This window comes from Triplophysa dalaica, chromosome 10 (assembly GCF_015846415.1).
Source record: "Triplophysa dalaica isolate WHDGS20190420 chromosome 10, ASM1584641v1, whole genome shotgun sequence".
NCBI lineage: Eukaryota > Metazoa > Chordata > Actinopteri > Cypriniformes > Nemacheilidae > Triplophysa > Triplophysa dalaica.
In genome coordinates this window covers 11,772,851-11,829,302 of record NC_079551.1, presented here as the reverse complement: position 1 = coordinate 11,829,302, position 56,452 = coordinate 11,772,851, and the positions used below count along the sequence as shown (strand labels likewise).

Sequence of the window (56,452 nt, the reverse complement as noted above, 5' to 3'; positions counted from 1 at the left end):
TGGTGTTGGGCAGACAGAGAGGCATAAAAGCATCACAGGACAGATTCTCAGACGGATCATTGATGTCAAATTCTGATGTCCTACAGCTGTGAAAACCAACAGGAAAGAAAACAAAGGGAAACAAAGAAGGATTGTGAAGAGTGACAAGTTATATTTGTGTCAGATAATTTTATTGCCAAATAAATAACTTGAATGAAGTTCATAATGGTATGGTCAAGGTCATTATGATAATGCTATAAAAACGGGTGCGACCAACTGAGAAAGTGAGTCACAGCAGTGCGACCAGCGGGAAAAATGAGTCTAGAGCCCTGAACAGATTAATACAAAACTATAACTTGCAATAAAATGGTTTAATTCATAAATATGATGTTGTGGGTCACAAGATGATGTTGACATGACAGATTTCAGATTTTCATATTCGGGCGATATAAAAGAAATTCCAGCACCTGGCCATTTTTCTAAATAAAGTTGTCATGCAAAAATGTCATGACAAATTAAGAGAATAACAGCAGTATCTTAAGTACTTAAATTAACAATTATAAATAAAACCTTAAACTTTTAATATCCCAAACCCACTGTAAACAATTACAGTTATGTATGGCTTCTGTTATTTTGGCCTACCTTTGTGAAAATGTGTCGTACAGTGTGCTTATTTCAAAGGCGTGAGCAATCGTGTCGCGAGGTCGACACGGACTTTCCAAACATAAGCGTTGCTTTTTCTTTTAGGTACCAAGTCGTCTGCTGCTGCAGGACTTTGCGCTTCAGCAGACATAACGTTACTTTGTTGCGAATTTGAACTGCTGCTCCCGGTCGCGCTCATCTTTCCCAAATGATGTTCTTTGCTAATTCAAAGCATGTACAGTAGAGATGCGCGGATAAGCTAAAATGTCACCCGCATCCGCTGCTTCGATAAATTATCCACCCGCCCGCACGTATAGTTTTCTCTGATATAGATATCCGGACCCGATCGTTACTTTAATTACTCAGTAAATTTTCTAGCACTGTCTTTGTCTGTAAATGCCTAAATCTAATCTTTCGATTTGGCACACACATGATGTACCATATAAGAGGTACCAGTCTTATGGCTTTCATATACATAGTGTCTCACTGTCGTTGCATATTACATATCCAGCACTTGATTCGTTAAACCACTTCGCTGAAACGCTCCCACACGGTACTTTTCTTTCCTTCCTTTTGTTTTGTTTTTAATTCTCCCTTTTTAAATTTCTCTCGGATCCGTTTTGCCTCCATTTCTGCTTTAAGAAATAGACCCTAAATGTACCGCCGCCACGCGCGCATTTGTTTTAAATTACTGCAAATTAGCGCCTGATTAAAAATGCATTTAAAACATGTTCGTATTTTATGATAAATTTTGTTAATATTGTATATGATATCATACACACGCGACCCACCCGCAATTAATCAGAATGTATTTTTTATTACCCGCCCCGCGGATCATCCATCCACAGCGCCCACGGATATAACCGCCATCCGCGCATCACTAAAGTGTTAAAATGCTCCCAATTGGATAAACGTAAAATTGCTGTCAAATACTACGTAGGTGCAATATCCTATTTAAAGCCCTTTTAATCGAAATAATCGCAGCTTTTGCGATTTGAACATCGCACCCCTTCAAATTGCGATTTCGGTTTAAAAACGATTAATCGTGCAGGCCTATTCGAGAGCGAACATTTATGCGTTACTTTACTTTTACTTCAGTTTGGGACTTTTACTATTGCGCTGTCAGACATGTGACATAAACAAAACTGAGAGAAAACCGGCAAAGGCGTTTACATGCAGCGTGAAATGTGAGTAATGGGCAAAAAACTACCTCTGGCGAGCGGATTTCACTTACACAGTTTATGAACTTTCACTGATAAAAGAAAAGTGTTTTATACGTTTACATGACCTTACTTGTTATCAGTTTATTAAACATAATGGGAGTAAGACTGTGCATGTAAACGCACTCTTTGAGTCTTGATGATCAGTAAATGTGTTCTGCTACAATCAACATTAAATATTATTTGATCTATGAATGAATCAAACAGCAAGAAAACATTATTTAAAAATATATATATATGTCAGGTGTAATAAGTGAATGATGTTCAGAATGATTGTGTTGATGTCATGCATTACTGTGTATTCACAGCAGGTGTTAAAGTGTAAATATGAATTTTCAGGACATTACTAACTGTGAAACAAATACTGATCGACTGTATTTAAATATTACTGTGACAGATTTATTGAAATTAACTTTGTAGAAATATTGTCTTTGCACAATGCTTTAATCTAAAGTAAGACGAAACTTTTATGAAAATACTTTAATTATATTGAAGAGATCTCCTCACCTGAGTCAGTGAAACTGAATGTCTCGTGTATAGTGTGTGTGATGCTGCCGATGGTGACATCTGCTTCATACTGTCCAGAGTCTTCATTCTTCATGTGTGTGATGATGAGATCTCCAGTCTGATCATCCAGCTTCAGTCTGTCTCTGAATCTCTCTTCAATAAAAGGTGTTGAGATCTTTCTATTCTCTGTAATGATTTCAGCTACAAGAGAGTTGTTGTGTTTGATCTTCCAGTGTATCTTCTCATTTCTCTGTTCTTCAGTAACATCAATGTGTAGAGAGACAGAATCTCTCTCTTTCACCATCTTCAGTTTAGGAGGCAAACCTGCAGAACAAACAGAAAGAGGAAAAGAGAAAGAGTTAGTAAAACTCTGTTAGTAAAACAGTGTCATGTGAGTCAGACACAAGCGGTCAGCACTGATATATAAACATATTTTCAGTTTTTTGAATGCAGTGACACAGTTTGTTTGAAGAACATATGAGAGCAGGACTCTAGACTGCGTCCAAAATGCTCACAAATGCGATCGTATTTTTATAACATGCGAGGTCAACAGTGTTGCATCGGTGCGAGTTGCCCTGCCAAAGATTTATTTGAACATTTCATGTGATTTATGAGTGAATGACGCGCTTGTGATAAGTGCAGGAAAGAGCGATCAGAGAGCTTGTGCACTCCCTCTGTCTCCAAACTAAAGTGTGTGTTCAACTTCATTTGGTGTTGCGCAGACAGAGAGGCATAAAAGCATCACAGGACAGATTCTCAGACGGATCATTGATGTCAAATTCTGATGTCCTACAGCTGTGAAAACCAACAGCAAAGAAAACAAAGGGAAACAAAGAAGGATTGTGAAGAGTGACAAGTTATATTTGTGTCAGATAATTTCATTGCCAAAATATAACTTGAAAGAAGTTCATAATGGTATGGTCAAGGTCATTATGATAATGCTATAAAAACGGGTGCGACCAACTGAGAAAGTGAGTCACACCAGTGCGACAAGCGGTAAAATGAGTCTAGAGCCCTGAACAGATTAATACAAAACTATAACTTGCAATAAAATGGTTTAATTCATAGATATGATGTTGTGGGTCACAGGATGATGTTGACATGACAGATTTGATATATCTTGAGTTAACTGTATGTGATCATTTCACCACAGATTGTTTGAGCGTTTTACCATCAGACAATAACATTAACAGCACAAATGTCTGTTATTTCACACTGTAATTGTTCAGGATGTTGAATGATTATGTTAATAAAATCATTACTAAAATAAAGCTTGTGTTACTCACTGACACTGAATGTTTGAAACATTGTTTCTGTCCGTCTGTTAATGATCTCTAGTTGATAAAGTCCAGTGAGTTCAGATGTGATGTGTGTGATGGTGAGATCTCCGGTCTGAGGATTCATCTTCAGTCTGTCAATAAATCTCACATCAGGGTCATAAACTGGATCACTGTTGACCTCTCTGTTGATTCTAGCTATGAGATCGCCTTTTAACCTCCACACTATCACATGATCTGTCTGTAGTTCAGTAAGATGAGTGTGTAGAGTCACAGATCCTCCATCATTCACTGACACTGTATCACCAAACTGTTTTTGATACAGTTTACACTGAATATGAAGTTGTAAGTGTACTCCCACTGTAGAAACTAAAGTTGCTAAATGAACTTACTGTTGATGAATAAAGAGATGATAAAGAGTAAAGAGATCGTCTTCATGTTGTTACTAAAGATGATCAGTAAAGTGATTCAAGAGTTTATTCAAGTCTTCAGTGTTTGAGATCTCAGCCACCGCCTCAAAAACACTGAGAGACAAATAAAGACTAAACTAAACTAAACCTACACACACACACACATGAAGAATAGCTGATGAGTTATCACGATGATTCCTCTGAAGATAAATGAAAAGAGTTTTACGAGAAATTCTTAAAGTAGGATTGTCAGCCTCAGACGTCACGTCCACGGAGGTAAAGCTACGTCAAACTTCATTATTCAGTATGATGGTCTGTCTACGTGAGAACACATATGTAAACTACAGAGATAACACCCTCTAGTGACGAAACATCTGAGTTTCGAAACAGTAATATCGTTTACTAAAACACGTAACATGGCCAGTTTGACAAGAGCTCTGAAGCGCTGATTCGAAACAAAAGATTCTGATTCGAAGCTTCAAAATGGCTGTTTGGACACCGTCCAACACTAGATTCACTCACAGCGACACCTGTGTTCTGCTACGTTTGCTTTTTTACTCTGACAACATGACATCGCCTAAAGGCCAAGTTATAGTCATGCGTAGGACCTACGCCGTAGCCTCTACACCATAGGTGTCAGTTTTCATTTACACTTCTGCGTCCCTGTCCACATCGACAGGCTATGACCACTAGGCATCAGTATCCATGCGCCGGTTACTTGTGTAACCAAGACAAGAGCCGAAGAAGAATGACCTTGTTTGAGACGCAAGTAACATAGTCACTTTGGTTGCAGCTTGAGATGTTAAATACAGAAGCGCAAATATCTTATTTAGATAATTCATTCGGAAATGTGTTTGAGTAAACATGACTCTATCGCAGAGTTTTTTGACCCTGAGGGCGGGGTTCAAACAGACCAATCCCGGCGCTTGCGGTCTGCGTACGGTCCACGTTTTTGCCTACGCACGTCTATAAACTGAACTTTAGAATTATAAGGTTCAATAGGTGTTCGGACTATATGCATTTCATACAGCAAAAATGATATGTGAAAAAAATCTCTTTCATACATGAAAAAGACAAAGACCCTAAATGTACTCTAAATACAATTTCAACGATTTCTGAAATTTGTATATGGGGACTTTTGGAACCTGTCAAACTCAGATAGAACCACTTTCACTTTCTGTTTAGAATTATAAGGTTCTATAGGCAAACATTCATTAAAGCACTACATGTTCAAGCAGAACAGAAAGTATGTATATTGTTGTTTTACTGAAGGGATCACAAATAATAAAAAGATTTCAAATGACCCCACATGATACTTAAGTTCACTCACCCATAACCTGTAATGTGAACTTCTGCTGATGCTCTTTGCCGTTGATCTCAAAGTAATAGAGTCCACTGTGGTCTTTCTTAACATGTTTTAAAGTCAGTTCCCCAGTGTACTTGTCTGCTGCTATGGACTCTTTAAAGAGAGGATTATGAGGATGTGTAGATTCGCCGTGATCAAATTCAATCACTCGAATCACACTCCCAACAGCAGACCAGAATTTCCAGGTAATGGTGCTTCCAGATGACAGTGTAGGGTTCGGTTTAAAACTAACTTCATCGCCCAGATAACATTTCAGACCAGTAGCACCTGTAAACAAACACACAATGAAAATAAACCGTAAAACTACATAGTTATAGTATTTTGTTGTGGATTAAAATACATCGAACTTCGCCAACCTGAAACAGCGCCGATCGAAACGACCATCAACAGCACGAATAGCGAGGAGAGACATCTGACTGACATCTTCATACAAACTATTCACTTATTCTAGTGTCAATAATGTATCGACTGTAATGTCGCATCCAACTCAGACGATCAGAGCACAAGATTCATCTTGACGTCACCACGCCGAAAAGCGCATGCGCATGATCACTATAATAAATTATCACATTATGGCGTTTCGTCAGTTAAGTAAACCAGAGTTTATTCACGTGCAGAACTTGTGTAAAGTACATCATGTAATTTAAGGGTAAAGTGCGCCATCTAGTGTCCATTGCAGTACCCCTCAACAAACTGAAACTGAAAGTAAGTAGCCTGCTAATATTAGTAATACTATAGAAAATGAGTTAAAAGTCAAAACATATATATAAATATAAACATGGATAAGAGAACATCTGATTATATACAATGAATACAAATACATGATTAAATCTCAAATCATACATGTCTCAGGCTGAAGCTCATAATAAACTAATGCAAACATTATATCCACCCATCAACTGCAAAAATGATTTATTCAAGTTCCAATAAAAGTCAAATTCAACCACAAAGCACACGAAAATATTGACATTTAATACATTTGGGGGTGGCTAATGTGATGATATTTTTTTATATTTTATTTGATCAATCTCATGGCTTTTCTCCCCCTGTGGCACTACAGGATAGAAAAGACTCCAGATGTTCAGTGTCTACAATCCACACTGAATACTGCTTATGAATACAGATTTACCACTCATTCAACATACTAGTCTTGTGTACTTAAGGGAAAGTATGCATACTTGGACTGATAGACTAAGACTTTTGATATTAACAGAAAATAAACAGCAGTCAGTGATATACGCGTGTAGTTAAGATGAATAACACAAAGAGAGAATCATATTATTGCTTAGCAACAAACCACACGTAACTTTAAACACCAGACTGATGTTCACTGACTTACAGTTGTTTAATGGTGCCTAACTCATAGACATAAAGAAACACAAAATTGTGGAGAAGAAAAAGTAAAAGTATTAAAACATTGCTAAAGAACTTACCATTAAAGAATAAAGAGATGATAAAGAGTAAAGAGATTCACATTATCATTATGATGATAATAAACAGGCAAATCATCATAAAACAAGTTATGTTCACTCAACAATGAAATATAAAGATTATTTCTCCAAACAGAGATATGTTTATTTTATTTGTACATTCCAATTAATATCAAAACATTGATACATGTCACATGATTTACGACATAATAACAAAAACAAAATACAGCTAACTAACACACTAACACACAATAAAAACATGATAACATGATAAAAAAAAACATGATTTCTGGTCATTTATTATACAAGAGTTTTCTTCATACTGTTATTGTGCAGTCGCTTGTGTTGGAAGCACTTATATTTGGAGACGTCTCATGACGCATATAGGCCTGTAGGTTTTTGGGGGACAGGAATTACATTTGGATTGTCTGAGAGTCATTCAACATCTTGATAACAGCTTGTATGTCACTATCACAGATGATGAGAGTTGCATGTCGTGCGCACCTTTGTGCATCTCCAGCGCGTTTGGACCAAAGCAGGCACGTCAGTTCCAACCATGTTCTGCCTCTTTGCCCATTTCAGGGGTGTCACGCTGTTAAAACAGCTCCCCAGAAACATACAGGTGAAGTCACAGACACTACGTCCAGTCTTTGATTTAAACAAAAGTAATTGTCGGTTGCACTTTATTTTACGGTACGTATGTGTTCCTATAGTGTTCTTCCCTAAGAAAGTACTGGGTAGCAAGACTTTAATTTGACACAGTTCAATATATAACCAAGTGCAAACAGTGCCATAGTTCATTAGTGCAAGCAGAGATGAAGGGACTCATTTTAAGAAATTAAATTGTAACATCTCATGGTAAATGTAGATATATTTCTGAGTTAGTCTATTAGCAGGATTACGTCAAGTGCTTTAAAGCTGTGATATCGTTTAGAAAGTTGAAAGACACAGAGAACTTTGTATAATATACTTTAAAGATGTATATAAGAACTAAATCGCAATGAAAACTCATTTAAGATGTTAGATATAACATTACACTCTGACAGAAAGCCGTTCAATAGAGAAAATTATATATAGAACATGTATTTGAAATGTTATTTAATGAAGCAATTGTGGCTCAATTAAACCAAAAATAAAAGTTTACAATAAACCAACGGCAAACTTTTAAGTAAGATTAAAATAATAAAAGCTTTCTGCAACAGAAGCTTCAGATAAATCAAAGCTGTATGACAGAATATTAAAGTCAAAGTAACACTGATGGGTCAAAGTCTGATTTCTAGCTCTACATCTCTTTCTAGTGAATCTCAACGTGTGTCCGTTCAGGGTGTGTATTATTTTCACTGCTCAACAATGTCAAATATCAGGTTTGCAGGTGTGAGTATAAGGTCATAAACATTACATCCAATGTCTACAGGTAACAGATATGAAATCTGATATTTACTGATGATTTACTTGAATGTAATTCAACTCTATTGAAAGAATGTTGATGTTGTCGGCAAATCAAAGAGAAACCTTTCGCTGGTAGGGTTGAAAAAATAACAGGAAGTGTCTCAACATCCATTTTCGGCCCAAAAGGCACCAGGTGGAGTTCTAAAGACGATAGGGGTGCTGGTGGTGATCAACCGCTACAGTGAGTGCTCAAGATGGTCTCCTGATTGGTCAATTTTAATGTGTCATGTTAGCTTTAGTCACATGGTCAAGGAAAGTAGAAAAAGGAAATGCGAGATGATTTAGATCCTCATCGCCCTGGAAGCTCTTCAGTGGGAGCTCTGACTCTTCTTTTCCTTTGAGCTTCTCTAATTTGTGTTATTGTGATGTGTTTGTAATGTTCATCATGTTACACTGGAGGCACATCACCATTGCTGGCGTCTCCATTCCTCAAAGGCTCATTTTTCTCCACTGACTCTTCTCTTGTGTTGGAATCTGTAAGAAAAGCAGACAATAAATAATTCTGTTGTAATATTTTTGTTTTGCCTGATTTAGAAAAAAAAAACGTAAAACTGATCTTATTGTCTCTATGATTTCAATCCATTCTTTGGTACTTATCCCCAAATCCTGCAGTATTCTGGATGTTTCAACAGGTGTGGATTTCGTGCTGCTCTGTATATTTTTTAGCATGGGCGTCAGAAGCATGTGTATTTCAGAGAGTAGAAACTACACTCATTCACCAACAGCTTCAATGGAGTAGCAAGTAAGACATATGAACATAGTTGTGATGCTTTATTGATGAAGGTTCGATTCCACCTTTCACTCTTCTACCTTTTCACATCACATTTTAGATCAGACAGGCATATGATTTCAACACAATGAAGAAACTATTTGAAATGAGGTGTTTAATAATAAAGTGTATAGTCAGGTTAAAGGTAGCAGGGGGGTCTTTATTGTTCCAATTAGTGGGCATCCACTTAATACATTTAATAAACATAATAATTTAACCTCAATAACTGTTGTATTTAATGTATAATGTACAACATTACTTGTGTACCTTGCGCCTGTGTTTTTTAATGTGCACATTGTCAGTAAATCACCGCAGTAATTTCCACTCCCATCTGTGCTTTTTTAAAATTGCGCTATCGCACTACTATTCCGATTCTTACCTTGATGTCTCATTTTGAGGTGACGGTAGATCACAACACCAGCAGCAGCAGCAGCCATAACCAGGAAGAGAAGAGCAACACATATTCCTGCTATCACACCTGAAGACTGACCTGTGGAGGATAAAACATATTCATCATCATCATTAATGAATTCTTCACAGGCTTCAGTAATGACAGAGAGAAAGTTATTAATATTAATGAATTGATCAGTTTGATCATAAACATTGGTAACCATGATCAGATTTGATTAAAAAACACAATTTGTATATGATCTATGAAGGAATCAAACTAGAAAACAATATCTAAAAATATGATGTTCATATTTTTCCCCGACAAGCGGGGAAATATCGCATTCATAATCGCGGATGAATCGACTGCGATTATGAATGCGATATTTCCCCTCTCGTCAGTGAACTACGGCTCTGTGTAGTAAATGCCGCTCCATCTGAAAGCAGCTGATGGCGATATACTACTAATCAAGGAACCGGTTTTACTGACGAGACGCGCGTGACAATCGAGTGCGATTTATCGTGCAGCCCTACAGCAGGTGTTAATGTGTAAATATGAATTATCAGGACATTACAAACTGTTACTAAATAAACTTCATGTATTTGTGTGTAAGAGCACTGACATAAAGAAGAGTCTATGAAACAAATACTGATCGACTGCATTTTAAATATTACTGTGACAGATTTATTGAAATTAACTTTTTTGAAATATTGTCTTTGCACAATGCTTTAATCTAAAGTGAGACGAAGCTTCTATGAAAAGACTTTAATTATATTGAAGAGATCTCCTCACCTGAGTCAGTGAAACTGAATGTCTCGTGTATAGTGTGTGTGATGCTGCCGATGTTGACATTTACTTCATACTGTCCAGAGTCTTCATTCTTCATGTGTGTGATGATGAGATCTCCAGTCTGATCATCCAGCTTCAGTCTGTCTCTGAATCTCTCTTCAATAAAAGGTGTTGAGATCTTTCTATTCTCTGTAATGATTTCAGCTACAAGAGAGTTGTTGTGTTTGATCTTCCAGTGTATCTTCTCATTTCTCTGTTCTTCAGTAACATCAATGTGTAGAGAGACATAATCTCTCTCTTTCACCATCTTCACTTTAGGAGACAAACCTGCAGAACAAACAGAAAGAGAACAGAGTGATATGACACTTTTTTATCATTTGAAATTTTACACCGGTGTTATCGTGGCAGGTATGATGTGGCACATCCTTGTTTGCTGGATCCTATTTGTGTGTTATTTTATTTACTGTGTTTATACTCACCCTTATGTGGTGTTTGTATTTGTGCTTAAAGGTTTTTCATCTGGTTGATTGACTGAATGAATTGAATTTCCCAAAATAAAAAGAGGTCAAAAGTGTGGTCAATGATATAAACCCAGTTGGATTCTACTTGTACTGGACTGTCTTTACAAGTGTGAGAGTTCTGCATGTTTAAAACCTTGCTAAAAGCTAGAGAGCACTTCACAGTGGGTCACAGGGTATTGTTGACATGACAGATTTGATATATCTTGAGTTAACTGTATGTGATCATTCAACACAGAATGTTTGAGCGTTTTACCATCAGACAATAACATTAACAGCACAAATGTCTGTTATTTCACACTGTAATTGTTCAGGATGTTGAATGATTATGTTAATAAAATCATTACTAAAATAAAGCTTGTGATACTCACTGACATTGAATGTTTGAAACATTGTTTCTGTCTTTTCTCTGATGATGTCTAGTTGATAAAGTCCAGTGAGTTCAGAAGTGATGTGTGTGATGGTGAGATCTCCAGTCTGAGGATTCATCTTCAGTCTGTCAGTAAATCTCACATCAGGCTCATAAACTGGATCTCTGTTGACCGCTCTGTTGACATTAGCTATGTGACGGTCTTTAAACATCCACACTATCAGATCATCTGTATGTAGTTTAGTAAGATGATTGTGTAGAGTAACAGATCCTCCATCATTCACTGACTCTGAATAAGTAATTAAAAATACAGCAAGAAAACGGTCAGAAGCTGTATTTTTATATCTCTTCTCATGTCCACAGTACCTGAATATGCAACAGTAGTTTTTCATTTTGACGTTTCTATATCAACTGCATGATTCGAGAGGGGACTTTTATGCGTTACTTTACTTTTACTTCCGTTTGGGACTTTTACTATTGCGCTGTCAGACATGTGACATAAACAAAACTGAGAGAAAACCAGCAAAGGCGTTTACATGCAGCGTGAAATCTGAGTTATGGGCAAAAAACTACCTCTGGCGAGCGGATTTCACTTACACAGTTTATGAACTTTCACTGATAAAAGAAAAGTGTTTTATACGTTTACATGACCTTACTTGTTATCAGTTTATTAAACATAATGGGAGTAAGACTGTGCATATAAACGCACTCTTTGAGTCTTGATGATCAGTAAATGTGTTCTGCTACAATCTACATTAAATATGATTTGATCTATGAATGAATCAAACAGCAAGGAAACAATTTCTAACAATATATACATATCAGGTGTAATAAGTGAATGATGTTCAGAATGATTGTGTTGATGTCATGCATTACTGTGTTAAAGTGTTAATATGAATTTTCAGGACATTACAAACTGTGAAACAAATACTGATCGACTGCATTTTTTATATTACTGTGACAGATTTATTGAAATTAACTTTTTTGAAATATTGTCTTTGCACAATGCTTTAATCTAAAGTGAGACGAAACTTTTATGAAAAGACTTTAATTATATTGAAGAGATCTCCTCACCTGAGTCAGTGAAACTGAATGTCTTGTGTATAGTGTGTGTGATGCTGCCGATGGTGACATTTACTTCATACTGTCCAGAGTCTTCATTCTTCATGTGTGTGATGATGAGATCTCCAGTCTGATCATCCAGCTTCAGTCTGTCTCTGAATCTCTCTTCAATAAAAGGTGTTGAGATCTTTCTATTCTCTGTAATGATTTCAGCTACAAGAGAGTTGTTGTGTTTGATCTTCCAGTGTATCTTCTCATTTCTCTGTTCTTCAGGAATACCAATGTGTAGAGAGACAGAATCTCTCTCTTTCACTTTCTTCACTTTGGGAAACAAACCTGCAGAACAAACAGAAAGAGGATGTGTTAATGTGTCATGTGAGTCAGACACAAGCGGTCAGCACTGATATATAAACATATTTTCAGTGTTTTTAATGCAGTGACACAGATTGTTTGAAGAACATATGAGAGCAGGGCTCTAGACTGGCATCAAAATGCTCACAAATGTGATCGTATCTTTATAACGTGCGAGGTCTACAGGTGTTGCATCGGTGCGAGTTGCCCTGCTAAAGATTTATTTGAACATTTCATGTGATTTATGAGTGAATGACGCGCTTGTGATAAGTGCAGGAAAGAGCGAGTAGAGAGCTTGTGCACTCCCTCTGTCTCCAAACTAAAGTATGCGTTCAACTTCATTTGGTGTTGGGCAGACAGAGAGGCATAAAAGCATCACAGGACAGATTCTCAGACGGATCATTGATGACATATTCTGATGTCCTACAGCTGTGAAAAACAACAGCAAAGAAAACAAAGGATTGTGAAGAGATACAATTTATATTTGTGTCAGATCATTTTATTGCCAAAATATAACTTGAAAGAAGTTCATAATGGTATGGTCAAGGTCATTATGATAATGCTATAAAAACGGGTGCGACCACCTGAGAAAGTGAGTCACACCAGTGCGACCAGCGGGAAAAATGAGTCTACAGCCCAGAACAGATTAAAACAAAACTATAACTTGCAATAAAACGGTTTAATTCATAGATATGATGTTGTGTGTCACAGGATGATGGTGACATGACAGATTTCAGTGCTCGTGTTCATGCCTTTACTAGCTGTTATTGAAGGATGATCATGTAAGCACGCCATAACAAAGTTTAAAAAAAATGCAAATAACAATCACAGCTTAAAACCAGCAAACAGAAAATGACGCCAAGCTCTGTGTGATGCATTTACTCCTATGAAAACCCCATTTTTATTGTGTTTATGTGCTATAATCGGTTCCCCGGTGCATGTAGCAATCCAGAAAATGTGAAAAATAAGAACCCAGTAAGTTTGTTTTGGTCTGCCTTTGCCTGAAAGCATGTGAGAAATCGAGTCGTTCAGATATCGTTCAGGTTGTGATGTCCAAAATGGATTTTATTGCAATGTTACTGGCCCTTAATCTACTCCGTTCCACCCAGCGCTCCGCCATTGTGGTTTTCACAAGAGACAGCGGTGTACGTGACGTCATGGCTAAAGTTGGTGGACGACATTTAATGTAGTCGCTGGAAAGAGTCCAAACCTAGCAGTGGATTTATTTTATTTTTAGTGGAAATCAATCAGAAACCATGAGTAAAAACCTGCTTGTTTGCACAAATCACTTCAAACCTGAGTGCTTTTTCAGCCTGGGACATTACAAGCAGGATAAGCTTCAAAGTTGTTCCTAAAGAGGGATCGAGACCGACTGAACAAGACAAAACTGCCGATGTGAGTAATATTTATCAACAATCTGAATTGACGAAAATGTAGCGTATATATAGGAGGATAACGTTAGCTTATGATAGCGAAGTCAGTCACAGGCTAAATAAAACATTTAAACCCTGTGTTAAACTTACTGTATATAAGTGCAGAGAGACACTTACTTAACTGTATGAATGTTAAGACATTATGTGCGTTAATATGTTTAGACTGAAAAATACATTCTCAGCTTACAAGTAATGCTTTCACGTTGTGTGTGTAACTTCAACAACAAGAGCTTAAATCCACGTTTTTCCTGCAGCTGCAGCTGCGCAATCAGTGGATTTTAGGAAAACATAAACGCACAACGTGAGCACTGTTTGCTGTGACTGATTTTTAGTCTCCGGACGAATGATTTGAGACGTTTAACCACAGACGAGTTCAAGAAACATAATTTTGCTAAACAATTGTCATGGCAGTACTACACGTGTGCTGTGTCGTCACACCGGACGGAAGGGAGAGGGGTGCTCTGTAACTCATTATCATTTAAAGAGACATGCACAAAAACGTTAAAGTGAGCAGAGCTGTTTTTGTCGAGGCAAGAAGGGTTTTGTTTACACAGCCATTGAGTGTTTTTAAGCAAAATATGTTCCATAAATTTCATGAAGATCTTAAATAAATTATACCAATTTGTTGAATGTGGTTGTCTAAGGAAACCTTTAAAGCAGAACTTTAAACGCAACAGACTCTTCATAGACTTGAATGATCAGCAGAACGAACTGTCAGAAAGTGATGATGTCGCTCGCATGGACCGTCATCCGGCATGTGACAGGTACTGATATCATCACTGAAGCTCATGTTAAGCTGTTTACATAAAAAATATTCACTGCCCCTCTGTGTTCTGCCTGTTACTTCATTAAAATGATTGTGCACCATATATAAACTTCTTGAATGAGTTTAAGTTTGACTATAACTTAACTACTGTTATGCATATAGGCCTAATAATTCTAGTACTACAAAGTTTAGATGATTGGTAAAAAATGACAAGGAAAGTGATATTTGTTGTATTGTTTTAAAATACGTTCTCCTTAATTTGTGTGGTTTTAGTGTGTAATTAATAGAATTCAATAAAACAAATTTTTGGTTTTCGGGTTTTCATTACGTATCCTGCCTTGATGCCCGATGACTCCTGAGATAGGCGCAGGCTCCCCGTGACCCGAGGTAGTTCGGATAAGCGGTAGAAAATGGATGGATGGATGGGTTTTCATTACGGTGCATCCCTAATGGACTCCGTCCTTCCAGTCATGAGTTTTCTAGCTCCCTATGCAGAGTTGTGACAGAACCACGTCTTTTAGGTTTAGATGTGTTATGTGTGGACACACGTGGCTTTTGTTGTCACTTTGCGCTGCGTGTCCTCCTGTTTTTCGTTAAGCTCCGCCCCTTTGTTTCTCCACTAGTGTTTCATCTCTCTCATCTGTCCCATTATGTTCCCGCTAGTTTCCATTTAGTGTTTAATCTCCGTCACCTCCCCTTTGTAATTATTCTTAGTTAGTTGTTCCCTATTTTAAGCCCTTTTGTTTCTCTGTTCCTGGACCTGGTTGGATTGTTGTCATGATTTCACTTTGTATCCTCTGTGCCCTTCTGTTCGTCTATTATGGATCACCCCGTTCCTGGTCTTCCTGCTCCTTGTGTTTTGGATTTATCATTTAGATCACAGGTGTCAGACTCTGTTACTGAAGGACCGCAGCTGTGCAGTACTTGACCCTCCAGGAACTGAGTTTGACTCCCTGATTTAGATCATCGTTCTGCCTGTTTGTTTTTGTCCCCCTTGTGGGAAATATTTTAGTTTGATTCCTTGTTTCATACGGTTTTCCCCATCGTGGTTTTTTGTTTTATTCATAAAAGTAGTTTTGTTAACCCTTCTACTGCCTGTGTTTGGGTTCTGTCATCTTGTTCTGTGACATCTGATCATTTCACCACAGAATGTTTGAGTGTTTTACCATCAGACAATAACACGAACAGCACAAATGTCTGTAATTTCACACTGTAATTGTTCAGGATGTTGAATGATTATGTTAACAAAATCATAACAAAATAAAACTTGTGATACTCACTGACACTGAATGTTTGAAACATCGTTTCCGTCTGTCTGTTGATGATCTCTAGTTTATAAAGTCCAGTGAGTTCAGATGTGATGTTTGTGATGGTGAGATCTCCAGTCTGAGGATTCATCTTCAGTCTGTCAGTAAATCTCTCATCAGGGTCATAAACTGGATCACTCTTGACCGCTCTGTCGATTTTAGCTATGAGATCGCCTTTAAACCACCAGACTATCAGATGATCTGTCTGTAGTTTAGTGAGATGATTGTGTAGAGTCACAGATCCTCCATCATTCACTGACACTCTCTTATAAAACACACCTGAAGACACAAACACTGAGAGATCAAACACTGTGTGTCTGTAAAAGATTCAGTTGAGATCTTTCATCTTTGAGTGCGTTTACATGCACAAAATAAACAGATATCTATCAAAAACAAGCTTATGAAAGAAACCTGTTTTCATGTGTTTACATGCACAGTAATAAACCGGCTACACAGAAAACCACGTTTATATGGAAGTTTGAGTCTTGCCAGGTTTCTCGTGTGCAGTGACGTCACCATTGATAGTCTGTTTAGTAATTAAAAATTCAGCAGAAAACGGTCAGAAGCTGTATTTTTATATCTCTTCTCATGTCCACAGTACCTGCATGTGCAACAGTAGTTTTTCATTTTGACGTTTCTACATCCACTGAATGATTCGAGAGCAAACTTTTATGAGTTACTTTACTTTTACTTCCGTTTGGGACTTTTACTATTGCGCTGTCAGACATGTGACATAAACAAAACTGAGAGAAAACCAGCAAAGGCGTTTACATGCAGCGTGAAATGTGAGTAATGGGCAAAAAACTACCTCTGGCGAGCGGATTTCACTTACACAGTTTATGAACTTTCACTGATAAAAGAAAAGTGTTTTATACGTTTACATGACCTCACTTGTTATCAGTTTATTAAACATAATGGGAGTAAGACTGTGCATATAAACGCACTCTTTGAGTCTTGATGATCAGTAAATGTGTTCCGCTACAATCTACATTAAATTTTATTTGATCTATGAATGAATCAAACTAGAAAACAATTTCTAAAAATATATATATGTCAGGTGTAATAAGTCAATGATGTTCAGAATGATTGTGTTGATGTCATGCATTACTGTGTGTTCACAGCAGGTGTTAATGTGAAAATACGAATTATCAGGACATTACAAACTGTAAAACAAATGAAGAGCTCTTTTCCAAAACGCATTAAACGGCAAATAAAAAAAATGAGTTTGTAAAGCCATTTTGCTGTGTACTAAACCTATTCACTGCTCCATCAATGTTTCATGCCAAATCGCTATATTTCCTTGTTTATAATGTTCTGCAAGATGCAGTTTCTTTCCAAAACGCTATTAGTGCCGAACCTGTTTTTAGCCTAAATGTGATATGTCCTCTCGACCAACCAGGATTTGCTCGTTAGTGGTATTTGTATGTGATATTTCTAAATTATTTGTTGTATGTGGTGGAAAATATTGAAACATGAAATTAATTTATTTTTTTATTTTATTTTACTATTTAGTTTGTTACTATTTATTTTATTTGGCTGATATTTATTTCATGCATTTGCATTTATTTGATTTTTATTCATTTATAGTATGACTCCCTGATGTCATATATTTCTTGTTGTCATGTTTGTTTGTTTTTAAAAAGAAATAAACCCATATTTTTTGTAAAAAAACGATGGATTTGTAGCGTTTTGAATTTTTTTAAAATAAAATTTGAATTTATAATCGACAATATTGTTGTTTCATTTAACAATCATTGTTTAACATGTTCAGACTGAGCCAACAGACAAATTTAACAGGATAAATTGAATATCAACAAGATGTATGTTTCTAGGTAAAGAAATGTCATTTTCATGAAAACTATTAAAATGGATTTAGAGCGTTTTGGAAAAGAGCTCTTCAAATACTTGATCGACTGCATTTTAAATATTACTGTGACAGATTTATTGAAATTAACTTTTTTTTTGACTTTGCACAATGCTTTAATCTAAAGTGAGACAAACTTTTATGAAAAGACTTTAATTATATTGAAGAGATCTCCTCACCTGAGTCAGTGAAACTGAATGTCTCGTGTATAGTGTGTGTGATGCTGCCGATGGTGACATCTGCTTCATACTGTCCAGAGTCTTCATTCTTCATGTGTGTGATGATGAGATCTCCAGTCTGATCATCCAGCTTCAGTCTGTCTCTGAATCTCTCTTCAATAAAAGGTGTTGAGATCTTTCTATTCTCTGTAATGATTTCAGCTACAAGAGAGTTGTTGTGTTTGATCTTCCAGTGTATCTTCTCATTTCTCTGTTTTTCAGTAACATCAATGTGTAGAGAGACAGAATCTCTCTCTTTCACCATCTTCACTTTAGGAGACAAACCTGCAGAACAAACAGAAACAGAAAGAGTGATATGACACTTTCTTTATCATTTTAATTTTTACACCGGTGATATCGTGGCAGGTATGATGTGACACACCCTTGTTTGCTGGATCCTATTTGTGTGTTATTTTATTTACTGTGTTTATACTCACCCTTATGTGGTGTTTGTATTTGTGCTTAAAGGTTTTTCACCTGGTTGATTGACTGAATGAATTGAATTTCCCAAAATAAAAAGAGGTCAAAAGTGTGGTCAATGATATAAACCCAGTTGGATTCTCCTTGTACTGGACTGTCTTTACATGTGTGAGAGTTCTGCATGTTTAAAACCTTGCTAAAAGCTAGAGAGCACTTGACAGTGGGTCACAGGGTATTGATGACATGAAAGATTTGATATATCTTGAGTTAACTGTATGTGATCATTTCACCACAGAATGTTTGAGCGTTTTACCATCAGACAATAACATTAACATCACAAATGTCTGTTATTTCACACTGTAATTGTTCAGGATGTTGAATGATTATGTTAATAAAATCATAACAAAATAAAGCTTGTGATACTCACTGACACTGAATGTTTGATACATTGTTTCTGTCCATCTGTTGATGATCTCTAGTTGATATTCTCCAGTGAGTTCAGATGTGATGTTTGTGATGGTGAGATCTCCAGTCTGAGGGTTCATCTTCAGTCTGTCAGTAAATCTCTCATCAGGCTCATAAACTGGATCACTGTTGACCGCTCTGATGATTCTAGCTATGCGATCGCCTTTAAACCTCCACGCTATCACATCATCTCCCTTCAGTTCAGTAAGATGAGTGTGTAGAGTCACAGATCCTCCATCATTCACTGACACTGTATCAGTCTCATCATCAAACACACCTGAAGACACAAACACTGAGAGATCAAACACCTGAAGACACAAACACTGAGAGATCAAACACTGTGTGTCTGTAAAAGATTCAGTTGAGATCTTTCATCTTTGAGTGCGTTTACATGCACAAAATAAACAGATATCTATCAAAAACAAGCTTATGAAAGAAACCTGTTTTCATGTGTTTACATGCACAGTAATAAACCGGCTACACAGAAAACCACGTTTATATGGAAGTTTGAGTCTTGCCAGGTTTCTCGTGTGCAGTGATGTCACAATCGATAGTCTGTTTAGTAGTTAAAAATTCAGCAGAAAACGGTCAGAAGCTGTATTTTTATATCTCTTCTCATGTCCACAGTACCTGCATGTGCAACAGTAGTTTTTCATTTTGACGTTTCTACATCCACTGAATGATTCGAGAGCAAACTTTTATGAGTTACTTTACTTTTACTTCAGTTTGGGACTTTTACTATTGTGCTGTCAGACATGTGACATAAACAAAACTGAGAGAAAACCAGCAAAGGCGTTTACATGCAGCGTGAAATCTGAGTAATGGGCAAAAAACTACCTCTGGCGAGCGGATTTCACTTACACAGTTTATGAACTTTCACTGCTAAAAGAAAAGCGTTTTATACGTTTACATGACCTCACTTGTTATCAGTTTATTAAACATAATGGGAGTAAGACTGTGCATATAAACGCACTCTTTGAGTCTTGATGATCAGTAAATGTGTTCTGCTACAATCTACATTAAATATTATTTGATCTATGAATGAATCAAACAGCAAGAAAACAATTTCTAAATATATACATATATGTCAGGTGTAATAAGTAAATGATGTTCAGAATGATTGTGTGGATGTCATGCATTACTGTGTGTTCACAGCAGGTGTTAAAGTGTAAATATGAATTATCAGGACATTACAAACTGTGAAACAAATACTGATCGACTGCATTTTAAATATTACTGTGACAGATTAATTGAAATTAACTTTTTTTGAAATATTGTCTTTGCACAATGCTTTAATCTAAAGGGAGACGAAACTTTTATGTAAAGACTTTAATTATATTAAAGAGATCTCCTCACCTGAGTCAGTGAAACTGAATGTCTTGTGTATAGTGTGTGTGTGTCCGATGGTGACATCTGCTTTATACTCTCCAGAGTCTTCATTCTTCATGTGTGTGATGATGAGATCTCCAGTCTGATCATCCAGCTTCAGTCTGTCTCTGAATCTCTCTTCAATAAAAGGTGTTGAGATCTTTCTATTCTCTGTAATGATTTCAGCTACAGGAGAGTTGTTGTGTTTGATCTTCCAGTGTATCTTATCATTTCTCTGTTCTTCAGTAACATCAATGTGTAGAGAGACAGAATCTCTCTCTTTCACTATCTTCAGTTTAGGAGACAAACCTGCAGAACGAACAGAAAGAGGAAAAGAGAAAGAGTTAGTAAAACTCTGTTAGTAAAACATGTTAATGTGTCATGTGAGTCAGACACAAGCGGTCAGCACTGATATATAAACATATTTTCAGTTTTTTGAATTCAGTGACACAGATTGTTTGAAGAACATATGAGAGCAGGACTCTAGACTGGCATCAAAATGCTCACAAATGTGATCGTATTTTTATAACATGCGAGGTCAACAGTGTTGCATCGGTGCGAGTTGCCCTGCCAAAGATTTATTTGAACATTTCATGTGATTTATGAGTGAATGACGCGCTTGTGATAAGTGCAGGAAAGAGCGAGCAGAGAGCTTGTGCACTCCCTCTGTCTCCAAACTAAAGTATGCGTTCAACTTCATTTGGTGTTGGGCAGACAGAGAGGCATAAAAGCATCACAGGACAGATTCTCAGACGGATCATTGATGACATATTCTGATGTCCTACAGTAGGGTGACCACCTGCTAATAAGCCGAAGGGGGGACAAGGGGTATGTTTCTGAGGGACAATGTGGGACACTGCCTGGCGCGGCGGTGCCCCCACCCCCCGGACAGACTCACTAGTGGTTTACCCATTTCTAGCACATACCACCTTACATGGTATAATGCCCTATTCCCCTAAACATGTGTAATTGCTGATGTATGCTCTTGAATAGGCCAGCCAATGTATATTTTTTTAAATAAAGATTCACAATATTTTGAACATTCAATGAATTGACAAATGCACTTCCACTTACGATTTACTTTAGCTATTTAATTTCCCCAGTCTTTCTTGTACCCACACCTTCTCTTTTTAATTAATGGCTCAGACCAGTGGCGTTGCTAGGCCCTTTAAGTTCTAGCTCAGCCCCCCTAAAATATTGTGTGTAATGTAATCTGTACAAGAATTCGAGATCGCTTTGTAGCCCCCTTTAAAACTCTTATTATGAAAACGGCGTTAGGCTGCGTTATTTAGCGCATTCTTCAGTTCACACACGTCAGCACATTGGAGTTAACGTCATTAGCAGAGTAACTTTACAAGGTGTGTTCATTAACATGACATCTGCATTTTTGCCATTCTTTGTTATAAATGCATCTTAATATGATGTGGAAGCGATACAAGACCCCTTTCCCTTCCACTGTTTAAAAGTTTTATGTGCGTTCACCCCTCGTTAACTATTTGTTAACGTTACCTCAAGCGAAATGAAAGCACCATAAGTTATTCTTACTAAATAATGATTCAGCAGTTGATTGTGACATTTATTTTATGGATTTGTGACTGTTGTTGTCACTTTGAAATATAAATGTTGCAGATTGACCGATTAATGTGATATTCATTTGAATAACAATAATTTGTATTTATGCTTTTCTGCATATTCTTTCTTAATGATTTATTTTAGTAACGTATACAATATGTGGTGATTAGAGTGTGGCTCTCTCTCTATATATATATCCTCATTGGAGGCTGAGCCCCCCTAATATTGAAAACCTAGAATCGCCCCTGGCTCAGACTCTCTTTCTCCATTTTTCAAATTGGAGCGCGCATCTAAAAGTTCCTTCCCAGTGTGTGAATGTGCGCGCGCTGTCATGACAACAATGGAACAACCTAGTCAGCAGTTCATCTGAGGGGTGGGTCTGGCAACAGTAGCATGCTGAACTGTCAAGTAATGTTCGTTTGGCTGTCTGGGGCTCGAGGATATAGAGCGACCAACTTTTTTTTGAGAAAGCTTTGATTATGCGTGACACCTTCTCAATTTGCGGGACGCATGAATTGGGCTTCAAACGCTGTGCGCGCACGCGCTACGCGGGACGGGTGGTCACCCTATCCTACAGCTGTGAAAAACAAACAGCGTCGATGTCCACTAATGTCCGATTCTCGACGTAATGACTCATTTGAACCAATTCATCGTGTTGAAACAACTCATTGAGTTGTGGCAATTTTTTTTCTCCTGTTTTTCGTTAAGCTCCGCCCCTTTGTTTCTCCGCTGTGTTTCATCTCTCTCATCTGTCCCCATAAGTATTTTAGTTTGATTCCTTGTTTCGTACGGTTTTCCCCATCGTGGGTTTTTGTTGTATTAATAAAAGTAGTTTTGTTAACCCTTCTACTGCCTGTGTTTGGGTTCTGTCATCTTGTTCAGTGACATCTGATCATCTCACCACAGAATGTTTGAGCGTTTTACCATCAGACAATAACATTAACAGCACAAATGTCTGTTATTTCACACTGTAATTGTTCAGGATGTTGAATCATTATGTTAATATTATCATTACTAAAATAAAGCTTGTGATACTCACTGACACTGAAACTAGAAGATGAAAAATAATTTTGTCCTGTTTCCTGTAGTTGATAATCTCCAGTGAGTTTAGATGTGATGTGTGTGATGGTGAGATCTCCAGTCTGAGGATTCATCTTCAGTCTGTCAGTAAATCTCTCATCAGAGTCATAAAATGGATCAATGTTGTTGTAGACCTGCTGTCCCCTGTATCTGTAGAACGGTCCGTTGATGCGATGCACAGCTATGCGAGAGCCATTAAACCTCCACACTATCAGATCATCTTTATGTAGTTCAGTAACATGAGTGTGTAGAGTCACAGATTCTCCATCATTCACTGACACTCTCTCAGTCTCATCACCAAACACACCTGAAGACACAAACACCTGAAGACACAAACACTGAGAGATCAAACACCTGAAGACACAAACACTGAGAGATCAAACACCTGAAGACACAAACACTGAGAGATCAAACACCTGCAGACACAAACACTGAGAGATCAAACACTGTGTGTCTGTAAAAGATTCAGTTGAGATCTTTCATCTTTGAATCTTGACCAGTAAATGTTTTCTTCTTACACATTAAATATAAAGTCTGATGTAGTTTACTCGGTTTGTAGGAAAGTGTTGTATAATGTCATTACTTACCGTTGATGATAAAGAGATGATAAAGAGTAAAGAGATCGTCTTCATGTTGTTACTAAAGATGATCAGTAAAGTGATTCAAGAGTTTATTCAAGTCTTCAGTGTTTGAGATCTCAGCCACCGCCTCAAAAACACTGAGAGACAAATAAAGACTAAACTAAACTAAACCTACACACACACACACACATGAAGAATAACTGATGAGTTATCACGATGATTCCTCTGAAGATAAATGAAAAGAGTTTTACGACAAATTCTGAAAGAAATGTAGTTATAAAATGGCGAAATCTGTATACGTGTGACGAGTTAAAATGTAGAAACAGCGACACCTGCTGCTGACAAACAAAAATTTAATTTACAAATCTCAAAATAAAGTGCTCGAGTATTATCAGAATCAGAAGAGATTTATTGTCAAGTGTACTTGCTCACATAATGAAGTTTCTCTGTTGTTTTACAGACATTCAACACAATGACAACACAAATATGATCAGATGTTCAGTCTTAAAGATTGTAACATATGCATATATATAAATTGTATGTGTCAGCTGAACTTGAAATGTTTTTTTGGTGTATTGACTGCCATTAATAACCACAGTTACTACAAATCTAGCAGAACCATTAACCCCTCACCGGCTGAACATTACAATATATGTTATAGCCATGAAATATTGCTTTTAGTTTTTACTTCCGTCATGAACTAACAGATTACTGCATAAACACAAAAAACAAGACAAACATACAATAATCATTAATATTTTCAATGTGCAATCCAAATTATGAGATGTTGTATAATAAAGTCAAAAGTTAAATCAAAAGCTAAAGTTTGTCATTTAAAAGTGTTAAATGTTGCTCATGTACAGACTCAAAGACACACGTGTAAGCTACAGTAGATGTGACTGTGAACAATATTATCAGTGAAGATCTGATGCTGAAGTCTGAACTTTTCTAGATCTGATGTCATACACCAGAACTGCGACAGTAGCCACGCCCACCACAGCAGAGATGACCAATCGGATCACAGGTTCAGGACCATTACAACAGCATCCACAATCTGAGGAATAAAAGAAGGGCATTTCCGTAAAAATGTCAACCTTACCATAAAAAATGAAGTTTTTACCAAAGGTTTATACTAACAGCACAGATATTCATATTTACTGGTTCAAATACCCATGTTAGGCGTCTTTTCACGTTTTTAAGAATTTGCTTTATTTTTTCAGAGCGAATATATATATATACATATATATATAATCCATTCCCCCCTAATTATCAGTGAATATAAGAGTCAAATTCAGAAACTCCAACTTCAGCCATCAAGGTCATAATATGATGACTGTGTGTGTGTGTGTGTGTGTGTGTGTGTGTATGTGTCATGTCTAAGTATTGGGACAATAAAATCACAATTGTTCTTTAAACACTTATTTTTGTTTTTTACAAACCCTTTGTTCACCCCAGAGGTGTTTAATTTAATGTTCAAAAGGAATCTGTGTTTTCCGACTTTTCAATCTATAGATGTCATTAAGGACACAAGAGGGCGCTATTTAAAGAGTTGATGGGAAATATGTTTTCATGGTTGTATTTTGGTTCCCTGGTGATTTTTGAATGTGACTTTGTCTTTTCTCCATAAGAACATCCTGAAACATACTTTTCCGCTAAGATTTGCTTGAATCATCTCTGGACAGGAAGTATTTTCTACTCCAAGACAATTCTGCAAAATCATTCTACAAAGTTCTTAAGGATTGTGGATCTTTAGAAACATTAACAACATTTGAGAAGATCTTAAATGTACAAATGACAGACAATGAATGGGAGGAAACCTGGAGGGATGTACAGACCTGGAGTACTAGGCCATGAGGGGCATGTGCTGAAACTGAAAAAGGGCGACCCCCCCCCTTTATTAGTCACACAAAATAATAAGATTTAAGAAAATAATAAGATTCAAAAGCTTAAGATTTAGTTACTGTTAATAACAGAGAGTCTAACAGGTAGAAAATATAAGAAGTTGAATGCAGTTCTCAAACACTTTACAGTCTTTCTAAATTAAGTACAGAAGAAAACTCATTAATCTTCAAAAAAACATTAATTTCTTATTTTGTTCTTAGATTATCATTAGTGACAGGAGTTAGACTCACTGCAGCCAGTTTAAGAATGCGGCCCCTGACGCTCAGCGCAGATCTGACAACAATACTAAACAAAATGTACTTTAAGTCATAATCTTGTGTGTTTTTGTTCATTCAAGCACAACAGAGAACGTTATACTGGTGAACTGTGTGACACATTCTGACAGAGATCAGTGACGCAGCCTGTAGCCCTCATATAAGGTGTATTACACCGGCTCTAACTAAATCCTTGGTGTTTCGAGTCTGACGTCATCCCCCAAACGTGTATTTTCGTCAGTTTTAACAATGATAGGTAGTTTAGATGGTTAGAGTTAGGTTAGGGTGTTGGTGAGGGTGAAGGTTTCGCAAGACTTGAAACACCAAAGATTTAGTCAAAACCAACAAGCCACGCCCACGATGTGAATGTTCTTGTTGTCCGTCCTCATATAACACAGACATTACCATTTTAATCAACAGATAACAATGTTGTGGTAAATTGGTGCTCAGTTTTCTTGTTGTAAAACGTTTGACAAAAATCGTATTTATAAAAGATGAAATGCTACTGTGTGCGCCGGCTATTGTGCAGGCAAATGCTTTCCCTCTCCAGTCCTAAATGTGCAAGACCTCAAATACATAAAAATGAACATTTTAGATGTTTCTTGCGTTAAGAAAACGCTGTAGTTGTTCAAACAACAAGATCTTTATTTATGATAACGTTACCGTTGCAAGACGTTCAGCTGCTGTGGAAAGAACAAGTTCACTTCAGTCAAGACAGAATGTTGTGGAGCCATGAGGTTTTACTTATAGATTGAGCGTTTGCGTATCCAACAAGACTCACAAGATTTTTTTAACCTATTATTGGCGAAATATTTGTAAAACAGGCAGACAGACGTATAGGGAGACCAATAGCACAGATTTAATTGAAAAAGCCACCATCATAAAAGGACACTTCGGAGTATAAGGGCGAAAAAGGACATGTGCTATGAACAGGTTGAGCCCTATCTGTGCACGTGCCTGCTGGAGTACATGAGTCATGACTCACCTGAACACTTGTGATAGACATGTTCGATGTCTAGATGTGTAGTCTGGTTAGTGATGGGATTTTTGATGACACAGATGTATGTGTTTGTATCGTGATATTCCACCTCCAGAGGTAGAGAGAGTCTGATGTTGAGATCAGACACACTGATGCTGGACAATAAACTCTTTCCTTTGTACCAGGAGAGACTCACATGTGTCACATTCATCACTGAACACAACAACACACTTTCTGATGATTGAGAGGGTTGTGTGTATTCTCTGCTAATGACAGGGACAGGCAGACGAGCTGAAAAAAAATTAAGGAATTGACAAAAATCTGAATTACTATTAAGCAAGAGGTCGGTTATGTTGACAGTGTTTAATGTCGTATGACATCGACATTAAAAATCGTATGAAATTTGAAATAAAATGGAATTAAACTTTCTTTGAGCATTGTTTCAAAGTTGATAAACAAATAAATAAAATATATTTTGTCGTAAACCATAATACTAATAAAAAAATGTACAGTTACTGTCAAAAGTGAATCTTTACTCACCGTAGACAGTAACCTTAAATCCATTAAAGTTCTTCTCCTTGCCGCTGATGATTAGTTGATAAAGTCCAGAGTGTTGAGTTGTGATGTTTGTGATGGTGAGAGATCCAGTCTGAACATCCACTTGCAGTCTGTCTCTGAACATCCCATCATGAACATCAGCATTTACTGAGACTGTATTGGCTTCTCTGTTGATTCTAACTAGGAAAGTTTTTAGAGAGCTCTGATACCCGCACATTATCAGATCATCTCTCTGTATGTCAACAGTATTAACGTGTAGAGTAACAGAATCTCCCTCCATCACTGACACTGACTTCACTACATCTGCATCTGCATCACCAAACACACCTGCAGAAAGTGTTCAGAAGTCAAAGTTTTGCAAATAACAGAGGAAACTCGTCACTTTCTAGGAAAACAACTTTGGTTCAACAATGATAAATGTGTGCTGTTTCCAAACTTAATTGAAGCTGACGCTGAAGTTCAAAAGCACATCAAACACATTTGAAAAGAAGTAAATGCAAATCTACTGATGGCTCTGTATAACTGATATTATTAATCCTAAAGTTGAGTGTGTTTATAACTTACCCCCCTGCAGACAGCAGAAGCACAAAGAGAGAAAAACAAACAAGAGAAACATCGTCTTCAACACTTCAGAGGTCTGAACAAGTGTCACGTCAGTAAAGTCTTCAGTGAGGTGATGTTCATGTCTCTGCCACAAAACCGCCCCTTCTTTTCAACACACGCCTTCATATACAGTCCTAAACTCTGCCCTCAAAGACATTAATACTTTATTAAACGTCATAATGAAGCCATAAACTTAAAGAAAAAAAATGTAAACGTAAAAAACATGTCATCATGTTTCATATCATTGAATCTGTTCATTCAGAACTCACAACGAGATACAACAGGAACATAGAGATATAAATACACAAAGAAAATACAGTGTTCTTATTTCTTGTTTGAGTTTCCTCGTCTTCTTTCTTTGTGACTCATCTCCACCCCCTGAGGATGTGAGGGAAAGATACAACTGTGTATCCTCGCTTTGGACTCCTCAGATGTCTCCTCAGTCCTGATGTGGATCAGCTCGATTGATTTTCTGTGTTACAGTCTAGAAGCGTGGAATCATCGATTTGAGAAGCACTCAAAGTGAACAAGAGACACTTGGTAAAATATTAAATAATAATAAATATTAAATTGATCATTCTTAACATTGATTGAACATTAAATCAAGTTTGGCGGAACAAAGGGGAAAAATTGTGCTCTAACAACTGCTCCCCTATTAAACCTCCATAATGTTCACAAGAATAAATCACATCCTAATGTCCAAAAACACAAGTGTGTCACTATGCATGAAAGATCGACAGTAGTTTAGACAAAGATGGATGAAATATTATCATAAAATATATAAATGAATAACTAACAGGGGTCTCAAATACACTGTATTTGATGTGTGACACTGAATGCATGTGACGCTCTAACAGATTTATTTCTGGGTTAAAGTCAAACCTGATGTGGAGATAAATGTGGTTTCTGTTCTGCTGCTGAACATGAGATATGTGTTTGTCTATTAGTGACCGTTTGTGTTTGATGACCCATGTGTGTGTGTATGTCAGAGGTGTGAAGAGTTTGTATGTGTGACTGAAGTGTGATTCTTTTGCTGTCTTCATCTTTAACACAAAAACAGCTTTAATGAAGCATTGAACACATCTATGTCAATGTCTGACCAATAAAAGATTGCTTTAAATCAAACAGTGACAGTGGTGTCAGCTCACACTGTATGAAGGATTTATTTGTCAGACTCATTCTGTAATGTATCTTATAAAGTCACTTAAAAAGCATCTGTCAAGTCCATAAATGTATGTGGAATGTTTTATTTAGCAAGTATTTATGTTTTAGATATGTAGTAAATTATGTCATAATGACTTAAAATGTCACCTCTACTGCAGTTTAGCACACTGAGCTGATAAACATCAAGGTCTGTTCTATTAGAAGTGTCAAATCTTTAGAATAAACTGATAATGTTTATAGCGCTTCGTTGTGCTCAAATATATGAACTGCAGCATTCAAATGTATTAAACTGACATCACAATGTGATCAGTAATTCACTTTGACTTTTGCGCCATCTGGTGTCCAAAACCATCATTTGTTTTCTACATGAACACAAGACAAACTACTGAAGTCAATAAAGGTTTATAAGAAGTTATTACTAAATTATTATTTAAGCCAAAGGTTCTGAATTAAAACTGTTAAGACATGAAATTCAAACTGCATAACTTAACTCACAATCTTCCAACACAACTCATTTTAAGCACATCTATAGGTGGTAAACTTCAGGTTAAAAGTCTTGATACAACAGATCACACAAATCAATTATTCTAGTGTAAAGTCAATAAAAATGTTTCTATTAAACGTCTCATAGAAATAAAACTGCATCGTGACTTGTCTTAAGTCTTTTATTGAAGACACTTCAAACAAGCAATACAGCTTAAGCCATTTATCATCTTCAACTGTAACAGTAACAGTGCAATAGTTCAGAAAAGTGCAAACAGAGATGTAGAGACTGAATTTTAAGAAATTAAATTGTATATATATTTCTGGGTTAGTTCATCTGCAGGATTGAGTCAAATGCTTCAAAGCTGTTCACACTAATACATTGGTTGTCAACACACACAGAATGTTGTATAATATACTGTAAAGATGTATATCTAAACCATCCAAATGAAAACATTTCATCAGCATTCAGATCTGACATTTAAAGGTTCTGTGTGTAAGTTTCAGAGGCCACTATTGGCGTAGTTGGAAATTGCAACCTAGAGCTCCACCCCCCCCTCCCATTAGAGAAGCTACGGTTGCCGTCACAGGACAAAAGGGTTCCGTAAATGATAGCGGCCATAACCGGTGGTGTTGATAATTGTAATCTACTTCTCACAGGCGAACAACAGACTGAAGTTACAGACACAGGACAGAGATGATGTCGTCTGAGACAGCAGAGAGTAACCTTTGCAAGTCAAGTGACGAGTCTTATTTACAAAGAAAAATAAATAAAATTTACTTAATTCATCATTTACTCTAATCGTTATAGTGAATATTATTGTTACTTGTTTAACATTGTCTCAGTGATTTATTTGCTTATTATACAAAGCATTTTTTGTAAGTTTAATTCAGCATTTAATTAAATTAAAAAAATCATACTTTTCTACTTTTAAAAGTAAAAATTCTCAAGTAAAGGAAAGTGGTAGATTTTCATGTACTCATTGATTGTAAATTCACAAAAAATTGTAGATTCTGCTAAATGTATGTCAACTTTTGACCTCAACTGTACACATTACAGCAGGTGTGTTCACTTATCACTGCTGATTTTGCTGACGATTGCTGGGGATTCATTCAGATTTGAAGTTATAATTCACCAGCTCCTGTTTGATTTAATTTATAATAACATTGCCAGGCATTTACCTGCCAAAATGAATCTAATCATAAACTTTTATGTGCGTGTCTAGCTGGGGAACTTGAGAGATAATTTATGTAGTTTTTCTTTCACACATTATCATAATGTTTTGCTGTCTCGTCAAACAATTCTAGCAATCTAGCTTTGATTTTGTTACATTTCTGATTTCCATATCCATCAAATCAGACATGAAATATTAGTATTTTAAAATAATAATTCATTTATTAAGTCATTCATTCATTCCGTTTACAGGTGACAAAAAATTGTTTACAATTTATTTTTGTTTCTGTTTCACTGTTTACCTAACACTAAACTAACTAAATAGTCTTAACTAAACTAAAGTTAACCTTCGCTACTTTAATTGATGTTAACTTACCAGTTGACGTTATATTCAATGGCAATTATAGACCACCCCCAGACAATAGACAGAAAGTCTCCAAGCACTTGAAAATTAAAGCAAAAACAAAAGATGAATTAAAAATATTGTGAAGCACTCACTTGTTTCAGGGATACATAAAAAGGTTTCACAAGTCAACAAAAATAAAACAGTTAGATAGATATCTTACCAAGCACATTTTTCCATTTTTATTTCAAAAGAATTTCCCACTTAAGACGACGAGGGGGCTAGACCTTGTTTTAGAATGGAAGTTAATACATTTTGTAGTTCATACAGAGTTTCCTGAAATGATAGTCTGATGAAAGGATATTTCATTAATGTTTTAAATAACACTGTGGTGGCTTAAAACAAGCTCTACATAAACTAATGGTATACAGCCTAAATACAAAAAATAAAACAGCTAAATGAAGAATTACTTATATATATATTATATTGCCAAAGACAAACATTAAGGTTATTAAAATAAGATATTAAACATTCTAGAACAGTCCGGAACTTGTTATCGCACAATAAACTCTGACAGTGTCATCAGGCTTGTATCACACTGAAGGATTTTATTTCACAATAACCGGATGATTGTACATTATCCCTGTTACACACTTACCTCATAAGTTATTAAACATGAAACATTGATTTAAAACATTTTAGTAGCTATTTTTTATTTAAAAGCAGACATTCTTGCTAAGAATCCAGTATTCAAGAGTGTAATGTAATAAGTAAGCAATAAGGTAAGAGAGGTTAAGTGTGAATAAGTAACTTATTTAAGATAAAGCACTAGCCTCAAGTATGTTATTACTTTTTAAAAACAGTTACTAAATACTAAAGTCGAAAAATATGAATGAAAAAACGTAAACAGCAACAGAATATTTTGATTAACGTTGCCCTTAACTTTTTACATAATTTTCACTTATTTCACATTACAGATGTTTACATATAGCATCCCTTACATAACATGTAAGGGATGATCCAAGACTAGTCGTGAGTTAAAGGGTTTTTATGCACTATGTGGAGGCCATGAACAACTGGTTACATTTAATTCTATGCAATAACCAGATCATCATTAACAGTTTTTATAGTTTTGTATTAGTCTTTTGTTTGATATGAACTCTGCCTACTGATCCTCAGAGAAATCCAATTTCATTTTAACAGATGGTCACAAAACAACATGCAGTGGTGGAATTTGCAGACGACAATTCGGTGGAAATTGTCCCAGGCTCATAGTTGGAGGAGAGCAAAGAGGTATGTTTTTGTTTCAATCAATATAATAATTTACAGCATATGGATATATTTACAGTGATTTATATTTACTTTTTTCAATGAAAAATATTCTCCTACTGGACTTTTTCCAATGTGCGGCAGCTTGCGAAAAGCTGCAGTTTGGCTGACAGGATCAACTGGAGGAGGTTACAGTTTCATTTGTTTTGCCTGAAACAGGAAACGTGATTCCATTGTAGTTTGTATACAATATCCAGTGCTAGGAATGGAGAAATGCAGAGAGAGATCAAGGGATTGATATTCAAGGGGGATGGAGGAATTTCATATTATATCCATAAAATACCATCTAAACACTATGCATTTTTCATTCATACATAAAGCAAGATTTTCAGCATCTATAGGTTAAAAAAATAGCCCTGCTCATATTTTAATGAACATTATTAAAACTAAATGTCAAGAGCATTGCGCAAAAGGTTTTTTGGATGCACGTCAAGTGGCTTGCGTGACTCTCCTTATGACCCAAAGTTTGAGAACCTGTCATATAAATTACCTCACTGCCAGTTAGTGTAGCGGGTTGATACATTTGCGCATGAGATTTTAGGTTCACACACTCATTTTACAATTAAATAAAAACGTGTCTGGATTAACGTTGCAATTTGGTTTATTTTCATCCTATGATTCCTTGTAAATGCAACTTCAACTAATTCTAAAGTGCTTCTTTTATAAAGAATGCTGCTATCTCACATAACGCAGTAAAGCAGTCCCTGTATAGAGTAAAAAAAGATTGTTGAGTCAGCAACACAGCCATAGACAGCACCTGGTAACGTGGCACATAAGTCACCTCCTAGGTCGGGGAACACAACTAGAAAAGGTAAACCTGTATGTAAGGTGCCTTTAGAGTCTTTGTAGTGCGTTAAAAGACAACCTTATCAGGAAACATGGAGATGGTGGTCTAGTGGGTTAAACCACTGAACTGGTAAATCAAAGGTTGCTGGTTCGATCCCAGCAGCCACCACCAAGCAAGACACTTTACTCCATGTTGCTCCAGGGGGATTGTCCCTGTAATAAGTGCACTGTAAGTCGCTTTGGATTAAAGCGTCTGCCAAATGACTAAATGTAAATGTAAACACAGCCCTGAACTTATTTGATATAGTCCACTAATAATAATTCATAATATAACATTAATCTTCAAATACTAGGCCTCACCCTCCTGTCATTAATGCATCTCTTGCTGTACGACATAGGACGTTTGTTTTTTAATGAGAATGTTTTTAACATAATATATATAATTATGTGATAGTTCACCCAGAATACTAAATTCTTATTTATTTACTTACCCTCTTATCATTTCAAACCCATACGACTTTTTTCTACAGAACACATAAAATGTTTGCCACTTTGAAGAATGTTGGTAAACATTATTCATTGACATGACATTGGTTTTGTGTCCACACACTGGAAGTGAATGGGTACGGCCATTGTTTGGTTACTAACATCCTTCAAAATATCTTCTCTTGTGTTCTGTATAAGAAAGAAAGTCATACAGTGTGAGTAAATGATCACATCATGTATTATTATTCATTTAGAATGTGTAATAACTTAAAAAGAAACTTCACTTTCTGTAGTACAGCAAGAGATTATGGCTGCATTAGCAAGAACAGGTACACAATAATTTAAATCAAACAAAACCCAGCAGAGTATCGACAATATGCAGCCCAGCCTTTGCATGACCACATTCTTTACTCTTTCGCATAATGGTAATCCACAAAAACCCAGATAACAGAACCTTTGGCAAAGACTTACACATCTTTTTGAATATTAAAAACACAAAAAAGTAATAATTAATTCAACATCAATATCCTGATCAGTTTTGACTGAACATAACTTTTCTAAATAAGCACAAAGAACATAAATCAAGTTGTATCAGAAGGGAAATTAACTTGTTTTGAGTAGATGGATAATTTACAGTTTATATTTAATGTTTATCACTGTTAAAATAAATCCCCATCTAAAAAATGCTGGTGTGTTTTTAACCCATGGGTGGGTCAATATTGCACAATATTGAACTTTATGCCACAATGCATGCTGGGTACCATAAAACAAAGCTCATCTATGGTTCCCAGCATGTACTGCGCCGTGATATAATTGCTTTTATTTGCATTAATATTTGCTGTTGTTTATTGGGACTTTTATTTTGTGATGTTTATTGATTTGTTTATTCAAACAGCTTGTTCATTGTCAGTATTGTCACAAAAAAAAGGCAAAAGTCTTAAGCGCATTATAGAATTTTCATACCAACAAGTTATTTATATTTTGCTGTAGTGTGTCCTTAGGAAATTTAAGTTTACATTCCAAGCAATCCTTCTGTCATTATTTGTGATAATCCAGTGAGATTTTTGTGTGTGTACAGTGAGTCTGACAACAATAGATAATCTCCATACAGAGATGTGGTTTTGTTATCATCTGGTCTGTTTATTAAGAGAAAAGAATGAGACAGACTAAACCCAGAAGACCTGTGCCAATGTCTCAAAGACACTTAAAGGAGCACCTGCAAACATACACTACAATGAAGCTTTGGACACTTTTTTCTGTAATCTGTAAAGTGGGGATGCTTCATAATAAAAATGTCATAAATCAATTTTATTTATCAATTACCTTCTATTATCAATCTTTGCAGTGACTGCCCCATGTGTTTAAAGCCACTTTTGTCCAAGATTCAGCTTTGAAAGTCGGTTTCTTCAAGTGTCTTGGAGACATTGCCACAGGTCTTCTCGATTAAGTCTGTCTCATTTTTTCTCCTCCTCAATGTAATAATATCAGTCTAGAAGATGACGAGACAACATTTCTGTGTGGAGCATTGTTGTCGGACTCCCTGTACATACAGAAACGTCACTGGATTTTCACAAATAATAACAAAAGGAATGCTGTAATGTAGACTTACATTTCCTACAGACACACTACAGCAAAATAACGTTGATCAAATGAAATCAAAGCATACATTTTCTTAGCAAAAGTGTGAGTTTTTTTTTTTTTGCAAATTAGAAAATAACTTAAAAAACACACATCCATAACTTGTACTAATCATTAATTCATCATGCTTGAAGCATTAAAAAAATGTTTATTCACTCCTTTTTTAAAATAAGATGTTTTGCATGAGTAAGTACACCATTCCATTGCTTTAATAGTAAATCTCATCACACTTAAATACAATACTGTTATCTTTTTGTCATTCCAGTATCTCCCAACTTCCTCCGAAGCTTCAGTCCATAATGTCCCGGTGATTGAAGCTGACGTGGAGTCACAGTGATTTAAAACAGTTGTTGTAAGTCTCTACATAGTTTTTGTTTTAGATGTTAGTGTTTAAACTGTTTAATGAATTTGCTTTGTAGTTCTTTATAAATATTTTCTCAATTCAAGTCCAATTATATCATTTCATGTGTTTCATATAGATGTGAGCTAAAAATACTGTTTGAACTGCAGGGTTAATTATAATATAAACACAATAGAAATATTAAGTTTACATTTAATTGATTCTTTGTACATGTCATTGGTTTTGTATCCATACTCGTTACATCATCTGAGAAAAAAAGCTTTTCATTGATGTATGGTTTGTTAGGATTGGACAATATTTGGGATGCAACTATTTGAAAATCCCAATATTGAGAAAATCTCTTGTAATGTTGTGTAAATGAAGTCCCTAATATTCCATATTACTTATCAAATATAAAGTTTTGATATATTTACAGTAGAAAATGTACAAAACATCTTCATGAAAGGTGATCTTAATTAAATATCCTAAACATTTTTGGCATAAAAGAAAACCATAATATAATGGGGATGGAAAGCTCTAAAAATGTTTCAAAGTTCTTAGAACATTTTTATAACGAGAGACTGTAATGTTCCAAAAAATGCTTTTAATAACGTTATTATAACCAAACAATAAGGTTGATACAACGTCTAAAAACTGGATGTTTCAAACGTTCTAAGAACATTCAAACTTGTTGTTTTTAAAACTTACTGTCAATGTTAAGAAAACGTTCTTGGAACATAAATATAATATTAAACGGAACGTTTCGATTACGTTTTAAAGAACAATCTCAGAATATTATAATCATGGCGAATGGAACGTTTTAATAACGTTTAAAAATACTTTCTTAGAACATTAATATAACAACAGAATGAACCGTTCTAAAAACTTTTTGAATAACGTTCTTATAACCAAAGAATACACACACAAGTAAATCATTGAATGTAAGAAACAATACGTTTGGCAGTAATAGAAAGTAAATAAGGCAACTCATAGCAGTCAAGAATCATTTGATTTGTTGATATATTCAGAGAGAAGATGAAAGAAAAGTCTTGACTGACAATCATTCACCTCTTACAGGAGAGAAAGAAGATCAGTGAAGACAGAAACATGACATGAGACATTGAATTCTTATTCTACAGACACATTCAGCACTTGATGTCAAATCTACATTCATGTTTTAAGCTTAAATGAGCATTACTTGATTAATTTTCTAACAAAGAAACATGAATTTACAAAGAACAAGTTATGGTAATAAACCAATAATGTCAATCATTTAATATTACATTGGAATTTTATGTTAATGAATTATGTGTCAATGTTTCCGTCCTCGTCTCTATTTTCTATGTATTTCTGTAGAGAGAAACAGTGAATTCACAAGTTCATCCTACAGATAATGAAGTGGGACAGACAGTATGTGTGTTTGTCGAACTGTCCCGGGGTTGAGGGCTCTCAGAGTGTGTCCGGACCCTTATCATGACCCCCTAGCTGAAGTAAAGACGGTCTCGTGGTGTGGAGGAGGGATGTGGTGAAACCAGAGAATGGAGGTGAGGGGCTTGACTACTTCTAGGCTGTTCAGATGATTGATGTGATTGATTATGGAGAGCCAGACGAGTTCATGTGTGCACACACACACACACACACGCACGCACACACACACACACACACACACACACACACACACACACACACACACACACACACACACACAGATCATAATGTCCAGATGAAAGAAAGCAGAAGAGAAAGATTTGACAGTATTTGTGTTATAACTCATGTGGTTATGTGTGTGTCTCTCTTGTGTTTAACAGGAGGCTCTATAGAGACTGTTTATGTCACACAGACACACTGAGCAGTCATCATCATACACACCAAATCCAGCAAAGAGAGGCTCAGTGAATGTTGTGTAGTATGTGTGTAAGTGTGTGAGTGTGTGTGTGTCAGAGAAGCTGTAGAAGGACAGAGTGCCGGCCGACTGGTCCACATACACTCCTGCTCTCTTACACACACCTGGAGAGACACTAATGAGTGTTTCATTCTTATTGTGAAATGCAGTGAATGTGTCATTATAGCACCACAGACTCCATGATTTTACATTGCGTCCAAACACACAATCATTACTCTCTCCTTTCCTCTCAATGCTTTTATATGACACTGATATATCAACACTTGATCCGCTCCATTCAGTCTCCCAGTAACAGCGTCCAGTCAGACTCTCTCTACACAACACTTGAGGACACTCATCAAATCTGTCTGGATGATCAGGATACGACTGACACTCTTCCACACGTGTGATCTTTCTGTTCTCTTCAGACACTTTGAGTTCATTGTTTGTTGTGTTTAGATCCAGTGTGAGATCACAGACATCTGAACACAAGAAGACACATTTATAACACAACAACACAACAATCACTAAATCAATCTGTGAGTGTCAGGGGGGTCTGTGTTAAAGGGGTGTGTGTGTGTTTGTGTGTGTGTGAGTGTCAGGTGGGTCTGTGTTTAAGGTGTGTGTGTCAGGTGTGTTTGTGTGTGTGTGTCAGGTGTGTTTGTGTGTGTGTCAGGCAGAGGTGGGTAGAGTAGCCAAAAATGGTACTCAAGTAAAAGTACTGTTACTTCAGAATAATATGACTCAAGTAAAAGTAAAAAGTAGTCATCCAAATAATTACTTGAGTAAGAGTAAAAAAGTGCTTGGTTACAAAACTACTCAAGTACTGAGTAACTGTTGAGTAACGTCTGATTTATTTTTTAACAAGCATTCAATCAGACAGACAAAAATACCAAATAATAATGTTTAAGCAAATTATAGTTCATGAAATCAATAAAATACATTAAAATAAATTTATGAATTAATTACAAAATAGCTTAAATTAAAATTATCCAGGTAAATTCAAGTACTTAAAAAAAAAAATGATAAAAAATAAATAAACACAAGTAAACACAAATTTCCAAACCTTTATACTTTTTTACCAGGCTTTGCAGACAGAACTAGAACATGGCAGCCCATAAACTCTCATAAAATGTGTGTGTGAGAGAGAGATAGAGTATGTGGGTCCGTGTACGTTTTATTCATTTGATATCCTATATTAAATAAATTAATGGAAACTGAAAGATGACTCGTTTTTTCATTTTTCGTTTAGTTCAACAAACGAAAAATTAGATTTCGCCCCGATTTTTCATTTTTCGTTTGTCGTTTAAAAAACGGATTTCGGACTCAATATGGGATTCGTACATGTGGGCGGTGCTGTAACGCCCCTTTCACCCAATTGGTCAAATCGCTCACCATCCTGTACGGTCTTAATTCTGCCAGGCAGAATAAGAGTCACCTCTAGTCCTTCATTTTTAAGTTATTGCAAGTATGTCGGCGCGAACCACTGCTTATTGTTAACAGTGCGTGATATTTAAGCAGACATATCTGTTGCAATGTACGACATTTAAGAGATGCAGTATGCTGAATACCAGGGGTCTCCAACCCTGCTCCTGGTGAGCTACTCTCCTTAAGATTTCAGCTCTAACCCCAATCAAACACACCTGGGTTGCTTGATAATTACAGAAAGGTGTGCTGAAGCAGGGTTGGAGCTGCAATTTGCTGGACGGTAGTTCACCAGGTCCAGGGTTGAAGATCCCTCTGTATACAGTAATTTATGATGATTTATGATGATATAGTATCTTTCCAACAAAAGTCGCCCATTACAATAAACACTTAAAAGACACAGACAGTCAAGAATAAGAAATGTGACCTCTTCGAAGTACTACAGAAGGTCTCTGCTGACACGCAGACATAGAAAACATACATGTGTAATAGCATAAGTAAAAACGTTAACAAAGATCCTTTTTCACGGGGCATTGCGGGTGTTTGACAGAGTTGCATCAGTCCAGCTACTCACTGCCTGCTGCATGCATTTCGTCAATTCAGCAATTTATGTTCCTCAATTATAAAAAAAAAATAGCAGAATAACTCTGATCCCCATCATCTGGACACTATTCCCATCACTTGTCTACCCCTTGTTTACTGTCTTATTCCTTTGGTCTTGTTATTTGTCCGCTGTTGAATGTGTTTATGGTGTTGTGCTTTTTCCTGTGTCTCTGTGGATTAAATTATACCAGTTTGGAGTATCTGCTTGTCTTGAGTGTTTGCTTCACAAACCGTGACATCTGTATGTAAGTGTCTCTGTCGACACCTAGGGTACTTTACAGACTCGACTTTCACCTGAAAATTTAGATGTGCTGGTTTTTCTCAACAAAAACTAATCTGCTTTATAATTGGGTTTCTCATTCGGTCTGCATGAGCTGGTTCAGAAATTGTTACAAAACCAAAATGATAGAACTATATATTTACATTAACATTTAGTCATTTAGTAGACGCTTTTATCCAAAGAGTATTACAGAGAGGTCAGGGAGCAATAAGCGACATGTCAAACAGGAGCAATCACACAATAGGTACTGATACAAATAAGCCAAAGATAATTTAGATAATATCTATACCCGTACCCGTACCCGAAATGACCCATACCCGAAATGTGACCTGTGCTTTTAACCCATCCAGTGATTAGTGAGCACACACACAGCAAGTGGTGAACACACGTACACCCGAAGCAGTGGGCAGCTATCACTGCAGCGCCCGGGGAGCATGTAGGGTTAGGTGCCTTGTTCAAGGGCACCACAATCGTTACCCGCCGGCCGTGAGGATCGAACTGGCAACCTTCTGGTAACGAGTCCGACTCTCTAACCATTAGGCCACGATTTATATCTTTAAGGTTTCTTGGCTGTCGCTCAGTAAATTGTAGTTTTAACCTCCTTCACAGATTTTCTATAGGACTAGGGTCTAGAGACTGGCTAGGACATTTAATGTGCGTCTCCTTAAGCCACTCTTTGGTTGACCATAGTGGTGGAGAGGTTGAAATGGGAGATACAGATTCTGTTGGCAGGCCTCTCTTATATACATAAGATGATTTAGGAGTACTGTCTTAAAGTGACAGGACTTATCTGTGGGCCATGTAGGCACATAACCAATCTTTGGGGCCAGAATTCTTGCTTGTTGGTAGGGATCAAATATTTATTTCACTGACTGAAATGCAAATCAATTTATAACCTTTATTTCCACTGATTTTTTGGTTGATTTTCAGGTTCTATCAGTTAAAATAAACCTAAACATTATAGGTCCTGCATTTATTTGTAAGCAGGCAAACTTACAAAATCAGTGTTGGGATCAAATAATTATTTCCCTCACTGTACATACATACATGCATACTGTACATATAATTTACTCGGATCACAATAATTATTGGGGAGAAGAATATTGATTGAATTTTTTATTTTTGGAATATAACTGATGGGGCAATTACGGTTAGTAGTAGTCATAATGGCCTAATGGTTAGAGAGTTGGACTTACATTTACATTTAGTCATTTGGCAAGTCGCTTTTATCCAAAGCGACTTACAGGGCACTTATTACAATAAGTGCCCTGGAGCAACATGGAGTAAAGTGTCTTGCTCAAGGACACACTGGTGGCTGCTGGGATCGAACCAGCAACCTTTTGATTACCAGTTCAGTGGTTTAACCCACTAGACCACCATCTCCTTGTGACTTGTGACCAGAAGGTTGCCGGTTCGATCCTCAGGCCCGGCGGGTAACGATTGCGGTGCCCTTGAACAAGGCACCTAACCCTACATGCTCCCCGGGCGCTGCAGTGATATCTGCCCACTGCTCCGGGTGTACGTGTGTTCATCACTTGCTGTGTGTGTGCTCACTAATCACTGGATGGGTAAAAAGCAGAGGTCACATTTCGGGTATGGGTCACCATACCTGACGAATCGGTCACTTTCACTTTCATGGCGTGAACTATTTCTCCTTAAACATGAATCGATGAATGTTCCCAATCATCATTACAGAATGCTGTTTTAAGTTCAGCAATGTTCATAAACTTGTACTATAAAATTGTCGCTGTTGAAAGAAAATTATTTGTGATAAATTGACTTAAATTTCTAAAACATTTCAGGTCACATTTAGTTTGGTTACATGTGATGTTGTGAGAATAAAATAATTTTTTGCAGAATTAAATTTTGTGTTTTACAAACTAACATACACATCTGCATGCAGGCTCCCAACTGTGCAGATTCATGATGTTCCTTATGTGTGATGTTTGTTCTCAGAAATACAGCTACAACATATTCATACTTTATCTGTATGGAGAGTGGATAAATTAGATTGAAAGAGGCTGACACCCCCTCTTGTGGACAGCATTAAGAATTATGGTCATCATGGAATTTTTGGAGTTTGATCTAAATGATCTGTATCAAAGTTCGTGATATAGAGCCTATTCATCCACTTTTTTATAACAATAAACATTAAAATAAGTGAAAATTGGCCCAACTTGCATCAGGAGTAGACTTTGAACTTGAGCTAGCGCATAAAGAGAGAGCGCATTTAGGCCACGCCCACACCGGGGAAACAATCCAACCCACTTTCTATTGCGGGAAAATGCATCCTTGTCATTTCTGATTTATAACAAAAAACATAACAATGCCTAAACTGCTGTGAGACAAGGTGCACAGAAAACAAGAGAAAGTCCAGTGAGCACGTCCCTCTTAACCTAGCGGGTCTAAGATATGCGAGGCTGTCTGGTGGTTCAAGTAAACATATTTTAAAGTGCAAACACTTGTCAGTATCGCACTCGTACAGACTCTTAATCTGCTGGGTAGAATTAAGTCCGTACAGAATGGTGAGCGATTTGACCAATCGGGTGAAAGGGGCGTGACAGCACCGCCCACATGTACGAATCCCATATTGAGTCCGAAATCCGTTTTTTAAACGACAAACGAAAAATGAAAAATCGGGGCGAAATCTAATTTTTCGTTTGTTGAACTAAACGAAAAATGAAAAAACGAGTCATCTTTCAGTTTCCATTAATTTATTTAATATAGGATATCAAATGAATAAAACGTACACGGACCTATGTGTGACTTCAACACTTTGCAGTTTGAATGATGTCCTGCATAAACAAAATGATGGAAAATAAGTAAAGTAAACACTTTGTGACTTTTCGATCGAGCCCTCGCCATTCTCTCTCTCACACAATATACTAAAGCATTGCAATGCAAAGGCAGCCTGCTTCAGAGCTAAAGTGGGACTACAGATGAAGTCTCCCTAAAGAACCCACGTATCTAACAGTAGTTCTGCATTATATTAATTAATTTGCACGCGAGTTTTATTTATTTTTATACCGTGTAAGTTATTCTCTGTGTAAGTTAAATGTATGCACCGAACCGTGACGCCCATACTATTTCGGTTCAATACAAATACACGTACCGTTCCACACATAATATATATAGGAAATGTTTAAAACATATGTAACTTTAAAGACAAACATTCGTCTATCCACAGCAAAAAAAAACGATTTTAGAACACTTAGCGATACATGTTTCCTCAAGTTAGATGTTGAGTTTTTGAATGCTGAAATGTCCGTTTGTTTTGGGAGACACAGAAGACACCGCATAATGTAGCTGCTGTTTCGCACTTTTACTAAGGTAAACATGCTTTCAATATGAGGCCAGGGGCCCGTTTCAGAAAGCAGGGTAAGTGCAAACTCAGAGTAAGTCAATCCCAGAAAACGGAATACTCAGGGTTTTTGGTTTCTGAATGCGAGGAATGTCAAACCCGCGACCGCGGAGTAAGTCAAGCCCATTTCAGAAATCGAGGTATCTTATACTCCGAGTGAGTAACCAGAGTAACATACTCCGTGAACCTAACCTGGTCGGGAGCAGGTTTTATTCCGCAAACGCAGGGTTTGTTACAATCTCCGCCCCCTTTTCGAAGCGCGAGCGGGTTGAAATGACATACGTCATCTGTTTATTGATTCGTGTTCCTAATCGCGCTCTATTTAGTCACACAGAACTTAAAATAGCATGTTCGTTTATTCATGAACCCATAGATGAGGAAGCTGCATTAATTCGCAGAGAATTATATTTATGTCGGGAGAGAATTCTGAGGCCCCGTTTGGACGTTTTATCTTAACTTTTAAAGCCAGTTTAAGAAGTATATTTAACATTTCCCAATCAGTCATCCTACTAGCAAGACCATTTTATTTCTTTAAAGTTTCCTGAATGAATGATGTTATTGTATTTCTACCACGGCGTTTTAGTGCCACGTTAAAAATAACATAAATTCAAGATTACGAGAATAAAGACGAAATTTTACGAGATTAAAGTCAAAATGTTACGAGAATAAACTCGTCGTAATACGTATATTATTTTCGTGAAAGTTGTAGTTTAAGAGTTTAAATTATGTTTAAGTACGTCATCTGAATCAGTGAGTTAATTCGTAGTTCATGTCAGATTTTGACATTTCGACTTTATTCTCGTAACATTTCGACTTTATTCTCGTAACATTTCGACTTTATTCTCGTAACATTTCGACTTTATTCTCGTAACATTTCGACTTTATTCTCGTAACATTTCGACTTTATTCTCGTAACATTTCGACTTTATTCTCGTAACATTTCGACTTTATTCTCGAAATCTTTTTTTTTTACGACGCCGTCGTATATTTCATATTCAGCTGCTGCCAAGATCTTTTTATTGCAGAAGGATTTCACCTACATGAGAGCAAGAGAGTTAAATATAATTTACATTTTCACAGTTTCAACAAAATAAATATAAAAGTGATTGACATATAAACTTGCGCATTAACACGTGAAGCACTTTTCTCCCACGCCAACTCTCTTTCTTTTGCTGCTGCGGCTGTGTTGCACTTTTTTCTAAATATCTGGTCATATTCACTGTACGCTTGTAACAGTTCCTTCAATTTGATTGGCGAGAAATGAACAGAGCGCTTTTTGTCACGTGCCGTTGCCATGGTGAATCGTGCTATCTTCACTCAATTGATGATGGCTTTTCATCGCCATGCTGCACGCGCGTAACCTAGAGTGAACTTACTCAGGGTTGATTAAACTAACTCAAATCAGCTGTTCTGAAACTGAAAACTCAGAGTAGCGATTCTCTGAGTAAATCAACTCAGAGTTCAGATTTTAACTCGGTGTTGGTTGAACTTCCTTATTGAAACGGGCCCCAGGGGTGTTCCTCCTCGCCTGTGTCTGCATTGCCGATGGTTGATTGTGACATTTTTTTTTTGCTACGACTGTAAACTAACCCGTCCCGCCGAACGCCGCTGAGATTGAGTATGGTCACGTGACGAGACTGCGCAACTACGTTTGATTGGTGAAACACAGTCACATGGTAGAGCCTTTGGCAGAAGTCTCACTCTCTGTCAAAATAAAACAATGACGCGTAGAATATCAAAGAGGTCAAAAGAAAAGTAACGAGTTTATTGTAGCCTAATGTAGCGGAGTAAAAGTACAGTTTCTTCTTCACAAATCTACTCAAGTAAAAGTAAAAAGTATAGTGATTTAAAACTACTCCTAGAAGTATAATTCTTTCAAAAACTTACTCAAGTAAATGTAACTCGTTACTACCCACCTCTGGTGTCAGTTGTGTTTGTGTTCGTGTGTCAGGTGTGTTTGTGTGGGATATGTGTGTGTGTCAGGTGTGTTTGTGTGTGTGTGTGTGTGTGTGTGTGTCGGGTGTGTGTGTGTGTGTGTGTAGACTTACACTTGTGTAGTCCTGCTCTAATTCTTTCCTCTCCTCCATGACTCACACTACAGAAACACACACACATTAAAGACATAAACATGATGTGACATTGGTCTGGTGTGTGTGAATCATGTGTATGTTGTGTGTCATACTTGATTGTGTAGTTTGGATCATTGAGTTTGTGAGAGAGCAGCTGAAGTGTTGTGTGTTGTGGGTGATTGTAGCTCAGATCCAGCTCTCTCATGTGTGACGACTGTGAACTCAGAGCTGAAGCCAAAGAACAACAACCTTCATCTGTCACCATACAACCTGATAACCTACAAACACACACATCAACATGTCAACACACTCTTCACTTTTCTATTGTGAGATCAGTGTGTAGAGAGAAACACCTCAGTGTGTGTAGTTGACAGTTGTGAGTCTTGAGAGCATCAGAGATCAGCTTCACTCCTGAATCCTTCAGATCATTGTTACTCAGGTCCAGCTCTCTCAGAGGACACTTTGAGGACTGAAGAGCTGTAGACACAACTTCACAGGACTCAGCAGTCAGATCAGACCCTGAAAATCTGTGAGAGGAAGATTGATCTAGATTATATTCCAGTGTTCATTCACAGCCTGTACTTTCACAGAGTGAATATTGTTATTTTGAGAGGCTATAAAAACACTGAATGAACTCACATCGCTCGTCTACAACATCTCACAGCTGGAACGAGTCTCTTCTTATCCTCTACATCATATCTGTTCATGTTGAACTCATCCAGCACGTTCTCTGACATGAGCAGCACATAGATCATCAGTGTACACATTGAATCTGAGAGCTCTATGACTGAATCTGAATCATCTGGATGTAAGTATTTCTGGATTCTCTCGTATAATGACTGATCCTTCATCTCCAGTAAACAGTAAAACAGGTTCACTGAAGCTTCATCTGAGGTGTTGTAATGATCCTGTAACTGTTGAATGTATTGAGTTGTTTCTCTGATGCTGTCTCTAGTGTCTTCAGTGCGTGTGAGCAGACCTTTGAGAAGCTTCTGACTAGACTCAAGTGAAAGGCCCATCAGAAAACGTAAAAACAGATCCAGATGTCCTCTCTCACTCTCTGTGGCTTTATCAATGGCCTTCTTCAGAATCTCATGAAGAGAAATCTTTGTGTCTTGTTCAGGTGTGATAAAAAAACTCAAGGTCCTTCATGTTGTCGGTCATGTAGCAGTCTTGTTCAGGTGTGATGAAAAACTCAAGGTCCTTCATGTTGTCGGTCATGTAGCAGTCTTGTTCAGGTGTGATGAAAAACTCAAGGTCCTTCATGTTGTCGGTCATGTAGCAGATGAAGACGTGCAGCGCAGCCAGAAACTCTTGAACGCTCAGATGAATAAAGCTGAAGACTTTTGTCTTGTGAAGAACAGATTCTTTCTTGAAGATCTCAGCGATCATTCCTGTGTACTCTGAATCTTTACTCACATCAATATCACAATCTTTAAGATCTTTCTCATAGAAGATGATGTTCTCTTTCTTCAGCTGCTCAAACGCCAGTTTGGCCAACTTCAGAATGGTGGTTTTATTGGATTCTAAGAGCTTTGTATAGTCTTCTTCATCTTCCTCATCATACTTCTGGTTCTTCATGTTCATCTGAATCAGCAGAAAGTGAATGTACATCTCAGTGAGAGTCGTGTCAATGTTTTCTTCATGGTTCTGGATGAGAATATCATGAAGTACTGACGCAGTGATCCAACAGAAGACGGGGATGTGACACATGATGTAGAGACTACGAGATCTCTTGATGTGTTTGATCATTTCATCAGCTTGACTCTTATCTTTGATTCTCTTTCTGAAGTATTCCTCTTTCTGCTGGTCTGTGAATCCTCTCACCTCAGTGAACAAACCTACAAACTTAGAAAGAATCTGATTGGCTGCTGCTGGTCTTGATGTGATCCAGATGAGAGATGATGGAAGCAGATCTCCTCTGATCAGATTTATATCATTTCATCTACAGATGATCTTTCCTCAACACTACTCCGTTTTCTGCTTTTAAAATTAAAACTCAAGCGACTTTCATCAAGTCCGTCAAAGATAAACGCCACATTACATTTCTCTGTTAACTTTATGACATTTCTTTTCATTTCAGGATAAAATTCCAGCAGAAACTCATGAAAACTGACTTTGTCTTCAATCTGGTTCATCTCTCTGAATGGAAACAGAAACATGGCGTCTACGTCCTGATTGGCTGTTCCCTCGGCCCAATCCAGAATGAACTTCTGCACAGAGACTGTTTTACCAATTCCAGCGACGCCTTTGGTCAGAATAATCTTCTTCTTGTCTCTCAGTGACTGAAATATCAGATTGCATTTGATGTGTTTGTCCTCTGATGATTTGGTTGTGTTTTTGAAGGCATCATCAATGTTCAGAATCTCACGTTCACGGTTGACTTCTTTCATATCCCCCTTTGTTATGAACACATCTGTGTAAATCTCATTCAGATCGGCTTCATTTTCCTTCATACCCTCAAAAATACGTTTTGAATTCTCCTTCATGTAGATCTTATGACTTCTCAAAAACTCTTTCAGTCCTAAAGCCTCTGTTATCATAAATGACGAGAAGAAAAGAGAAATGATTCAAGACAAATGTTATTCACATCAGGATGTTCATCATTATTCACACATTAAATTAATCTAATGGAGGATTACAGACTAAATGAAACAAATCTCACATGAAACAGATCAACACATCATGACATTGGGTGGACTCAATAAATAGGGCATTAAATGTTTTTAAGCGAAATGAAAAGTGAGAAAATATGAAGCATATATATATCTGATGTGCTTATACTGTATATCTGACCCGTCTCCAGTCTTCAGAATCTTGCTTTCTAAGTTAGTTTTGTGTTTATAGTTCAGATGTTTTATATACAGTAGATGTGTTTTGCAGAATAAAGAAATGTATACAGGTTTGCAACAATTTGAGGGTGAGTAAATGATGACAGTATATAATTTTTTGGTGAACTATCCCTTTAATATATTAGATTAGATTAGATTAGATTAGATTAGATTAGATTAGATTAGATTAGATTAGATTAGATTAGATTAGATTAGATTAGATTAGATTCAACTTTATTGTCATTACACATATACAAGTACAGTGTAACGAAATGTAGTTTAGGTCTAACCACAGGTGCAAATAGCAAGTGCAGGATATACAGTGTGAATAAATACAGAATACAATATTAGGATACACAATGGGCATGTACTATGGAAATACTTTACACAAGGAATGTTCTATGACAATATGACAGTCGGTATGTACTATGAACAACCGGTTATCAAATTTTTTACTTATAAAGAAAATACAGAATCTCCTGCTAGAACATTGAGCATTGTCAACTAAGACTTTTAGGTAATGCAGCTGAAAATGAAAGAAGTGTCACAAACATGATGCAGTAAATTTTTAAGTTAATTTAATGTAGTGTAGCTGTCTTGAGCTGTGTCACGTATGTATATCTCATTATGAGATGAGAAAATAACACGATCATTTACGTTTTCAGATATTTAGACAACTGAATTCAAACTGAAAAAAGATTTCAGGAGTCAGTCTAGTGTTTTATTTCTGTGTAGTTGAACACAAGCTCTTACTGAAATACACTCAAGTTCTTCTGTATCATGTGAAATGAGCCGATCATCTCTGAGCAACAAACCTTATGATGGAGTTTAAACAGGCCAGTGACTTCCAACAAAGCATTAGTTGAAGACGTATGTAAGTGGAACTGATGTGTAGTAAGTCATGATAGTAATGCTGTTCTGATTCAACAAATCCCTTTTTACACTCAACTGGATTGTTTAAAGTTCGAGTCTCTAAGTCGACTGTTTCATTCACTCGACACTTAACTGTAACTAACTGAGTCATGTTTTCTGTGAGTCAGGACAGAATGTAAAGTGCTATAGAGTCTGATGTTTAGTGATGATTCACCTTGTTCTTGTGTGAGCTTCTCTGTGGAGTTTTGCTGCTCTGTGAAGAGAGAAAAGATGAATGAAAACACTGTGAAACTGATCATGTTGTATTTGTGTTTGTGTTCTATTGTACCTGCAGTGTTTGAGCTGCAGATGAAGGTCACGGGTCCTGTTATAGTGTTTCCAGTGACCACAGGAGCATTTACAGCTGAACTTGTGTCCGCCTTCACATCAACACTGACTTTACTCATCTGCAGCAGACACATTTTACAATGAGATTCATTCATGCTACTTAAAGGGTTAGTTCACCCAAAGATAAGCATTCTAGCATCATTTAATCGCCCTGAGATTGTTCCAAACTATGTGGAAAATACAGCGTTTATCAACCTTAAATCCTGTATACCATTACATTACATCTTAAGCGAACAATAATATTTGTTTTAGCCGCGTCAAATGATCCCTTTAGGACAACAACAATGCACCTGTTGAAAGACAATGAACATCAGGGTCTTTATTCTTAAAGCTTCCAAGAATCCGCTCAGAAAGCTCTTAATTAAGCTTTAAAACTTCTACGTAGGAATATTGGCTAAAAAAAGATTGAGGACCAATTTGAGAGAAACTTTGAGTGTGGAAAATACAAAATCTTTTATCTTAGTGAGGAGGCGGGGCTGACATCGTTGCTATGCATGACACAGTCTTTCAAAGACTGTGATTGGTTGGTTTGCCAGAAGGAAAAAAGGCCACTGTTGAGTATGGGGTCGTTAGTTTGAAATTGCATTACTAACCTTGTTCAGATTTACCATACACATGCACACACATGCACTATATATGTTATATATATATATATATATATAACTATATGGGTGTGTGTATAAACAAATATTTTTCCATTCTGTTAATATCAACAAACAGTATTTGATAGAAAATGAACATTGACACAGTAAGTTTCTGGAACTGCTGTAATTGTTTGTGTGATCAGATTGTGACTGTTATGACGAACCAAATCATCTTTGCTGTACAGTTGCATTCCTCAGTTGCCAAATATCTTAATACGATTACTCCTATTTCTGGCGATATGGCATTTCTAATAGGATTGGTCACAAACATGAACCCTCCACGATTTAATGTGTTGAGTCTTATTTACTCAGTGTCATTCAAGTTAATTTAATATAGCGCTTAAACATTTTGCATTGCATTAATGCAGCTGTACAAGACAACCAAAACCAGAAAAAAACTAAAGTTGAACACACACACAAAAAAAAATCTGATAAACCTTAAAAGAAATATGTAAACTGTCATCAATAGCAACTCTTTGTGTTTCGTCCATTCGTCTGCTGCTAAAGAATCTCTTAAGTCTCTTAAAAGTCCTCCTCGCTACTCCTAAAATGTTTGACCTTATGACCTCTTATAAGGGTTAAGATGCTTGCTGAATTTCTTTTTTCTTACTAGGATCTTTTTGTAATTTTAAGGGGAAACGTCCACATTTCTCAGAATTTTCTTAGAATTTAGTCACTAGGAGCAACTCTTTGCGCTATGATTTTTCATGAAAACGGGCCCAGGTTACAGATTTACAGACTTATGTATTTGCTAAATGTTGATCAAAAACAGTATTGAAGAACGACTGCGTACCCCGTTAAACCATGTAATGGGATTTTGTATCCTGGTTGAATAAATAAATAAAAAACTTTAGTGCCTAGTGCTATTTTTGCGAAATTGACGTTTCCATTTGGCGTATTTTCAATGCGCAATTTCAATTTGCCCATTTTAAAGGGTAATGTTGTGGTCTAGTGGTTAGAGACTTGGACTCGTAGCCAGAAGGTCGCTGGTTCAATTCTCAGTACCACAAGGAAATGACTGAAAAGCCCTTGAGCAAGGCACCTTACCCCTGTTTGCTCTGCAGTGATAGTTGCCCACTGCATCCAACTTTTAAGTCACTTTGGATAAAAGCGTCTGCCAAATGAATATATTTTAAATGGGAACGGAAGGGCAGATACATTTAATTCATGAAGGGGACCTCAAAATTAACTATCGTTGTTTGTGTTTTCTTCAGTGATTGCCTTCTTCAGGGGAATCGGCCAGAGGGGGCTGTCGTCAGAACCGAGAGGACTGAGAGTCAAGTCTGGTTGGGCCAGTAAGTCACAACTAGCAGTAACTGAAGCCGCTCTTCTTTGACTGCGCACAGCCCTGTGCAAGGAGGCTCACTGTGGGAAAGTACTACTTCCGCATGTTCCGCGGGCGGCTGTGCACCAAAGCAGCCGTGCCGCCTGGTGCTGGTGTGCTGCCATCCAAGGAACACGACTCTGAGTCGTGTCAGCACTCTGAGCCAGTGCTGAAGTGGCTGCATATGCATCAATCCAAGAGGGATTACCCCTCTCGAGGACGCCACGTGCCCTAGGAGCCTCTGAAAGTGTTTCAGTGGGACCTTGGACCTTGAAAATGATCAGTTTCATCCATTGCCATGTGCCATGGGAGGCTGGTTCAGTGGCTGACAGAGCTGTCACCTTGCACTTGTGGGGGACCCCAAAGAGGTTGACTGCTCTGCCTTCTTATCTGCTTGGTGTTACCGCCGGCCAACGGAACGTCACGTGGAGATTGCGGAAGGCAGTGATATCACCGGGGGGAAGCCTGGAGAGAGAGCGCACTCTCCAGAACCATGGCTCATCCTGTCAGGGCCGCTCTAAGCCGGGTTCCCAACGGGGTAAACGCACATTTGACTGATGCGTTGGCATCTTTTGCAGTACCAGACCCAGAGGCAGAGCAAGGGTTGTGAGATTTTGTTTAAAGTAGCAAATTGAATGGAAATGTACGTTTCAGTATTTTAATTTTTTGCTCAATACGTCTCTGAGACGTGTGCTGTCAGATGTCATATCTGTGAGATGTTTATGATTTAGAATGGAGGTAAAACTCATTTAAGATGTCTGTCAGGGTCTGTATTCTTAAAGCTTCCAATAATCCTCTTAGAAAGCTCTTAATTTATCTTAAAAACTACTACGTAGGAGTCTTATCTTAAAAGAGAGTCAGGACCAATCTGAGAGAAATTCTGAGCAACTTTTATTTAGTGAGGAGGCGGGGCTGACCCCGATGCTTTGTATGACACAGTCTTTTAAACCCTGTGATTGGTTGGTTGGGATTGTTAGTTTGAAATTGCACATCATTTTCTCTGTTTTACTGTACTCACGCTCACTCACACACACGCACGAAAATGAACAGTTACACAATAAGTTTGTAATGCTTTGTTTGTGTGATTCCCATAGAAGGCTGTGACAGAACCAAATCATCTCTGCTGAATAGCTGCACTTCTCCAGATGCTGAAAATGTTCATGTAGAGATTCTTCTATTTCTGGTGCTATGGAATTTCTGCGCTGTTTTGGAGATGTAAGCCTGTCTCTAAAAGGATCGGTCATAAAGATGAAATGTGCTGTGTCTTATTAACTCACTGTTATTCTATTTAATGTAATTGTATTTTATAGCTCTTTTTAAAATGTTGGCCCTTATGAGAGATCTTTTAAGGGATAAGATCCTTTATGAATTGGTTTATTTCTTTACTAGGATCTTTTCTGTAATTCTAAGGGGAAACGCACACATTTCTAAGAATGTTCTTAGAATTTTCTCAAAACAAAACAAGAAAGCAAATAATTAAATAAGTCCAAATCACGCAATCCACAGACAAAACTCACGGGGAGGAACATACTTGGGTTATCCAAAAACCGTCAGGAGAGTTACGCTGGGCAAGACAAGAAATAACAATGAACCGACGAGGTGTGAGGGAAAACAGAGATACTAAAAAGGGACAAGTCAACGAGAGGAGATTAAGCAGGGACAGAGAAGGACAGGTGACAAGACTTAACACTATGGGAAATCAGACGGGAAACAAGGGGGCGGAGCTAAACGAAAAACAGGAGGACACGCGTCGAATTATCAAAACATTCCGCCATGTGTCTCCACATAAAACAAAACATAAACACAAGACATGGTACTGTAACAACACTGTCCCCAAGGCACAGGACAGGATCGTCACAACAGATGAACATGCAATATCTGGGAACATGTCTTGAAAGAGTCACTTTATGCTTTTGATCATTTCCACCAGAAGCTGGAAGTTTTGCAGTTAAAACAATTCATGCAATTTCAGTAGTGTAGAGTCATGTCTATAGGAGTCAGTGTGGGAATTAATGAATAAGAGGCAAAATTCACAAATACTGCGTGCAAAAAAATGTTTTTTGTTGATTTTTCCAGTACCTGAAATCGTGATCTTTAGTCATTCATAAAATGCAAGTCCACACCTTCCATGTTTTTTTATTTAAATAAATACAGATACAGGCAACATGAAAGTATCTTTGCCTCATGAATTAAGATATCTATTTTAACTCGAGCTTTAGTTATATAAACACTCCGTATAGTATTGAAGTGAACATAGTGTGAGAACTGAAGACGTCCTTGTTACTGAAATGACAACTGTTATTGACACCTGGCCCAGCGAACACCAGGTCCTGAAATGTACATATCTATAGGTTGAAACCCGCCTACACAGAAGAATATCAACGACTTCTCTAGCCTTTCCCACTGGTGAGTGAATGACTTAAGCTATGTACACATTCTACACACTCCTGCATTTGGGATGACTGACAATCTGGTAACCATAGCGACATCTCTGCACCTCTGCTCTCTCCCAATGTTGCCATGTTCTTTATTAGTATGCGCTTTTATACTTGTTGCTTGGTCTTAGATCAAAAAGCCTCGGCACTTAGGTCTTAATAAATGTTTTTCTTTTCTTATAAAATGTATAAATAATTTGTATTTTATTAGTTTATTTCCGTCTTGTCTTGTTTGCTTATTTTTTCTCTGAAGATCTGGCAACACTGTCACTTAAGCGACGGCTCTCGAAAGCGGCTAACCCTGTGTCATATGAGCAAAAACAAGGATTCCAAGAGAGACCAAGCAAAAAACATGCAACATTGTGCAGTGCCTGGTGGTGGAAGAACAGTCGCTTCCTTCGTATTCTGATAGTGATAGTTGTGCTCAAAAAGTGATAGTTGTGCTCAAAAAGGAGAAATAAAGTAGAAAAGGGAAAAACATGAGATTAAATTTACAGCTGAAGTTCCAAATCTAACCAACTACTTCAGTTCCCTCTGGGACAACCATCAATGCCCGAGGAAACTTGTGTGTGCAACTGTAATACACATTTAGCATCACACCGTCACAGATCAACGTGCTTATTATGTTGAAGGTTAGTAAGCAGCAGCAGTAGATTATTGTTCTTATAAACAACCAGTTAGAAAGCACAGGTTTCATGAATGTTTACTTTGCCCCTTTAGATGAAAACGACAGTAATAGTGCAGCAACATATTAGACAGCTCATCTGATCGGTAACAAATGCGATGGAATGAATAGCGCTCCTCATCAAAGTTATCTTTTATTAAGGCTTGTTTGCGGCCATCAGTGCTGTAAGAGCCATTAAACACTTAACACCGGAATGCGACATGTCACATGGTTAAAAGCATGGATTACAACAGTATCATTATATGGGTTTTTGCTCAGCTAAAGTTCGAAAGAACACTTTTTAACATTAAGACCCTATATAAAGTATTTATTGTTAAATACTCATTCAGGAAGTGATTGCAAATGTTTTTGCTGATTTTGGAAACCTGTTCGTTAGAAGTTCATATCTGGAGTTAATGTTAATGTTTTTTTAAAAGCCTAAAAAGTTAGTCGGCTTTGCAAACTTGTGCTTATAGAACAAAGAAATTAAATATAATGTAATTTTCTACACGAATAGAACATTTGTAGGGCTTTTAATGTTAACAGGTCGAAGCCTGCAAAAACATTTTTTAAAGAAAAATATTTAACACAATTAATGCAGAATGTGTATGTTTGCTAATCATTTGTCTAGCGTTGCATTATATAATAACGCTATTATTTATGTAAAGGCTTTTAAATCACTTAAGCTCTTAAAGGGGCCGACTTTTTGAGAACATTCAATTCTGTGTATTTCCTACCTGCTAGACAGGATAGCTCTCAATTACACTGTTGAACGGCTAAATTATGTAATTAGATAAAATAATAAGAAAATAAATATAAAATGAAATTGAATTCATTCAAGATGTAATCAACAGTGCAGAAGACACCGGGCGTGGCATAAAATGAAGGGGCCCTTGATGGGTTTTGCTATAGCCCCACGGCCCAATGTGTTCTTAATCCGGCCCGGTTTGTAAGGCTCTGTGTTCAGCTGTACATTAATGGGGGTGCAAAAGTAATATTGATCAATGCCATTGACATTGACAAGTCGCCAATCTATTTGCTTTCTAAGTAAAGTGCATTGGATTTACAGAGAAACTCACATACTTTTGATGACAAAACACAAAAAGCAAACATGACAATCAATGATAATATTACTCAATATACTAGAAAAATTGATATTCTCAATATGATGAAGATTAAACAGGTTTGTTTGATGACCAATAATAAAACATTACTGCAGAAACATTAATAATGATAATAATTCATGACTCACCTTCAGTAATGATTAATCTTGAGTAATAAAATGAGTAATAATGAGTAATCTTCTTCTCTTTAAGTCGCTTTGGATAAAAGCGTCTGCTGAATGCCTAAATGTAAATGCAATGACAGCGTCTCTTCTGCGCTTCTGTTTAACACGTCACCTTTCAGGAATGTTGGTTTGTTTCTCTTTAGAACAGAAAACGAATCAAACCAGTTTTACATCATTCATGACAGAAAAACAACACTGCACAAAAAAAGTTCTGTAAGTTTTGCGTGTCTTAACTTGGATGTTTTTTTCACGCATTAATTCTGCGTTTGTGTTGCTCAGCTGTCATTTCACACTAAATGAGCTTTATCTTTGTCTCTTCGAGTTCCAGTAAGCCACTTTATGTACAGAAGAAAATAAAACTCGCTGCACTTTACGATGATAGGATAGAGTCTTGCAGTTGATGGAGATTTGTGGAATGCACGAAGATCCCGTTCCACCACATCCCAAAGATGTTTATTGGGTTGACATCTGGTGACTGTGGGGGCCATTTTAGCACAGTGAACTCATTGTCATGTTCAAGAAACCAATTTGAAATGATTGGAGCTTTGTGACATGCTGCATTATCCTGCTGGAAGTAGCCATCAGAGGATGGTTACATGGTGGTCATAAAGGGATGGACATGGTCAGAAACAATGCTCAGGTAGGTCGTGGCATTTAAACAAATTGGCACTAAGGGGCCTAAAGTGTGCCAAGAAAACATCCACCACACCATTACACCACCACCATAATTGCATTAATGACAAATT

The 56,452-nt window shown here is 37.0% G+C and overlaps 3 protein-coding genes and 1 pseudogene across 3 annotated transcripts; all 4 read right to left on the bottom strand.

Moving 5' to 3' along the window:
- Positions 1 to 2,098: 2,098 nt before the first annotated feature.
- LOC130430409 (uncharacterized) lies at positions 2,099 to 5,975 on the bottom strand. The gene is made up of 3 exons (XM_056759515.1): positions 5,758 to 5,975; positions 5,366 to 5,668; positions 2,099 to 2,672 (listed from the first exon to the last, which is right to left on the bottom strand). The coding sequence occupies exons 1-3, from the start codon at positions 5,828 to 5,830 to the stop codon at positions 2,326 to 2,328; spliced, it is 723 nt and encodes a 240-aa protein (XP_056615493.1). The 5' UTR covers positions 5,831 to 5,975; the 3' UTR covers positions 2,099 to 2,325.
- A 1,060-nt stretch (positions 5,976 to 7,035) lies between these two features.
- Positions 7,036 to 23,868, bottom strand: LOC130430398 (uncharacterized). The gene is made up of 11 exons (XM_056759500.1): positions 23,608 to 23,868; positions 22,980 to 23,343; positions 20,357 to 20,677; positions 18,963 to 19,277; positions 18,077 to 18,400; positions 16,007 to 16,312; positions 12,189 to 12,512; positions 11,116 to 11,403; positions 10,230 to 10,553; positions 9,429 to 9,539; positions 7,036 to 8,754 (listed from the first exon to the last, which is right to left on the bottom strand). The coding sequence occupies exons 1-11, from the start codon at positions 23,650 to 23,652 to the stop codon at positions 8,669 to 8,671; spliced, it is 2,808 nt and encodes a 935-aa protein (XP_056615478.1). The 5' UTR covers positions 23,653 to 23,868; the 3' UTR covers positions 7,036 to 8,668.
- Positions 23,869 to 24,406: 538 nt separating this feature from the next.
- LOC130429959 (uncharacterized) lies at positions 24,407 to 32,913 on the bottom strand. Its single transcript, XM_056758813.1, has 5 exons — positions 32,881 to 32,913; positions 27,859 to 27,862; positions 27,277 to 27,621; positions 26,743 to 27,027; positions 24,407 to 24,655 (listed from the first exon to the last, which is right to left on the bottom strand). Exons 1-5 carry the CDS (start codon positions 32,911 to 32,913, stop codon positions 24,516 to 24,518), a joined length of 807 nt encoding a protein of 268 aa, XP_056614791.1. The 3' UTR covers positions 24,407 to 24,515.
- Positions 32,914 to 36,451: 3,538 nt separating this feature from the next.
- Positions 36,452 to 55,803, bottom strand: LOC130429958 (NACHT, LRR and PYD domains-containing protein 3-like; annotated as a pseudogene).
- Between the last annotated feature and the right edge of the window lie 649 nt (positions 55,804 to 56,452).

What these genes read in the sequence shown, in the direction of transcription:
- LOC130430409 (XM_056759515.1), bottom strand. Translation starts at nt 5,830, where the DNA reads ATGAAGATGTCAGTCAGATGTCTCTCCTCGCTATTCGTGCTGTTGATG. An exon ending in TTCGATCGGCGCTGTTTCAG is followed by an intron (nt 5,669 to 5,757) that starts GTTGGCGAAGTT and finishes GTTTGTTTACAG; the next exon opens with GTGCTACTGGTCTGAAATGT. An exon ending in GTTCACATTACAGGTTATGG is followed by an intron (nt 2,673 to 5,365) that starts GTGAGTGAACTT and finishes TTTGTTCTGCAG; the next exon opens with GTTTGCCTCCTAAACTGAAG.
- LOC130430398 (XM_056759500.1), bottom strand. Translation starts at nt 23,652, where the DNA reads ATGAAGACGATCTCTTTACTCTTTATCATCTCTTTATCATCAACG. An exon ending in TCATCTCTTTATCATCAACG is followed by an intron (nt 23,344 to 23,607) that starts GTAAGTAATGAC and finishes TTGTGTCTTCAG; the next exon opens with GTGTTTGTGTCTTCAGGTGT. An exon ending in ATTCAGTTTCACTGACTCAG is followed by an intron (nt 16,313 to 18,076) that starts GTGAGGAGATCT and finishes TTGTGTCTTCAG; the next exon opens with GTGTGTTTTATAAGAGAGTG.
- LOC130429959 (XM_056758813.1), bottom strand. Translation starts at nt 32,913, where the DNA reads ATGTATCAACCCGCTACACTAACTGGCAGTGAG. An exon ending in ATTTAAGGTTACTGTCTACG is followed by an intron (nt 27,028 to 27,276) that starts GTGAGTAAAGAT and finishes ATTTTTTTTCAG; the next exon opens with CTCGTCTGCCTGTCCCTGTC. An exon ending in TGTCTATCACAAGTGTTCAG is followed by an intron (nt 24,656 to 26,742) that starts GTGAGTCATGAC and finishes TTTATTCCTCAG; the next exon opens with ATTGTGGATGCTGTTGTAAT.